This window comes from Crocodylus siamensis, chromosome 8 (genome assembly GCF_052110815.1).
Source record: "Crocodylus siamensis isolate JL-2025a chromosome 8, ASM5211081v1, whole genome shotgun sequence".
NCBI lineage: Eukaryota > Metazoa > Chordata > Crocodylia > Crocodylidae > Crocodylus > Crocodylus siamensis.
The window spans coordinates 71,702,338-71,774,426 of NC_143402.1; the positions used below are offsets into that span (position 1 = coordinate 71,702,338).

The 72,089-nt window shown below is 45.9% G+C and overlaps 1 protein-coding gene across 1 annotated transcript; it reads right to left on the reverse strand.

The window, feature by feature from the left end:
* Window positions 1-807: 807 nt before the first annotated feature.
* SMIM36 (small integral membrane protein 36) lies at window positions 808-37,188 on the reverse strand. The gene is made up of 2 exons (XM_090060030.1): window positions 37,072-37,188; window positions 808-6,597 (listed from the first exon to the last, which is right to left on the reverse strand). The coding sequence occupies exon 2, from the start codon at window positions 2,616-2,618 to the stop codon at window positions 2,289-2,291; it is 330 nt and encodes a 109-aa protein (XP_089916156.1). The 5' UTR covers window positions 2,619-6,597; window positions 37,072-37,188; the 3' UTR covers window positions 808-2,288.
* Window positions 37,189-72,089: the final 34,901 nt, after the last annotated feature.

The window sequence follows — 72,089 nt, forward strand, 5'->3', positions numbered from 1 at the left end:
ACATCTGGGGAGGTTGGAGGGGGCACAGGCAATGTGAGGGGGCATGTGCCCCCCAGATTTCTATTCCCATTGCAGGGCATGGGGCTGCAGCCGGGCCAGACTGGGCCAGGAGCTGTCTCTGTAGCCCAGCAGATGGGACCCAGTGTGGGAGGGAGCACCACACCACCCTTGTCACTAAGGTGAGCAACCCCCTGCCTGCCCGGAAGGAGCTGGGGGCACAAGTCCACGCCACTACTGCTATGCTGCACCTTGGTGGCCATGGCAGCTCAGTGCTCCCTCCCTCAGTGCTGGGTGCTGCCTGCTGGACTGCAGAGGTGGCTCCTGCCAGGCTGCAGCCCTGTTCTTTGCTGTGGGCACAGATATCTGGGGGGGGGAGGCATGTTCCTTCACCCCAATGTATCACCTATGCCCCTGTTTCCCTCCCAACATGTTGCCTGTGTCCCCCTGCCCCCATTCCCTACATGCCCACCCCCTTCCTCACCCACTGGAGTGCTGGGGGTAGAGGGCAGCAGATCAAGGGTGAGGGACACCAGCAAGGCTGTGGAGCTGGGTCAGGAGTAGGGGGCACTGGGTGGTGGGGAATTGTGGTTCGGGAGTCAAGGGCAGGGGCAGGGCACTGGCATATTAGGGCTGCTTAGTGCTACAAAGCAGTGAGGGGGACAACCACAGCTGGACCCACATCTTGGTGAGTGAGTGAAAGGGGCAGGGTATGATAAACCAAAATCAAACACCAAAACATACAGGTACTTAGACTTTATTTTATAACAATGATTGAGGCACTGCTAGACTTCCAAATTGCTTTAAAATTGCAAATATATCAATAAAACATTGTGTTCAACTGCTTCCTACATATATAACGGTGTTTCACTTCATTGGAAAAATGTGGATTTGGGGTTTTTTAATCAGCAAATTTTGGATTTTTATCCGAATTTTGGATTTTTAAACAGAGAAAACCAGGATCCCTGCTCACAAGTCTAGCCTCAGCAGCCCAAAGCTCAGTGAGAACGAACCAGTCAAGTTATTTTATCCAGGTATTCAGGTGAGTTTTAGGGCGTATGGTGAGTTCTGTTCTCCTGTGGCTCAACAGCCATATATACCCAAGCTGACTAAGCTAGGGTTATATGTCCACTATTTGTACCTCAGTAAAAGTTGAAGTGGGGAACAATTAAAGATTTAAGAGTGTAAAGCGCTGAAATATTATCTCAATGGAAGCCATGATGTAAGTACCACAGATAAAGATATAGAATACTTTTAATTGATAAAGGAAGCTTTTAACTTGTAGTTTGGTGGAAACTATGTGCTATTACCTTTGATACAAGAACACTTATCACCCGGCAAATGCCTGAAGTACAGTTGTCTCTCTCAAGCATGGCATAGCAAATGCAAAACTATGCAAGGCTAGGCAAGCTCGCATATAAATGCATGCATAAAAATAGAACTTACTTGATCGTCTTTGCTTCAGAGCTTCATACAATTCATGTTTCAGTAGCGAGGATGTTTATTATGACTCATTCTTGCTAAATTAAAGATAGATATCCCTTGGTTCAAATTTTCACAAGGGAAGATGGTGTCACCCTCTGCTTTTCCATGAATTGCGTTGTATCTCCTTGTATCATTTGTCAGAAGACTACAGCATGGGGTCTTTTGACTCATAGAGCAGCATTCACAGTCAGTTTAAAGCAGCAGTTAAACATATTGCATCTCCTACAAGGCAGGCTTGCCAACCTTGAGAAGCCAACAAATAACATTATAAATATTAAATTCTTATGGAAGCAGCAGCAGGCTTACATCAGAGAGATCTCTATCCTTGGAAAGTCCTTACACGTTTCTTTTCTCACCACAGAGATAAATGGCTCCTGTGGTCTCCTGCAGTCCTTCTGATGGAAGCAAGGGGCAGGCCTCCCATTTAATACAGTGCAGTCCTGCCAAGGTGGAGATCCTCTTTGAACAACGACATGGCTCTGTAAAACTAATGACACCTAATACGGGTTTGCAATACCTCAAAGTCCCTTTTCAGAGCCAGCGTGGGGTAGGGCATTGCTTCTACCGTCTAACAGAGTAATGTAAGGAAGCATTAGTGCAAATGCTCTAGTTGCACGACCATATGGATCTAGAAACAGCTGAATACAAACCAGCTCACTTGGCACCCCCACCCCCTCCCAACCACCACGTCCAGCATGTCAGCACTTGGACTTACCTTGCTGTCTTACCCTTTTGCAAAGTGAATGCAAAGGTAGCAGATGAGGCAAGCTTATCCACAGAAACTCAGAAGCAAGTGGCGGTCCCCTTTAAACCACAGTAGTCCTTTTTCCTACCAGATCAGATGAGTTTTCATAGGCTGAGACTAGACCCTTTCCCCAGTGAGGGCCAGAGGAGTTCTGCTGCATCACCACTAACCGAATTGGAGGCTGGGGCTCTGTCGGCGTCTCGGGAGCATATTCCTTATTGGGATCTATTCCCCTACAGTCGTACAGCACACAAGAAATCAAGAAGACCAAAAGCAGGATAACATAACTAGCTACAAGGATGATCAAGTTCAAGGTAACAGGGTCAATTTCCAGGTAAAACTCCATTTGATCCCATAGTATTGAGCAGGAACCCAGAGAATGAAGTTTCATGTGCGGTGGTGAGCAATGGCTAACTGATCAGAATAGATGTATTGGCTTTGTGGTAAAAATACATTAATCCTTAGGACTCTGGTAGCAAAGGATTTCCCTGAACTGGCTGATCAAAGCTGCTCAGTTTAATAACTTAAGCTCCTTCTTTTAATGCCAGGTTGCCTTCAGTGGCAGCTAAATTTGAATCTTTTCCTGACGGCAAAATATCCAACTTGTTAAAAGAGTGCCACTTTTTTTTTTCTTCTCGGCAAACCTGGACCAAACGAGGAGTTTCAAGGAATTTTTCACAGCTCTTGCTCTACGCGTGGTTTTGTGTGCAAAGGCAAGTTGTTATGACTCTTGGAAAGCCTTGCCAAAGGCCAGAGAAAACAACGTATTGCCGGCACTGAGCCATAAATAAGAGAGAAGATAAACTAGGGAAAAGGGACATGTTATTGAGATCTAATGAGGCTGACTTCGATCCATACTGAAGGCCCTTTATACTGCCCTGATGCTGAAGTGGGTGAAAACTATTTTTATTTGTATTATGGTAGCACCTAAGAGTCCCAGACACTGAATGGGGCCTAGTGTGTGCAACGCAGAAGACTTTCCGCCCCAAATTAGTGTCATCCTTTGATACGACGTAGGCTTAACTGGTATGGCCTGATGACACATTTCCCTTTTTACAGCTTAAATTCACCAAATCTGATTATCACATACATAAAAAACATGGTCCACAGCTTTGGATCTGCCAAGAGCCACAGCATCCTTCTAAAACTCTCCTGACCAAAAAATTGACTACGGTTTGGCAGCTGACATACTGATACCAGCTCATCATAGGGATCGATATTGTACCTTTGCTCTTCCCTGTCTGTCTTTATTCACCTGTCAAGTTAAAGCTGGATTATTCACTTTAGGACAGAAACCAGCTTTCTTTATATCCATCTTATTCTATGAAGGTGCATCTCTGCCTTGCCTTCTGACTTCAGACTGACACAGCTAACTACCTCTCCGTGTTCCTAGAGCGGCCACTGTAATTTGCTCATCAGCAAGAAATTCTTCATTTCCATTGAGCCGGTGAAGTCTGCAAGGGCTTTAAAATATACAAACACAAATAAGCCCTGCCATATTTCCTCAGGTGTCACTTCAGAGCCACCACGTGCTGCCCTGCTGAAATGCAGCTTAGCTAGTCCATCTAGTGGCAAGACGTGAGATTAAATGGTGCACGGGGAATTTTCCCTGTGCACAAGTGTGTGACGCACTTCCATTTGGACTGTCAAATGCTGCCCGTGAAAGGTGTCCTGTTCCTTGACGCCTGCATGCAAGCATCTGTTTGCATACCCAAATTACATGCAGATGCATTTTCATGAAAGGGCTCCAAGGCTGTACATGGAAGTCATGCAAAACTCTAGAACTCTTGGTTCAGAGATGATCCCTTTAATTAGACCAACTAAGAAATTGCAAAAAAACCCAATTTTTCCCATTCTGCAAATTGTTCCTTATTGAAATATCCAGTGGAATATAACATTAGTAAACTTAGTGGGCTTCTCTTGATACTTGAAGTTCAACAAAAACTCACTTTAGAGGCAGGACAGCCCAGTGAACAGGACACTTGATTGGCAAGCTGGAGACCTGGACTCTATTCTTGATTCTGCCATCAACCTGCTCTCTTACCCTTTTGTTTCTCAGTTTCCTTTCACCTGCTCTACTGTTCACCTCTTCATGGCAGGGACTATCTCCTACTTCGTGGCCACGCTATAGTAAGCACAATAGGATCCTAATTAGAGAGGAGACTCCTGGGAAGCTATGGGATAAGAGAAATGGTATGCTAGGAACTGAGAGGTAGTTCTTCATCAAATCATTATAGCAGATTCCAGGAGAGAGATCTAATTCCTTAGGCTGGTTTTAAAAAAAAACCCCTGGGAACAGATGATACTTTCTGTTATATTCCTCAACAATTTGCTATAAAGGATGACTTTATACCGATGGCCTTTTATACAGATCAGTAATTCACACATCAGCTTTATTATCAGTGATCTAAGTCTAGCAGGCAAAAGCTTTAGAGAAGGGATGTAGTAGCATAGGGGTGGGCAAAATGCAGCCCGCAGGCCAGCCCATTCTATCCGGCCCTTGGGCCTCCTAAAAAATTTAGAAAATTAATATTTATCTGTCATGGGCTGCCTGTCATGCGGTCCTCCACCTGAAATAATTGCCCGCCCCTGTAGTAGCATCTGAGCTGGAATAGCAGCCGTGCCTGGATTCTCAAGCTGGCTCCTCTAAAGGAACCGGTTGTGTGTGTGTGAACTTGGGGATCCTTGTGGAAATAGCGTCCAGAGAAAATAGGGAAGATAACCGCAATGACTTTTATCTACCTTCAGCACAACTCGCATAACAGGAATTACTGGGCAAAAATGATAAACAAGCAGAAAAGAAAGCTGTACTGTAGTTAACCACAGGACTTTCCCAATTTGCCACTTCAAACCCTTGCCCACAACTGAAACCAGAAAGAGCAGAGGCTTAATGATGGAGCCTGGAGTTGTAGGTCGGAGTCGGTGGGGCCGGAGGCGGCCAGCAGAATAAAACTGAGTTTAAAGTGAAAGTAATGGGGAGAGGTTGTAGAGGAAGATGAGTGAGCTGTGAAGTATTCATTTCTTGGGACAGTAGCTGCTTTCCAGACTGCTGGTGGGCGCTACAAGTTGCTGGAGGAAAATCAATATTTAGGACGAAACTGTGCTGACAAGGAAGAAGAGTAAGAAAGTTGGATCCGGGTCAGTGCTGGTGACCTGTTTTGGCCTGAGCACCTTCTCAGGGCTCCTAATGCAGCCACTCTTCTTTCCCCGAGGCACGGGATGCTCTCCTCTAGCGTCCTCGCTGCCTCTAGCTTGCTTGGAAGAAGAGTGGTGGCCAGTCCCCAGGCCTCCTTGCACGTAAGGGAGGTGAAGGCAGGAGCTGTGTTCCCCAGGGGTTCAGATGTCACTGCTTTTCAGACTGTGGTAGCACCCAGGGACCCTAGCCGTGGACCAGGGCTTTTTTGTGGTAGGCACTCTGCAATCATGGAACAAAAAGACAGACCCGGCAGTCAAAGGCTCGTCGTTGCTGCTCGTGCAGGCACAGCCAAGCGGGCTTCAGAGTAGCTTGCATACATACTGTTAGCAATGTAACTTCAGCAGCACAGAACTGAGCGGAGGTGGCTACGCTGCCAGGAGTAATTATACTAGCAGGCCCCTCGTGTGACTGAAGTCTAGACATACCCGAAGTCTGAGACCACAGACAGATGGGTGGACTGACTGATGGGGATGCACAAATAGCACCAATACAGTTCAAGTATACAGCGTTCAAGAAGCCCTGTCTCTCCCTGGCCAGGTACTGCCGTCCCCCAGTGATGCAGTCTAGTATTAGACTATCCTCCAAGCATATCACGTGCTTCAGAGAAATTCCCCATGCAGATCCGCTCCTGGTTAAATTTAGCAGGGTGCAATAAAGGAGGAAGAACTTTCCACCCCTGTCTCACCAAAATTGAATACTGATCACTAGAGGTACAAATAGATGCTCTGCCACAACTGAAAATAGCCTTTCATGAGCCCAGCCAACTATATTGACATCAGCTGGTTGCCACATCAAAGCTACCTGACCTGATGAGTTGGTCATTGTTATTAACAGGAGAGGTCAACTGGTTTCAATGCCTTGTTCTGCCATCCAGCAATGTCACTGCTAAGAATAGCCATGGGACAAATAAATCCCCTTAATCTTAGTCTGAAGTGGAAGAGAATGGCAATGAAGATGCTAGCAAGCCCGCTGTATTTCATGCCGAATGGTCAGTGGAATGAGAGCCGGTCTACAAAGGTTGGGAGCGGTCAGCAGATAGAGGAGCTGGTTATGTATTGTTACCTTGGTGTTTTGCAAGGCTTGTTCTTCTCAGTGAAGGACTGCTGAAGTCAGTGAAGGATGGGTTTAAGGCCAGCAGTCTCCTCACAACAAGAGCTCACATCCCAGGCACAAGCTGCAAAGAAGAATACACAATCAGGATAAGTGTGTTGTAATTATAAATCAAACTGTAGTTAGTGCACAGACTACAGAACATGCTTTATGGAAGCAAGATTTATTATTTGCATAACATATGGTTGGTGGTGGCTGACGATAAAAATCCATAGTCCACAGAAACATTTCCTTGTAGTATTGCAAGCGTCTAGTTTACTCAATTTTGCCACTTGCAGGCATTGAGTATGGGAAAAGTGTAAGCAAGGATTTACAAAGATCAAACAGGCATAACATATATTGTATATCTATTTCAGTTTAGAAAGGATGAAAAGCAAAGTCTTTGGTTAAGGGTGCTGGCCAGGTACCAGAAGATCATGTATGAGTATGAGCCAGCAGTGCGATGCTGTAGCCAGCAGGGCAAATAATGCCCTGGCGTGCATCAATCGATGCATCTCCAGCAACACCAAGGAGGTGATTCTTCCATTGTACTCAGCACTGGTGAGACCGCAGCTGGAGGACTGCGTCCAGTTCTGGGCACCGCACTTTAACAAGGACATGGACAAGCTTGAAGAGCCACCCGTATGGTCAGAGTCTCACACGGCAAGCTATCCGAGGAAAGGCTGAGGGAGCCGGGACTCTGCAGCCTGAAGAAAAGAAGGCAGACGGGGGGACCTGGTAGCAGCTCACCGGTACGCTAGGGGAGGACATCAAGGGCTCGGTGAGCAACAGTTCACCAGGGCACCCGAGGGGAAAGCCAGGAGTAATGACCACAAACTCCTGGAAGATCGATTCAGGCTCAACATTAGGAAAAACTTACTCCACAGTCCAGACACCCTGACTGTGAAGAAGCTCCCTCCCTGCAATCGCCTACCCTGGAGATCTTCAAGAGGAGATGGGATGGTCACCTCCCTGGGGTCCCCTGACCCCCAGTTGTCTTCCTGCTGGTGCAGGGGGCTGGGCCCAATGATCTTCCCAGGTCCCTTCCAGCCTTACGGTCTATGAATCTACGTTCAACTTCTGACTTGGCTAAGGATTTCCTCTATGATCTCGGGCAAGTTGCTTAGGGTTTTTTAGATATTTAGGTGCCTAGTCATCACCAGGGCCTCAGTGAATATCAAACACGTCTAAGCTCCTAACCTTCTTTGACATAAAGGGAAAAAAATCATGAGCATTAGGCACCAAAGTGCTTTAGAAAATATTATCAAGCTCCTGGCTGTATCTCCAACTGTCCAAGAGACTGAACCGTCTGTGCCTCCTCTGTAAAATCAGTTTTTCTCTCTTCCATGTCTTTGTGTTTCTTACCTATAGATTATCTGTAGTGTGTAGAGATATGCACGCTAGCTTTCAAGAAATACAGTTTTTGGCTGTAATACATCTCCATGTCCCATAGATGGCATTAAAAGAACATGTGCATTTGGAAATCCCACATAACAGCTTACAAACCATCTCACGCCTAAGTGTGAGAAACGCGCACATTCTTGATTAGGAACGAGACCTCTATTATTTCAACTCTTCGGTCAATACTGTCATTCCTTTGTGAACATTTGAAGAGAGAAACAATTTTCCTCTCTTATTGTTCATAGTTTATGCTATGCTCTCTCCTCTCAGGAAATGTTTAAGTGCAGTGGTTAAACCATTTCCTGCTTTTTTTATGCATTTGCTCTGAAGAACATAAGCAAGCAGCTATTAAAACGATCATTTCAATACAGGGATATTGGCTTAGAAGGAAACATGATAACTTAGGAAAGCAAATAACTTAGACACGTGGCTGGATGCACCTACCCCAGAACTGGGGTGCCGGCGTTTTTTTGAGAACCTGGGTTCAGCAAAGTACTTCAGACTTAGCCTAACTTTAAACCTGTGAGTAGTCCCGCTGAGATTAATAAGACAGCTCATGCGCTCAGAGTTAAATACCTTACTTCATAAGGGCTAGCGAGCCAGTCAAGGATCTGTACCAGGTGCATGATGCTCAGGCAAGGAAAAGCTGGAGCTTCCAATGCTAGGCCCAGAGCTTGTCTTTCCCCATCTGTAATCCCAGGCAGAGCTCCAGCAACCAGGGCACAGTGCTTCTTTATAAAGAAGTGAATAAAGTCAAAGGGAATTTTTAGATGAAGACAATGAGATGCAAGTCAGTCTCTATGGAAACCAAGCGAGTTGCCATGAGGTGGCACATGACGATCAACTATTTTTCTCTTTGCCTCTGACTTGGAGCTTCAGCTCAAATGATTCAAATGACTAAGCTTGGCACTAGAAACCTGTACAGAATATGGACGATCCCTATTCATCCACTTCAGTGATGCTGCTCCAAGAAGCCACTACCAGGGCCAAGTCTGAGCGCATTAGATTAGAGATGATACAAGCACAGGTTCAGAGGACTGGCCCAGACCAAGCAAGCTGGATCAGCGGTTAATGCATTGACTGCGGCTCAGGAAGTCTTGGTTGTACTCTGGCCTTTGTCGACCTGTAGTATGACCAGAGCAGGGCACTTAGGCCCCTGTTACCCTTCCTGCCCCTGCTTGTCTTGTCTGTTCAGCTCGCCATCTCGTGCATGCGGGAAGGGTCTCTCCAGTCAAGTGCCAGGCACAACGTGGCCCTTGTGACCTGGGAAAGGATTCCCCAACATCCCTATTTATTCCACGGTTTGGTATCAGGTTTGTCAACTGAGCAATTTTTCTGTATGTGTATGTATATACATTTATACACACACACAAATATGTATCTTATGGAAAAGCTTAAATCAGGTAGGCAAAATGCAGCCCGCGGGCCGAATGTGGCCTGCCAGGCCATTCTATCCAGCCTGTGGGGCCCCTAAAAAGTTTAGGAAATGAATATTTATCTGCTCCTGGCTACCTGTCACGCAGCCCTCGATGGCTTGCCAAAACTCAGGAAGCAGCTCTCTGCCCGGAATAATTGCACGTCCCTGGCTTAAATGCTTTGCAGCATCAGGGCCTTGCTATGATACTGCACTGCAAAAGAACACCTGTGAGCATACACACACACATTAAATCTGGTTCAGTGCATACCCCTACCTGATACTGAGCAGAGGAGTCATCAAAAAGCAATGTAGCCAGTTAATTAGTGTAGTATTATTAACCAATATTGGTTGTAAAGCAGATTGGTGTGCAGTTTTAATGCACAGGTATCTGTGTAACTGGGAAACTATGGCGGGGTTATCCTTGGTATCCACATAGGAGGTAACGCTCACAACTCCTTTCAGCCTATGTACACAATGGGTCGGATCTTCCACTGGGGGAAATTTTTGTAACTCTGTTGACTACACTAAATGGTGGCTGGCACCTTTTCACCGAGTGCTACTTCAGAATCTGTCCTCTGGCAGATTCGTATGCAGAGGAAAAGTGCTATCTCCGTTGCTGCTCTCGGCGAGGATGGTGACAATGTCCTAATGAGTGTGGAGAAGGACTGACTTGTGGCAGAGATGCTGCTAAGGTTTCTGTCATCTGTGCCGCTAAAAGGAATGTTATCTATTATGCTGCACATAATGGCAAAAAAGGAGAGGGTTATTAAGTCTAATCGTGACAAATCTTGCTCCATAGAAGACAGGAAATCCAGGTGTTATGGGCATTTCAGGGAGCGTGTGCAAATGCAACTACTTTATCACATTTCATTTTAAAATGACATAAAAAGGTGGGGGGAAAAGTGAAAAAAACTGCTCAGTATTAAAGAAGTTTCCCTGGGAATCTGCCATGCATGCATACCTAGAAAAAAAACAGCTTGAAAGTAGATTTTGATGCTGCTGGAGTTTGGATGTGCATTTCTCATGCTATCTCTGCCCTTATATTGTATACGAGTCAGCAGACATAAGGCAGAGGGAAATTCACACAAATTCATTTAATATCAAGATGCTGCCCCTGCTTGTTCTAGATCGTGAGGCCCTAGTGGTATAGCTGATTCTCTGGGAGGTTTTATAAGTAGACTGGTGGGCTACATCTTTAAGCACCAGGTTGGTGAAGTCCTTCAGCATATGCTTGGCTTGACTGTAGTGGAAACAAAGCATTTGCTTACATGTGCTGATGGACAGGGATGGCAACAGGCTTCAAGTTAAGCATGACCTTAAGGGCTTTGATAAACCCAGGCCTCAAAATACCGCATGGTCATGAAAAAACACGGTCCATATTAACTGAAGCACCAAATATGGGAGCTACTGTCCCTTATTTCTATTACAAAGATTCAGGGGTATCTTCTGCCTGATTCACTTACAGCATAAATGAGAGAATCGTTCATGGAATTTAAAAAGGTCAGGGTGAAACTCGGCTAGTGAATATGGGACCCAATGTTTCAGGGTAGTATTCAAGTAGGAGTTGGGAGAGCACAGCCCCTCACAAGATCAAGTCAGTATGTCCAGCACAATAGAGGAAAAAACAGCTTGAGTTGCACCGTGCGGGAGTTATGCGCAGGGCCTGGTTACACCTTACACCGGGCTGCACCAGTGTTAGTGCTAACTTGGAGTTTGAAGCAGTCACATCCATCATCTGGAAACCTTCCCTGACTGGTCCCCATCTGCACAGCTGTGATTTGCCACTAGGGGCCTGGTGAGCCAGGACAGGCTTCTATCCCTGCTCTGTGAGCGAGAGATCCTGGGATCCTGGAGGACTTCAACTTGGGTGCCAAATCTGTGGGGAGTGGCCGCACCGTAATGGAAGAGGAGCTGGGTCCTGCGGATCAGAGATGATCCTGACCTGGAGCGGCGTAATGTTGAGCCACATCGCAAGTCCTTAAAACCACTTTCAGACGTTAATGTAGAGACAACCTAGGGGTTACCGCGTAACAAAGCTCGTCGATGATTTCCTGGAAGGGGCGGGGGTAAAAACAAGGTCAGCTCCCCTATCTGAGCTGGTGGGTGCATGCCAGTCTTTGCTGGAGGAGGAGAAGGTGTTGACATTTTCCTAATCTCCTTGGCACACACGGGGCACATCCTTCTTTGCCAGCGGACATGTTTGCCTCTCTTTTTGTTTTCCTGGAACAAATCGACTTGCTGTGGAAAACGTAAGGAACACACAGCTTCTGCTACGTGTTTGCATTCCCCCCAGGCTTATATTACAGTAACTGTGGGCAGTCTTGCTTATAACCTCAGGGCTATTTGCTTTGGATTTGACTTCAAAACTCTAGTCCCTTGGGGCTACTAGCAGTGTTTGGTTATTTTCCAAGACATCAGAACATTTTTCATGCGCATACATTCATGTGCTACAATCTCAGCAGATGGTAGACTGCCCAGGGGCTTCTGCCCCGAGAGCGTACAGGCCCATGCACACGGGGAAGTGGAAAGCAGGAGCTCCTAGGGATCTCCTTCATGCCAGGCAGTGCTGAGGCAGAGCCACCATGCGGTGGTGGGACACAGACAGACCTCTAAGGGCACTTGTACATGTGACGGGGGTTTAGTCCTCAGGGTTTTATTCTATGCCCCCTAAATTGAAACTATGCATTTTTAATTGAAACCCACCGTTTCAATTTTTCTGTCATGTTGTGGCAAGGGACCCGATTCTTCTTTTTTTTTTTTTTGTGGTCAGAGCTGGAGCAGCTTAGTGCCCACCCCGCTTTGGCCGGGGGTGGGGGCAGCTGACAGCTGCATCCTTGCAATTTGCAACATTGATGCAAACTCATCTAACCCCCCCCCCAAACTGGTGCATATGTAATGTGTGATGCCATTAAGCCACACAAATGACATTTTTGTGACCTGGACATCATGACAACTGTCACATGCACAAACGCCCTCAGGTCCAGCCAAGCGTGCTCCACTTCCAGCTGCCTGAAGCGTGAAGATGCTGCAGACCAGGGGAGGCCAACCTGAGGCACGTGTGCCATAAGTGGCATGGGCAGCCTCTGTTGGCCTGTGGCAGACCAGGGAGGGGGCAGACAACAGAGCAGCAGACCAGATAGGGGAAGGGGATCTGAGTCCCACTCCAGGAGGGTTCAGGGCTTAATTTGTGCCTGCCAAACTAAACTGTGGGAGTGCTCCTTGCTGCAGACAGACTAGATGATGATTCAGGATGGAACAGCTCTAAACAAAAAATGTCCTGAGCAATTCAATAACTTGAAAGATGTTGAAGAGCTTTCTGCTGATATGTCTTACCTGTTGAATTTGCCATACATGCACCGGCCAAAATACTAAGAATCGTTAATTAACATTAAATACTTTGCTAACTTGTATCTTACAACTATATACCTACACGTGTGGCCAGCCTTGCCAGCATGGCTCACGTGTCTTTACTCGACTTTTGCTGCCTTCCCTTGTGCTTCACATAACACAGTTTGGTTTCCTCTCAAGCAAGACTTTTACCACCATGACATTACCCAATAGGTAGGATAGGAATGGGAAGAAAGGGTAGGAAAAAGCATAGAGGTCCTGGAATGCTTTTTAAAATGTATTTTTATTTTTTGCAGGCTCGTTGATAGGAACCCCACCAGGTCCTGGCTCTCTTTCCTTCTCTGTTCAGCAGGCAAGATAAGCTTTAAAATAGCAAGCAATTTTCCCAGTGGTGAACGTTCAAAAGATTGCATTGCCTTTAATGGTGCTAAAGTGCAGACAATTTGGTCCAACCTACCAAGAAGCAACTATGAAGGGTCCTAGCAATCTCTTACTGGATCAGAAAAAAAATGTTTCAAGAACTGAGTGAAGTCGTGTGCTTGAAAGCTCCAAGGAATTAGAAGTTTTTCAGGATTCAGCCCGGTTTAGCTTTTTAAGGACTACATCCCACCCAAAGAAAGGGGATGAAACAAATCAAGCACCTGGTAGACAAACCCGGCTGTTCACAGCTGTTCTTTCCATCTCTCTCATTTCATTGTTTTCTGGAAACAATGAAGTGAAGTGATTGAGGGCTGAAAAGGATTGAACAAAAAAAAAAAGACCTAAAGTGCAAGCTCTTCAGTGCTCTTTGTAAAACCCATATAAATGGAAAAATAAATCAAGCCTGGACATTAACAGGAAATTGAAAAATTACATGAATGGAAGAGCAGAAATATATACGTCAATCATTTGGCCAGAGGCGTCGTGGAAATCCAGATTTTTATCACATGCAGGTTTCTATTCACATCATTATGCCCTGGTTCTAGTTTTGAAAAATGCACACATGCAGAGTTAGGTTTTGCCAAATGCTCTGCAGGGTCACACTGAATGAAGCACAGAGTAACATCAGCCCTGCCACCCCTGTTTTCAGTTTGGCAAAGCTTTTAAGCATAGACATAACTCTCTGTTCAGCAAAATCTGTGTGTGGCATATATAAGCCCCTCTGAAACGCACAAAACCTGTCGGATTCTTAAAGTTAAGCCTATATTTCAGTGCTTTTTTGGATAGGGGTGGGCTGCTGGAGCCGAGGCCCTCAGACATGTCCCGTATTGTTCTTCTCCTCTGTTTGTTCTATGCCACCATCTCCCTTTCTCCTCCCTCTTGGCAGTCCCTCTTGGCAACATTTATTATATCCATTTATTTACTTAGATTTTCCCAATAGAAAAAAAGGGTGAATTTAGCCAAGCGCTTCTGCCATGAGACCAGACATTAAATTAAATAATACTTTGCCAATGGTGCAGCCAGCACAACTCTGCAGCAGCCTGCACCCATCAGTGATTCTCGATGGGCAGAGCAGGGGAGCCAAAGGGGAGCCTGGCACCTCATCATAGAAACCATTTTGCTGCCAGCCCCTCTACACATGGAATATAAGCTCTTCAGGGCCAGGAGTTTGTCTCCTCATGTGACTTCAGGGCTGCCAAAGTACAGATAATGTCTAATTCATAAACACTTGTGGCTTTGTTTCCTTCTTGCCAATCCACATTGATTCCTCTTAAGGAAAGTTTAGCTGAACTCAAGTCAAATGTAGCTTTCAACTAGCATCTGAGAGAAAAATGGGAAATCAAGAGTGGGTAAAGGGGCCCATGCCCAACATGCACAACAAAAAATGAAACAATTTCCCTGGCCTGGGCTTGCGTTACGTCCGTGTTCACCAAGACCCTTGCTGTGCTTCTCAGACCTTGTGAATTGTGCCAAACAAGGGCTCAGTCCTCAAAGCCTTCATCACTCATTGTTTTTGCATTTCGCTGAAACGAGAAACTTGCTGAAGACAACACAGCCCTGGTGTTGTAGTCTCCCGGGGGAAGGAGTGAAAAACACCGTTACTTGGGACACTTAAAACCAAAGTAGTAAAGGGCTGGATTATGGTAGTTCAACAAATTGTCTTTCTCATCCTATCCTTCTGAAACCCCTGGTTTTCCCTGTGTGCTGTGGCCTGAAGTTTTCTAAAACATCAGACCAACGGCACCAAGAAGTTGGTCGGGGCCTGCCTTTCGAAAACCCAACGCTCAGGCTTTCTACGGAGGTTGGAGCCCAGCGTTCACAATCCTTCCAGCACGCGAGGCCTTTTGGACAAGGGAAGAAACTCAGACAAAAAGTTCCTTGGGCTGACTGCTCGTCCCTGGTTTAGATTTCTCCTTTGGGTGGAGCTCCAAAATGACACTAGGAGAATATTGCCTCATCCATCATTTATCTGACCCAAGAGGAGGCTCATTTTGCAGGGATATGGCCCTACCCCTGGAACTATTTCTTAGGTCATTAGATCTCGAAGCCCTGCAGTCCTGCCTTTAACTTAGTGAGGGGTTCACACCTCACCTTCAGAGCGGGATGGACGATGCAATGATTTAGTTGGAGCAGGCATAAAAGTAGACAAATCGATCCCAGCTTTATGGGGGGCAGAGGTTGCCGAGATCCTTTTCCCCCAAGTTGGCTTTTCCTGCAAGTGGAGAGGCTTCATTCAAGTTCTTAAGTGAAGGCCACTATCATCCAACCCCCTACCTACTACCTGCATTTTAGTCATTGTGCTGCTTTCAACCGCTGGCACCCGGTTTGTGAAAGTCAGCGGCATCCTCAGGCAGAGAGACAGCAAATCAAGATCCTGTGAACGCTGGTCAACACTAAGCCCAAGGTTAGTCCCTTGTGTCATGCAAGTGATTGCACTTCAGTTAAACTTATTTTGAATTTGGTTCGGCATGTGCAAACACACTGCAAGGCAAAGGACTCCCCCCACCACCAGCCCGAGACTGTAGTTGTCCCCGCTGGACCTGAATCCTAGCAAATGAAGTGCAGGCTGGTGTTGTTTTCATTCTTACTCCGACAGATCATCTCGTTAAGGAGCAAAATAACATTCTCATGCTTGGCAAATCCTCTAGACTTTGAAAAAAATTGGCCTCTCTCCTTTCTTTTTTCCCATAGACAAAATGAAGACCTAGTGCTAAAAGACACAAAATAAATTCAATATCCTATTTCAAACAGCTGGCTTTTGATCTGGAAGTACTTCAGTTGATTGCCTTGCTTCAAAGAAAGAAAAGCGATTTCACTTTGAATACAGCAATGTTTTTCAAACTGCACATTGGCTGACCCATCCTGGAGCACGACCTTTGGAGCTTGCAGATGCATGTTTGAAAATAAGGTTGATTTCTTGCTTCATCAGATAGATGCTCAGGTTTCTAAACAAAGGCAGGGAGAGAACGGGGCTCTTTTCCCTTCAAAACTAAAGGAGTCAGGGTAAAGGTGGAGAAGAAATTCTGCCCCGTCTCCAAATAGGTTGCACCATGCACTGTCCCCCAGGGGTAAGTTTTGATCTTCAAGCATCTATTGATGCACCTCAAATTTTGTACAACTGACTTCACTGTAGTAAATGAGACTTCTCACAGGTGTAAAGGGAAGCATGAGAGTAAATGTATGTATTCGCAGAAATGATGGGTCCAAACTTCTGTCATTGAAACAAGAGGCCTGGCTGTTCCTAATGTCCCCCCCCAGAACTCCCTCTGCTGTCGCATCCCTGCCCGAGGAGATGGTTCCCTTGAACTCCTCTTCGTTCTTTTTCCGGATCATGACTCAGCTGCATACTTATAGTTTCATAGTTTGTAGGGTCGGAAGGGACCTGAGCAGATCATCAAGTCCGACCCTGTGCCACGGCAGGAAAGAGTACTGGGGTCAAACGACCCCAGCAAGGTGATTGTCTAGCCTTGTCTACTTCTGGCCATGTGGTTTTGCATCCAAACCTTGGTTGACTCAACTCTGATGCACACAATATGCTAATACAATATTGGTTTTCTGCTCCATTACACTGATGCATTCATTAAGGAGGCGACAGATGTGGGGCAACTTGATTTCTCCTGCTTCCCCCAATGCTGCCTGGGCATAAGCACAAAGAAATGAAAGGTGAAGTTTCACAAGAATTAAAAAAAAACCCAAAACCAGATGAGAAATGAATGCGTTTCAAGTTGCTGGTTAGGTTCAGATCATGACTGCGTGATCCTTTGGGTTTGATTCATTTAGAAGCCAGGGTGGAGGAAGCCCTTCCCAACCCAGTTTAAAACCTCTGAGGAGTCTGTCTCCGTCGACCTGCAGCACACGATGTGGTGGGAACCCCCACTCCCATGAGAACCAACTTAGAAAAACAAGTGAGAAGTCCACAGAGTCGGCAGTGCTGCGATAACAGAAGATAAGCGAGATGCCTGAGTCAACGGAGGAGACGTTTCAGAGGTATGTTGAGTTTTACCAGCTCCGCTGGATGACACCCAAATTCTACGGAAACCAGCCAATTGCATGACAAGAAGCCCATTTTCGTGGGGGCCCCCGCTCAGGAAGAGGGCTGTCACCTGAAACGTGTAAAACTTTCCACATGCCCAATCCATCACCTGAGCCCCCCCCCCAGCAAAAATACTTATGGCGAAAGCTGATTTCTTGTCTGGTTTTTAGTGGGCTGAAACTTTTACAGCTCTCCTGATTTCCCAGCTGTTTTGTATGCCTGGGAAGTCACTAGCAGTAGCTGAAAAGTAAAATAAAAACTCTTTCAAGGGAAGGCATACCTGTTGGGAGCCCCTTCCCAGGGAAGGAAGGAGTCACCTTGGGGGCCTCTGTACAATAAATGGATTATTGGACTGGCCTGGGTGTGGTATTGCAAACTGCATGGGCACGGGCACAGGCACGAGCGCTTAGCTGTCCATCTGAAGACAGAATTGCAGAGAAAGAGCAAGGGACCTGAGGCAACGCAGAAGACTGGAATGGGAACATTGATCTGCCCTAAGAAGTGGGAACCAAACCCCTTCCCACTGACGGACATAAGGAAAAATGAAGAGGATGCTACAAAAAGGATTGCCAGGTTAATGGGTAGGGATCCAGAAGCCAAGGGTTCATCTCAGCCACAGCTTTGCTAAACGGCAACGTGGTGTTGTGAGGATAAAATCCAGTGACTTCTGTGAGGCAACACTCATAAAGCGACCTAAGAAGGAATAGAGGGAAAGAGCCTACTTGCTCACGGCCCCAACTCAAGTGGTTCAATGAAGGATGAGGGGTGACCCCTTCTCAAAAACCCTAACTCCTTGGAAAGAGTAGGCTCAGGTTTGGGGGTCTGCGTGCTAACAATAAGGAGGAGGGAAAGCTCTGTCCTGCCTTGTGTAGGAGTCACACCTAGGGGAATCCCGGGTGAGTCAGACAGTGAAGTTGCAGAAATCGTCCGAGGGAAACTTAAAATCGTGAGTCAGAAGTGTCATGAGTTAGAAGAGAGAAAACTAGCGCTGAACGTGAGAAGGATTCTCATCTTCTCTGCACAAAATGATCTGTGCTGGTTGGTAGCTCTGGACTGGTTGATGGTTTTATGAACTAGCCAGCGCAGGTACGTCTGTGCACTGCCGCGCTCTACGAGCTACCTGCAGAGCCACTCAGCGGTGGTCACGCAACCCCAAAGTCTCATTTGGCCACATGTGCACAATGACAGCACAAGCGTGAAGTCTCGGGTGGGTACGGGCTTGTGAAAATGTGAAATTTTATCGGGGGGAGAGGATATTAAATGAGTATGTAGAGATAGAGTGAGGAGCTTTTCGTCGCATGCATCTACCAGCACTTCTTCTGATCTCTCCATCCCAAAGTCATGGGTCTCAGTCTTGTAATGACGCCCTCTAGTCTCTTCTATGCGATCCTTCTTCTTATGCGCAGAGGGCAGAAGACAACTTCACCACTGATGGTGAGCTATATGACACGTCAAATCTCCTTTAGGAGCTGAAGGGGTCACTCACCCATTACTTAGGGCCTTCTGACATGGTCATTTTGGATAGCTCCTGGAGCTCTTAACCTCCGGATTGTCTGTATGTTAACACCTTAAAGCAGTTTGAAGCACTCGATACGCGGCTCCACGTTACACCACTCCAGGGCAGGAGCATCTTTCATCCGCAGGACCCAGCTCCCCTTGCATTAAGGTGCAGCCACTCCCCGCCGATGTGCCGCCCAAGCTGAAGTCCTTCGATATCCCAGGAGCTCTCTCACCCCCGCCTGCAGAGCAGGGATAAAAGCCTGTCCTGGCTCACTAGGCCCCTGGTGCCAACTCACGGCTCCAGCTCCTAGTGCTGCCCCTGCCCGCCAGGCTGCGAGCGGCATGCCACAGCTGTGCAGATGGAGGGTAAGCAGAGAAAGTTTCTAGATGAAGGGTGTGACTGCTCCAAACTCCAAGCTAGCGCTAACACCGATCAACACTGGTGAGGCTCACTGCATACGGTGTTACCAAGCCCTTAGCTCACTTGCCTGGCTGGCCAAAGATTTGGACCGAAACAGCATTTCCTGCAGAGCCAACGGCTCAGCACTTAGGATCCAGAGCACTGTGAAGTCTCTGATTTAGCTGCACCCCTCATTTTGTTACCCACAGAAATAGTTTGCTGTGCTGCAAGTGCCATGTGTTCCTGGGGTAAAAGCAAGAACCCACTGCACGACCAGCTAATAAAGCAAATCCAGCTGATAAAAAATCCACGTTTTAACACCAACGATTTTAAGTTCAATAACCATGAAATGGGGAGGGATGGGTTATTGATAGGTCAAACAGATGCTTCGAGTATTACCAAAGGACTGTGTCTATCTAGATGCTATGCTCAAGTCCAAAAGTTGCCTTATTTCTTGGAGTCCTGCAAATAAGCTGCTTTCCCAGGAGAAGCAGGCTAACTAGGCTTAGTAATTTCAGTCCCTGGAAGGGCCAGAATTACCGGAGAAAATATCAAGCCTTGACAAGTTTACCAGAAAAGCCACAAAAATCCCTGTGAGTTATAAGAAGACAGGTTCCCTTCTATTCCACATGCATTTGGGACAACCTGCCTATAGATTTAAATGCCTACAGGAGAAAGCATTTTGTTCTCATGGAAGCTATTTTGTTTCAATTATGCTCCTAAACTCAACCTTGCTTCTTCCAAGTGTATTTTGGACCATGGCCATTTGGTATCTGTGCTGCAGGAAGCTGTATACAGCAGCTCCCTGCAAAATGTGAGAGCTGGGTCAGACCCCATGGGCTCCTGCACCACTCAGCAAAGCACACAAGAGAAAGAGGCATCTTCCCCCCGTTAGAAGCAAGTGTCCCTAAGAAAGGGCAAGCAGAAGTGCCTCCGGTTGCAGAGAAGCAGCAAGTGTTACCAGGGAAGAGAGAGCGCAGGGAAGCAACACATGCAGAAAGGAACACAGAAGAGCCAACAACTTTGATAGGCTTCATATCCCAATCAGGAGAAACTTCCTGGCTTCATATTTTCCATATAAACACGCTTCACTGGATAAAGTTAATGGTTCCCTGCCTGCAACGCAGAAGGGCTTGATCAGTTCGATTGACGTCACAGCTTGAGTGTTTTAATGAAATGTGCTGAGCTTCCCCCGTTTATATGTTTGACCCTAACCTTTACCAGATGTTCAGCTCACACTCGCACATGCACAGAAAGCGAAGGGCTGTGTTTGTGGAGGCTCAGGCATCGGTGCCCAAGGAAACCCCTGACATTAACTGTGTTGTTTCAGTTGCTCCCCCACACTCGTACAAGTGATGCACGGCAGGCTTTGCCATCAGCCTATGCCGACGAGCACCCATGGCAGAGAGGCCAGATCTGGTTTCTGTATGCTAGAGGTGTCCTGGTCTGTCTCAGCTAAAGCATTCCCCTTCCACTGAGCAGAAGTAAGACCTTCTCTCTCCTGTTCTCCCACCTTCACCGTGAAACAAAGTCTATGAGGAAGCATTATCCCAGAGCAGGACTGGGGTTTAGGAGTCCTGCTCTGTCACAGACTAACTCTGTGACCTTGGGCAAGTCACTTAGGCCTAGAGTCACAAAGATATTTAGGCGTGTGTCTCCTGTCAGAATCAATATGTGGGCTTTATTCGGGGCCTCAGTTTGCAGTCTGCAAAATGGGGACAATATTGTCTATTTAAATTAGATGCTCTTTGGGGCTGGGACTAAATCTTATTACATCTTATCATTGTTCAGGGCTGATCTCAACGGAGCTCTGATCTTGGTGGGCACTTGCAAGTATTACTGAGATACAACATACACTATTATCTATAAACATATCCATATTATGGACCTTATTCTGATCACAGCTGCACAGGTACATATCCAAATCAAATTAACTGAATTCTGAGGCCATTCCTAGTATTTACACAGTCTAAAGCACGTTAGAGTTGGTTCCTACACGAGACGAAACCACTCCGAAATATTTTGTGCACAGGAAAATAACCAACATCCTAGCCTCTGCCAGCAAGCTTTAACAGCAAGAGGAAATTTGATTGTAAAAGTCCTCCTCCACTTTTGACTCTCTCAAAGTTAGGGGAGATCTGCCTTGAGCCCCTTTTTGATCCAGAATCATTGGTGTTAAGGACAAGCCTACGGACCGAGCCCACTTAGTCTGTAGCAAACATTCAGTCATCTGCATGTGCGCATTTTTCTGCAAAGCAACAACTGTGTTGCCTCAGGTTGTGTTGAGCCAAAGGAGAATGTGAAAGTGTTTGGCAAGCCCTCAGCGCTCACATAGCTCAGATAGTTGGGCCTCCTGTGGTTTCACGCCTATTCAGAAATTCAGGTTCCACAAACCACCTAAACCCGACTGCCACGTTATCGTCCAACAGCAAAAACACAGCCCTTTTTGTCCAAACACCTTGCATTTTCCTGACCGCTGGAAACCCAGACAGCGCGGTCCCTTTTTGAATTGTTAATGTCTGGAGGATCTGCTATATGAAGTCGGGTGTGCTCCAAAGCAGTTCTGTATTACCTAGGCCTTGGTATGGCTGGATGTTTTAATGTACCCGTATTTCTCACATACAGCACACCACATTGTAAGACAAACACCCTGTTTAGGAAAGGCAGAATGAAGAAAAAAGAGTTTTCCTTGTAGTAACTGAGCAGCAGCAGCTAAGGGGCCAAGCTGAATTATTGTTCTGCTCCATATGGATTGCGTACAGAATAATTTTGCTTTTGCCCAGCAGAAGCTAAAGCAGCAGAAACTGTTGTGTGCTATAAATGAGGAAATATGGTAACATCTGAATTTCTAGCAGCTGGGGGATATTTTGGGGGTTTTTTTTGTTAAAGGTATGTGTTATATGTGAGAAAATAGGGTAAAATGGCGGCATGTAATACACGGTAGATTGTAGTAAATTTGGGATAATTGCTGATGTGAGTAGATTTATTTAGGGTTAACATAAGTATAACTGACATAAGTATAACGGATAATCAGGCTGGGGTACAGTAGATGAAGTTCTTATGTGTCTGATTAGCTACCTTGGCAGTGCTGTGATTTTCCACTGATATTATTTGCATTGCGATAGCACTTAGGAGTCTTAGTCATGGACCCTACTGGACCAGCACAGAGCAAAAAAGATGAGCCCTGTCCCAAAGCACTTGCCATTCAAACCCGAGATTCAATTTGATGCATCGCAGGTTACAACTCTTCTGAACCAGCCTTTGGTCAAACGTATCCCGCAAAAGCAGCAGGTCTTTATTTTAGGATCACCTTTAGAAAGGGATTTCATTTAATTTCTTTGCAACACTGTTGCGTGCAGAAAGCCCCATTGTCAACCATGCAACTCCAGAGCCACTACAGAGGAGGAGGAAGATGAGTGCTTCATAGCATGGTAGTGGACTGCTCTAGGGTCCTAGGTAGTGAACTTCGCATGCTCTTGAGCGGGCAGCTAGCACGACGCTGTCACACAACACAAAATGGGAAGTCAGTCACTCGAGGCCCAACCCTGCTCCCACTGTCTTCCATAGGAGCAGGAGCAGTCACCCCCGCCCAGCTCCTGAAGCACGATGAAGGATGGGCCAACAAGCAGCGGAGGCTCTCAGCTGCCCAGTCATGATGTCCGGTACGGTACAGTACGGCTCGAGGGGGAAGCGGTAACTTGTGCTGCTGGTGGAAGACCGGGTGTAACAGAGCTTGGCTCCTCCATATCCTCCCACGACCCATTTCCTACCTGCCCTGCCCATCCTTGACACTCCTCTGCTCCTTTCCCAGCACACCCCTTCCTCCCTTTATGCTGCCAGGCACGTTTCCTGTGCAAGGAACCGCGGAGTCAGGGAGCCGAGCAGGCACAGGAGACCCTTGCAAGGAGCAGGTGACTGTTGCGGCACAGATCTCTCCTCCCCGCTCCCCATTCACGCGTGCTGCATAAATGGGGCAAACTGGGGGCTCTGGCGCTGCATCTGGTGTTCCCTGGTTGGCTGATCAACCAGCTGTGACCAATGGCTTCCAGTAGCTAGCAGTGTTTACACAGGCAACTGGTGACTCCCGAGTCTGGGGGGGCACCAGATCACCGATGGAGGGCAGGCCCCCACCGAGCCAGCGGTGAAACCAGAAGTGCACTCCCAGTTTCACGGCTGGTGCTTCCAGGGGGTGCACGGCCAATCTCAGGGGGTGCATGTGCACCCGCGTGTGCCCCCTATGTGTCATCAGTGAGTGTTTAGACCCTGAGGGATAGTCCCCTCCCAATCAAAATCTTTCTAAAAGGAGAGGTAAAATCTGGTTGAGTGCTGGAGTCAATAAAACAAGAGGTAGGCTAAGCTAAAATCCCCAGGTCTAACTCAGGTACCTGGAAATGGCTCTGCTCTTAGTTGCTCTGGGTTTGCACTGACTAAAACCTTGCACCCACACACATTACCTGAGCGCGGCTTGGAGGGAAGGGGGGCTTTAACAGTCCTTTGCATCCGCTCAAGTTTGCATCCCTTATAGTCCTTTGCATCCACTCAAATGGATAGGACGGTAGAGCTTGGTAACATTTGAAGCCCGTCTCAAGAAAACACCTGCAAGCTCCTTCGTGCCAGGGAAGCTCTCGCTGGCTGAATCCAAGAGGTTTAAAACCTTCCCTCCAAACCCGCCGCTTTGGTTTTAGATCATTTGAGTTCAGATAAATTGGAACTGGATCCAAGCTACCCATAGTCTGGGGTTTGGATTTGCAAACGCAGAGCTCAGCTGACGAGGCTTTGCAAACCCCCAATTCATATCCTTCTTGGCCCGAGCAAAAGTGAGTCATTCCTTAACATGCAAGAAAACCACTGAACTAAACAACCACAAGTGCAGAGAGAGTTGTGTAAAACTTCGTAAAGGCTTCAACACACAAGGGTGGCCTTTTCCAGCAGAACAGACAGTAGCAATGGTTGGGAGGCAATTAACCATTGGGAAGTAAGGTTTCCCTTCCGTAATTCAACACCTATAAATTAAAATAGTTAAATGTAGGGCAACATAAGCTTAATGTGGGTGCTAGATAATGTGGGTAATTTCTCTTGGGTTTGGAAATGCTCCTTGACAGCTTTCATCTGGTGCTGCAATGCCGCAGACATGGTAAACTGTCACAGGGCTCAGCATGGGGCGCTCCTCAAACTGCAAGCCAGGAGGCTGGGTCAGGACACTGCTTCAGGAAGACTAATTAGCACCACTGAGTGACAATGCTCTACCTTGCCCTGCACTAATTAGCCCAAGCAAAGCACTGCACAGAGACAGCTGCAGTGCTCCGGTTTAATAGGCAGCCTGCACAGGGCAATCCAGTGTGCCTGAGGGTACCACAGCTTGGGATGGCTAATTTACCACCCAGACATGGCCTCAGATGCGCTCCCTTTCTGCTTTGAATTGGCTGGGGGAAAGCTGTTGAAGTGGATGAAGTGAAACAGAAACCCCCCCGCCCTTTTTTTTTCCTGAAACCAGTGTGCAGACGCACAACAGGGCTATTCTGCTTTAAATTCACACCCTATATAAATTCTGAGTAGCTCACATGTTTAGACAAGCCTTTGCCATCAATTATGCTCTCAGAACCACAGCTGTTTCTCGGCCCTTCAGAATTACAAAGGAAATTGCCCTCCAGCCGCATCTGAAAGTCAGAGCCCACTATCTCTTCCCGGTAAACACGCTGACATTTGTCATATGGAATAAATTAAGCAGAGTTTTGCAAGCCTACCTTCCACCCACATAGCACGAACTCTCTGGCTTGACCTTACAAAACACTGTACAGTGGGCAGGATGTTTTAGGAAGGATGATATACACCACAGGCTAGGGGAGGTCAGTATTTTATGCAGGTCAACGGTCATTTTGTTGTACAACGCGAGGCGTGCTCTCCAAGGAGTGGCTGCAGAACAAGCTAGAAATACAAGGACTTTCCTCCAAGGGGTGGTGGTGGGAAATGTCACCTTGATGACGTAAACTGAAGGTCAGGGTCATAGGGCCAGCTCCTTCAAGGGGGGTAACTTGTCATAACTTCTTGGCTCACAAACCACTGGATGTGGAGTTGTGCCATTAGCTCAGGTGGGTCACAGGATGCTCTCAAGACCCCCCCCACCATTGATCTCCAGCTCACCGATGCCGGGACCTTGCACCGCCGCTGTGAGGATGAGGCCGTTCATTCCAACCGGTTGAAAAGAGTTTGGGAGCAGGGGTAGGTTTTTTCTGCAGAACGCCATCTGCGCAGACAGCTTGCGATGAATGATACACACATTGTGCAGATCAAAACAGATCAGGAGAACTTCTGCATTACGCTTTGCAGGGCCAGCTGATGGATGAGGTGCAAGTGAGGGAGGCACGCTCGTTCAAAAAAGGAAGAAGGCTGCCCCGAGCGGGTCTAGAACTGTTCTTGCCTTGAAAGGCAGAATTGATCTGGAATTAAATTGGGGTAAGTGGGCACTTTTTTAAACCAAAGGGGAAAATATGCCACTGCCTGGCTTCTAAAGGAGGCTGATCTTCTCAAACAAATGGCATTAACTGAGTAGCCCTTTTTAGGAGCGAATATTAACCCTATTACTCTAGAAGCAGTTTTTTCCCACCTGTTGTGAGGGCAGTGCTTCAGGAAGGCTAATTAGCACCGCAGCGTGACACCCACAGCATGCAAATGAATGCAGAAAATGGGAGGGGGGAAAAAAGTCAAATACCCAGAGTCCTGTATGCGAAACACAGGTTGGACAAAAGGCTGTCACTTGGGTTTTTTTGCCTCAAGATTTCATCCAGCAACAAGGAAATGTGCAATTCAGAACAAGCTACCTAAACGGAGAGCATTAAGGCATTTGAACCAGCTCGCGAGTTGGACAGTGCCTGGCCTGTGGTTCAGCAAAGCATATAGGTGCCCTTTTAAATCCTATTGAGATAAAGCTAATGTGCAACTCAGGCTTTGCTGGACAGAGCCCTAAATGCCCAGGAAAGGTCAAACCGTACTTACACATGATTTTTAAACCTGAAAGCTTGCTCAGAATTTTTTCCCCGACTATTTAAGTTGGTCTAATAAAAGATATCAGATTTACCCAAAGAACCTTGTCTCCTTATACACATGGCATTTAAAATACATGCCTCCATTGTAACATTACCCCTTGTTGTTGCGAGCGGGCCCATTAACGCAAGTGGTTCTTATAGCAGGAAATCCTGCATCTGAACACCAAGATGTTAATATAATTACACCCAGAAAAAGAACCAGCAGGTTCTTTAAACTCCCTGCTGAAGATACGGATAGTACGACTCATAGGCCCCACTCATTACCTCACTCATTCTCAGGTTCCAGTAATAAATCTTTTTGCCCTGAGCCGGAGAGGCATTAAACACCTCCAATAATGACCGACTCCCCAAACCTGGACTTACGCTCAGGAAGATATGGCTAGCAAGTGTTATTTTCTGTTCCGAAACATGTCTTAAAATTAATTACAACTGTTGACATCACAGATAATATTCTCAGATACAAGATAGTGGCAAATATGGTGGGACTAGAGCAGACAAGAGGAAATAACACTAAGAGGAGGTAGATTTCATACAGCACTTTCAATCAGGAAATCGACCCAAAGGTGCTGGCCGTGCAAACCAGGGTATGTGCTCCATAATCCATGGGATGGTGACAAAGTCTTGTCTGGCAGTGGACAAGAGGCCCTTTCCAGCCCAATGATTGATCTCGAAGTGCTTTGTGTAGGAAACAAAATTATCCATTTTTCCTATTTTAGACATGGCCAAATTGAGACACAAAGATGTGAAAGCATGTGCCCGAGGGTTGAACTGGGAACAGATCTATTTTGAATCTACCCTTTGCTAGACCAGGCTGTCTGCCATAGCATCCAGACAGAAGTCACAGTGGAGGACTATACTGGAGCTGGTTTTCTTAAAAGCCAGTTAGGAGACTTAGCTGCACAACTCCTCCTGACATCATGTGGCCAAATTCCCTACTCAGCTGTAAGGACCTGTTTTGTTTTACTGATACTAGTTCATCCCATTTGGCCTAGCTTTGCTCTGCTTATTGGCAATAGTTTGCTCCATTTCTCTTATTCTCTTGGTCAACCACATTTCTTTATATGATGTTTGGTTTTGAAAGTAAAAGGGATGGGATCTGTGTAGGTCAGGCTTTCCCAAGGTGCTGAGTGTTGTTTGTAGAGTTAGCTATTAGAAGCAGAGCTGGAGACAGGATCTGCACATTTGAAAACCCAACTCTTGCCACTTATCACCTAAAAGCTGCTTGTTTTAACCTCCACTGACAACAGGAAAAGGTAGACGGACTGGGGGTGAAATCCTAGCCCTACTGAAATAACAGAATTGTTTCCATTGGCTTTCATGGCTCCTGGATTTCCCTCTTCCCTACTTGGCACTGGCAGGTCTACCCTAGAAAAGGTTTGCCGATCTAGCTACATCAGCAATCCCTACTAGCATAGACTGAGCTATCTCTATTTTAGGGGCATGTTATCTCCATAGAAAGACCTCAGTACTACGAGCAGGGCTTCGCTTTTAACCATCACGCTGCCTCCTATGAGCAAGAGAAGTGATAGCACTCGAAGCTCTTCTGCTACCCAACTACGTGGGCCATCCCCGATGGACAAGGCAACCCTGGCAGAAGTCTAGAGACTTTGAGCACAGTACAGCTCCTCCAAGTTCCCCAAGAAGAACAAGGTGCACTAACTACAAGACTCTTGTGCTAGTATAATTATGTCTACAGTTAGGCTTTAACATGTATAGTCAGGTCCCTAATGCGCACAGAAGTTCCCAGTGCAGTCCTTGCTTAAATAGTAAATCTGCTCCCAACCTGAGCAGCTTGGGTGGACACTTGAAAAACTCTCTGGCAATGAGACAAAGAAAGATTTCTCCTTCCTCTAGTCATGAACAAGAGCAGACATGCTCTGTGGCTGATTATGTCAGGGAGACAATGTCTTTGCACCACCCCCTTACTCCTGGGGGGGATAAAGCCTGGAGGTCCTACATCCCTTCCTAGCCTCTGAGGAGTGCTAGTACAGACAGTTCCCGTGAAGCAGAGGATCAGTGGTGCTCTGAGGCTTGTGACTGCCCTGAGAGAAAGGAAGTGCTGCAAGTTACAGATACTGAAGAGTTCGGGGTCCCAAAAGGAGACTAGAGCACATGGTAGCAGAGACTTAACACATTAAGGGGCTCCCAGCAAGAAAAGGATTCGCCGCATCTTTGTTAAAGCCCTTGAAATGTGCAGTTTCTCTGTTCACTTTAGTCTCCCAGCTCAATGACCAACGTTTTTAGTATATATTACACAAGGGACAGGTTTTCCAATGGAAATGATAAAAATCTTCCCTTTCTGTTAGAGAATGAAATGCTGTTAGCCTGAAAGGGGGCTCTTGACAACTTCAATCATGGCATAATCGAATGCAATCCAGCGTGCTGTCTCTTGTGGATTGGAAAAGATAGCTCAAGTGCGGCTTTTTATGAGACAGCCGGAGAGTGGCAGAAGTGCAATCAGCCAGAAGAGCCTCTGCTTCAAATGTCGCAATCAGCCACACTGCGCAGCTTCAGTAGTGGCTCATTTGGAGTCCCAATTGCTTAGCAGCATAGTTAGCATTTCCTGATTTATTTATTTCCCCCAGACCTAAAATACTTAAAGCTGTAATTTGGGGGGGGGGGGGACATTAAAAAAAAAAAAAGACAAAATCACAAATGAGATTGCTCTTTCAATTAAAAATCAGCTCTTTTTACAGCACAGTCTCCACATAGCGCTTGGATCTAATTGCAGCAAGGAACTGTCTCAAGTGAGGGAAAGTGGAGCCAGCTAACCAAGCAGCATAATAATCACTTTTTTTTTTTCTGTTTACACAACTGGGCATGGAAGACTGGCAAGTCTGATCTATAGCCTCAGCTTTTTTTTTTTAAGAGCCTGTGCTGTCTCTTAGCAGTTGTCAAAAACAATACAGCTAAGAACATTCACCGCGGGGGGAGAGGGGGGGAGTTTATTAGGAAAATTAATCAGAGTAAATAAAATCTCTTGCAAGAAAACACATTCATCATTTTGCTGTCCCCAATGAGAAATTAAAGTCCCTTTTCTTTCTTACAAGAGCCTTCTTAGTTACCATGTTTATTTTACTGACATCATGAAGCCAGGCACTCGGCAAGCCGATGACTTATTGTAAGGAAAGGGTCTTGCTAAAGATTTCGTTCAAGTCCATCCACCGTGGGTTGCAACTGAATGCCGAGGCCCTCAGCTTAACTTGTTGTATCACTTACAAATTCAAGTGCCTTCTTGCACGCTCAGAAGCGTGCAGACGAGTGCCTGATGGTATTACCCACCGAAAGCAAGTTAGGTGGACGCCTGGCTTTAGCTGTATTGCACCAGCCCAGAGAGCATTCCTTTTATCCCAGTACTTACTCCGGGTTGGTAGTACAATGTCTTACCAGCTGAAGTTATCTCAAGCATATCCTTTCCTAGGCCAGACCTCCTTGTCTAGTACAGGGGCAGACAAACATACTGGAGGATGGTTTAAAGCCGATCAGGAGATTGAGCCACGCAACTCGTCTTGACTTAAGGAGAATCTCCTGGTCAAATCCCTTAGTCAACTACCAGTATTTCTCTCGTAAAGGGAATTGCAAAGAATTGGTTTTCTTTTCCTTTTTTTGACAATTTGGCCTAGCCTGGCTTTGGAAGCAAGCTTCCCTACTTTGAACATACTGCCTTGACTCAAGGTCAAGCCTAGTGATCCAAAAGTGGCTGCCTCTGTTTTGCCAAAATCTGTGAGACTTTTACCGGAGGTTGCAGCCAGAGCGAGGCTGACCGAATGTCGTATAAGTAAGGTGTGTGTGTTTCAGTCCATCGTCGTCCTGGCTCTAAAATCATTTCTAAATGACTTCATGAACAACTTTAAGCATACTCCTAAGGCACGGTCTACTACTAAATTACTTTAGGTACGTTCTTAATTACTTTGCTAAACCAAACCTCTTATTTCCTAGCCTACAAATCTTCTGTAAAGTCTGTTGAGATCACTGGGCACTCAACCAGCAATCTGTATGGGTTTTTGGACCAGGCCACATATATCTCAGTTGTAATGCTATAGCCCTGCTGGAGTCTGGGGGGTTCCAGCAGTACAAGTGAAAGCAAAATTTGGCAAGACATGTCGATCCAGTTTTCTTGACTGTTTTCAGTTTTTCCTGGAAAACTAATGCAGCAGAGGCACTGGTGCTTCTGCTCTGCAATGTTTTGAAGCTCTTGGCTGCCTGAAGCACTTGGAGCTCAGTGTGTCCTGCCATCACGAGATTAAAGGCTCATCTTTCCGACTTAGCTTCTCCTGCTAATCAGGATAATAATGGTGTGCTAGCTTTTCATGTGATTTAGTCTGTAACGTGGTTTGCGGCGCCCCACATGTCGCCCAGTGCAAGCACTGTCTCATACAGTGATGATCTCTTGGATGTGGTTGGTGTGATTCATTGTGACTCTCGGGCTTTAATCACTCCAGCTCAGCCACCACTGACTAAGGGTCCTCTGCCGACTTCCATCATTTGGCATTTTTGACAATGAGCTCATCGTTATTCAGGAGAGCTCTGTGTTGCTGGGTCCATAAAGGAGAGGACTTTGACTTCCTTAGGGATTGCCCCTCAGACGGAGCATCTTCATGATCCTACATGGAGCACAACAAACTCTGACAGGGGTACGAGGCTTTACTATACATCTTGTTTAGTCAGGGAGAAAAATGTAGATCAATGGGGCCTTTAAACCCTCACTCCTATTTAATTATCCACCCTGCGTATATAAGGCCGAGCAGTGAAGCAGCCTGAATTTCCAGTATGTAGGTAAGAGGTCTGTAGAAGAAGCTTGCAGATCTTTCTTGGCAGACTCGGACCCAGCTTCCCCAGCCTGAGACCCCCGAAGTCACTTCCATTTGGGGTGCTGAAATTAATGGCTTCCTTAAACTTTCTTCAGAGGAACGAGTCCTGATCGAGGCCAGCACGGGAGAGATTACAGGCCCCTTCTCCTCTAACATTGGTCAAACAGCAAGCAAACATTTTTTTTCCGCAAAGCAGGCTGTTGGGAGCTGAAAAAAATACAACTTGCTTTACTGCGTTTTGGCAGATGCATTCTCTCTAGAGAGTTAGAGAAAAAGCAGGGCAGTCAAGGTTAGGGCCCTTGCCGCCGTATATCATGTGTGCACTTTCTCATCTGGTTATGTTACGACGCATCAGCCTCTGGTGTGCGACACGCCTCAGCCTTAATTCTTCCGACGCGGGCATTTTCCAGACTGTTGGCCAAGACAAGAGTTTAGAAGGGGGCACGCATGTAAAAAAAGAGCATTGCGTTGCATGTCTGGCTGTTGTTGAGTTCACATGGCCTGCTAAGCACCGATTTCAGCGTCAGTCTGCAGAACAGTAATAGACCCAGAAAGGAGATGAGTAGGGTAAAAAGCTAGAGAGCAGAGTGACCCAGATCTGAGGGTTTCTCTTGGACTTTGAGCGTGCTGGCTGTTTGGGGTTTCATGCATGTGGCGCGCACAAGCGCACACACCTACCCTGTAATTTGTAACCCATTCATACGCATGCGGTAGGAAGAGCAGGGCCACCTCTTTCCCTGCTTATTCAGAGGATAGAGGAGCTCCAAGGAAAGTTCTCGAAAAGTCAGTTCAGTTTAGTACCGGTGATTTATGGCTGTTAATGCAACAGATCCTGTCCAAACGCTCTGGCATTGCTCAGGAGCCAGCATCCAACTAGCAGAGCAGGCTGAGGTCAAGGGAGTTAAATGACAAGCCTACTTGACTGGAAAACCGAAGGAAAGGCCAGATGAATTGCAATCCTTAGGGCCAAGCTAAGTGGTTGCAGGCTGTGTCTTTTGCCCTTCCTGCCAGAATGAAGTCCTGCTTTTTGGAGGGGTTTCTCCCAACACACATACTCCTTGTCTTTACTCAGTCATGTGTGGCCATGCACACTATGTATCATACAGGAGGGGCAGGGGAAGTGGATGGATATCATTAGCCATGGGTATACACTGTAAAACCGGGGTCTGGTTTATATCCCTCTCACCACAGAAGTGACGCAATCCACAGAGCCTTATTTCAGCCTTTGAGACCAAGAAGATTCAGCTGTGCAAGTTGATGTCTGGACATCACTTTCCCAAAGGTTGGGGGGTTTCAGAGCTAAAAGGTGGATTCAAGCCCATTGCTGGTTGCTGTCCGGTCCCACCTCAGTCACCCTCTCATTCTCGCCTGATTTGTCTCTTAGCTGATTAACAGATCAGTAGTGCTAGAGAAGGTCGGAAGAACGTCAGCTGGAAATGTCCGTGTCCCACTGAGAGCTGGTGAAGCTGAGTGACATGCACATGTGTACAGCGCTCCCCTACCCGTCGTAGAGTCTTTGATGGGTCTTGAAATTCAAGGATCCCCCTGATGAGCAGGGGTTTGCCTTCAGAAAGTGCCAGGTTTCATAATGCAGCAGGCGTCCCGAATGACTTTCCATGGGCGAATTCAGCCCTGTGTCTCAGCAGGACGTAAGAGTACCAGCCCGATCACCGGCTGGTAGAAACCTCAGGGGTAGATGCTCTCCAACAACAATCTCAGTTATTGCCTCAGTGTCTGGCATGAAGTGTAGCATCCCACAGTGCATGACTGCACTAATAGGACATGCTCGTCATGGGAGTGCACAGCTCTGCGTCAGAAAGAAACATTGCCATGGGATATGACTCATTTGAATTAGCACCGTCAACTGGGAGACTCTGGCTTGAATAAACCTTTCTTCTGTAGCCCAAATAAAAATCATGATTTGAGACTGCTCAGTGTTAAATGGATCAGATGAGCTAATAATTTCTTTCTCAGTTTCAATTTATTTGAGTGCTAAATGGGTATTTTTCCATATGCTCCAGGAACCCTTGATGTGACTTAAGAATCTGAATACAGTCATTTGCGATAACACACTGTGAATCTCTTCCCCCCGAACCATCTTCTCTGGGTACCATCTCCCCATACCCAATGATAGCAATACTATTTTACTTTGTATTTTTTATGTCAGACTTCTTTATGTCATTACTGAATATGTATATAAAAGGCCAAAAAGTTAAGAAATAATACGGGTTGGAGAAAGATAATGAGCTGGTACAAGCCCAACAGGGAAAAGTCCTCGTTCTAGACTTCCCAGTGGGGAGCTGGAGAAAGCAGAAGTGCAGTGACTGGGATGAACCTAAGTGTCCCAGTGAGCACTGCTGGTTGTAAATCTAGTACTCGTGTAGCTGCCAACTTGCAAACCCCAGCTGTGGCTGCTGAATGCTAGAGTCATACCCCTAACATAGCTCTTTTGAAACAATGGGTCCCATGGCTTGGGTGCTAATCTCATCGATGCCAGTATAATGCAGGGATGAATCCACCTGGGAAATGATCTTACCCTCCTGTTAATCAGGTTCAAACTGTTTTGCCACCATCATCCAAGAAAACCTGCACCAAACTGGTGTGGGGAAAAGAGGAGTTGTGCGCTAGGAGACCGGGCCTTTTCTTGCCCCTGCTATTGGCATTGTGTGATCTTGGCGTCCTCATTCTCCTATGCCTCTGTTTCTCTCTGCAACCAAAACCGCACTATATTTACCTGCCACCTGGGATATTATGGAGCTAGAACCTGATTCAGCCACATCTGTCATGAGCACTTGCTCAGGTGAGTTGTCTGGTAAGTTGAGCACCATTGGCAGTGAATATGTTCACTAGGGCTGTGTGAAGCGTTGGGCGCTGATTCAATTTGGAGGAGATTCGGCCCGATTCAGTGGCCGAATCTCCAAATCTGAATGCAATCCGGGGACCAATAGAAAGGACTGAATCGATTCGAAGCTCTCCAAATCTTCAGAAGAGATTCGGAGAGCTTCGGTGATTCGGGCAGTCCCCGGTGGCTGCAGCAGGGAGCTGGAGTTGACTCCGAGCTGGTAAGCACTAGGGGTGGAGGATTGGGGGCTGGGGGAGGGGACCATGCGGGGACCTCTGCTAGCCCCCATCCACTGCCCACTCCCCCAGCCCCCCATGGCTGCCCTGCTCACCCCAGCTCCCGGTGCTTTAAAAAAATGTCCCCACTTACTGGCTGCTGCTGGGGGGGGTGACACCCGCTGCCCCCACTGCCCCATGCTGCATGAGGCACCTGACCCCCCTGCTCCCCCATTGCTGCCTCGCCCGCCCCAGGACTCTCCAGCTCTTGCAGCAGCCTTGGGGTTTCAGGGGGCTCATACAGAGCCCCCCACATGGCGCAGGGTAGCGAGGGACAGCGGGGATCGCCCCCCCTCCCCCCACTAGGCAGGAACTGGTGAGTTTGGGGGGTTTTTTGGGTTTTTTTTTTTCCTTAAAGGGCCAGGGCTCGGGGGTCAGGGGGCTCATGGCAGAGCCCCCCATGCAGCGTAGGGCAGTGGGGGGCAGCAGGGATTGCCCCCCCCCCACCCAGCAGCACCCGCTGAGCTGGGGCATTTTTTTCCCAGGTGCCGGGAGCCGGGGCGGGCAGGGCGGGCAGTGCCGGGCTGGCGGGATGGGCCTGGCTGATTCAGAGATTTGGCAGCAGCCAAATTGATTCAGGAGAATAATTCGAATCACCGGATCGAATCACTGTCCCCCGAATCGGCCGAGTCCGAATCCAAAGTGAATACCAGCCGCTTCGCACAGACCAGCAGCACAAGGTGCACTTCGTTCTGGAGTTGTAACAGGGAAACAGTCAATAAAACTCTGTGTTGCTCTCCATTACCTTAGCTTCCCTTTCTGTTTCTCCCATCGCCTCGTGAACCGTTTGGCAGCAGTTTGAAACTCTGGCAGACAGGAAACAAAAGCATCTAACAGGTGTCAGGCTTAGAAACCTCACTGAAGCCTCTCCAAGTAGCAATAGCTGGGTCGAAGCCACGGCTGGGAGAGCCAGTGACGGCAGAGAGCTAGCAGCAAGGCCACGCCTGATTTTTCCTAGCTGCAAACACAATAGAGGCTTTGTTGAATGTTTGCATTGAAACAGAGGCTAAAATGTATTTGCAAAGAAGACCGGTTCTCTCTCTATCAGCAGTATGGTCACGGCCCCTTTACCGCAGCATCTGAACAGCCCACAGGCTGCTCTCAGTTATGGAGATGAAAGACTTGCCCCTATCACCCAGGTCCTCCAAGGAGAGGCAGTGACTTGAATTCATTTTTGCCCCCCAAGTCCTAACAACTGGATTGTCCTTCCTGGTCTGATTCCAGGTATGTCTACATCCGCAGGCTACTTTACATGGCTGAGGTTAATTTACCCTGGCCTATGATGAGCTCTGCACTGCTATAGCTAAAAAGGCAACCAGTAAAGTTGTCTCGAGTATCTGTGCTTTCACTTCTCTGACTGTGAACATACTCTGGCTGTGTTGCATACATATAATGGAGGACAGAGTCTGGTCCTAACGTTACAGTGCCGAGAGCAATGCTGCTGAGTGTGTATTAGCCAAAAAAGAATCCATCTCCTTTTCCTAGAGTTATGGCCAATCTGCAAAACAAACAGGATGAAAATGCGCAGCACTAGCAGTTAGTTTTGATCCCGAAAGTAGAAAGATCATGTTCCCAGTTCCCTAACTGGGCAGGTCTGATGGGGAAGAAGGTGCCAATTTTATAGAGCCCCTTTTCATGGCAGAGCAGCTCTTTAAACATATGGCCTTTGCTGTTTTACTAGGAAGAGCTGTATAATTCCTACTCCGATTTGCTGTTATGGCAAGGTGGGGGATGCAATCTGCTTCGTTCTCAGCTTGGAACATACGCCTTGGGAGGGTTTAAGCTTTTAAGCTTAAAAATGAGTTCCTGCTGTTCTGTTTCCTTTCTTTGCAGCATGTGTTGCACAGCTGGGACAGAGGCTGGAGCGATTACAAAAGCTGGGGAGGAAATTAAGGGTACGGCGGCGCTGTCTGCATAACCTTCGCCTGTTTGCCTCGATGATTTTCTAGATCAGCGGTCTCCTTCTAAAACAAACTCTGCTTCTTTACTAACCCTTCCTCTCCCTCCAAGGAACTGCACTGGAAAGCCTTTCCTTTGGCTGAGTATTTATATTATGGTAGGACCCAAAGACCCCGGTTTGGCCAGGTTTCCATCACACAGACGGGGCAGAAAAATAATCTGCGCTCCGAAGGGTTTACAGTGTAAAGATCATAGGGGATGAGGATGCAGCATCCAGATGAGTGTGGTGAAGATTTGGCACAGCTTCCTCAGTTACATGCATTAGATCACACTCCCCACCCAATGCTGGGAACAAAACCCAAGCACTCTGCCTCCCAGCCCTTCCTTTGGTGCTTTCCCAGGCTCGCAGACCCCTCAGCATGAGGGGGGCAGCTCCTCCATCCTGCTGCTCCTAGTTGCCCTGCTCCCGGTTCTCACACGCATCGCCAAGGCTGAAGTCACCCACGATGCAAACACCAGCTGCTGCTCTGACGCTACCAACCTCGATTGCACTTGGCGCCGATTAATTCTGTTCGGAAGGCCTGGCGTTCAGCAATTGTCGCAATGTCACCTAAACTGGAGTAATTAAAAACCAGTGCCTGCCCATTCATACTAATGAACAACTTTCCTGCAAGACAGGCCAGTGCCAGAGACTCCATGAAGTTCACCTGGGGTTTCACTATTTGCATTGCTCTTTTTTACAGCCCATGGTGGGCTGTTGTGTGCAATCTTGCGGGAGACAAAAGCCCCAGCTAGCCACCTCATGACTCACCTTATAAAATGATCTCAGGATTGTCTCATTTCAATGCTTTCTATTGAGAAATAACCAGGCCCAATTTAGGCAGCCTCGTGGCTTTGTGTTTCACGTGTGCTGACAAGATGTTTTGAAGTCTTCGGCTGTGGGACATTTATGCACAAAATATTATCAGCATTAACAACATCACTATGCTGTGCCTGGTTCCTGCGATCAGAGACGTGATGAAGAATGTCTTGCATGCAAAAGTTTGTCTACTTTTATCCTAATTACAGAGTTGGGCCAGTAAAAGCTGTCCGCCTACGAAATCCTTGCCTCTCACACTATAAATAAGTCACTTTACACAAAGATCCAGAAATAGTAAAACGAACACATACCTGCCTCGTGGAATACCACCAGTACTTAGGATGACCAATCTCCTGCAAAACCTCTGAGAACAGTGGGAGTGTTTTTAAGCAAATGTTAGACCTACTCCATGCTGCAACGGATGCCAGTGCAACTCTGTTATGTATTCCTACAGTATTATTGGTGAAATGTACCCCACACACCAGCGGAAAGTCTGTACACTTTATCCTCCTTAAAACCTCAAAATTGGACTTGCCTGGCTCATAAATGAAGAATACAACTGTTGCTGATTTTCCCCTTCTGCTCTGGCTATTTCTTTTGCCACTTTTGTAGATTTTCATGACTCTACCCTTGCGCGTGAAGCTTTTGTGAGAATAAAGACTGAATAAAAAACCAAATGTACAGCTCCACTGGGCCTGACTTCACCAAATGTGAATTCAGCTTACCTTTAGGTTTAGACAGGATCCTACCTTTAGCAGCGTGTTAGACTAATGACCTCCTGAGGGCCCTCCTTTTCTATCTTTTATATTATTCCTGCACATGGATGTTTTTGCTTAATGAGATTACTACTCATGTCTGATACCCCGTATATATAAGAGTATGTCTATAGTGATGGAAATTAATTCACCTCTTTACTGAGTCTAACATTTTCTCTGCCCCAAAGAGCTGAGCTAGGTGCTAATGCATTTATTCATCTTGTGAAACAGGAGCCTTGTGAATAGCCTGTGTGTTGTCCTACTGGAATCAAAGAAAGTACTGCTGGAGTAGCATTATTCAGCATTAGTAAGGACGTCAGAGTCCAGAATTCAATAAGACAATATGCAGCAGGACATCTCAGATGGGGATTATTAATGATGAGAAGAACGTATTTAGAGGGACAAGGGACTTGGCAGAGAAAGGCAGGGAAACTGTTCCAGCCAAAGTGTGGGAAGACAAAGGAAAAAGGAGATGAATTAAGAGGATCAAAGGGGCCAAGAGAAGTCAAAGAGGACAAGGGAACAGAAATGCAGGTATGGGCAAATTTTATTGCACCTTAAAGGTGAGACCAACACACTTGAATAGGAAACAGGATTCCAGAGGATGGATTCAAAGAGAAGGCTAATGGGATCAGAGCCATGGGAGGAGAGGGTGATTTTAACAGTCTGGTTATGAGAAAGGAGGGAAGACTGGAGAGAGCTGCAGTAATCCAGAGTTAACTGCGTGGGCACATGACTTCTAGCATCAGCAGGGAGCAGGATCTGCTGGTGGCAGAAGTCATGAGAGATGTGATATGGGAAGAGAAGACAGTGGCCTAAAGCGGCTATGAGACAGGAAGAGTGGTGGGGTTCATGCTTTCAGACCACTCCAGTTTACAAAGCGGAAGGACTCTGGGCTTCAGCCAAAGCCATGTGAAAGCCTGAATGATGCTGATATTAGGGTCTCGGATGTCCATGCCAATAGAACAGCTGAGGGAACGTGGCTGGTTTGTATTTTCTAGTAATCGTCTTCACATTTTTTACTTCCATCCTCTGGAAATCTGGAGGACAGGCACCCAGTTCATAGAAATAATTATGCTTTGCATTTCTTTCCCTCTTTTGGGCTGGTTTGTTTGACTCACTGTTCCTGATATTGTGGGTCTCTAGCTATTCTTTCAATAAACCATATTTTTTCATGTATAACACATACCTTTGCCTCCAAATCAGCCCCCCAAAATTATTCTGCCCTACCCAGCTTTGATTCCTGCTCCACAGCCCACCGGCTCTTGTATAGTTATTCAGGCAGCTGAGGGAGCTAATTGATTTAATGGCTCATTGTTCTTCACTGCATAGGTGTTAAAGACCATCTCTCCTTTTTAAGGGTCCTGATGTTCCACTAAATCAAGCTAACCTTTCTTAGAGCAGCTCTGCTGGCTGCTCCTGGTCTCTCTCCTCCTATTTCACAGCCTAAGCAAGAATAGGAGGGTGAGTCAGCTGAAGATTAGGCTCTGTTCCTGCTCACAACTCTGGAAAAATCTTTTTTTCTTCATTTTGCCTTTCAAAAACAAGGCACATAGTATACTCCTATACACACAGGTTGTGTTATATATGAGAAAAAATGGTATGCAATAAGGTTTAAACAAGAGCCTAATGGCAGATGCTAGTGGGCTGTGGTACTGGCTCCCTTTCCTGCTAGATGGTTTCAAATTCTTACAGTCTTCAGGCTGGCGCAGATTCATTCAAGAATTGTAACAAAAGGTCTATCCTAAGACCTTTATAAGCACGTACAGTGCATTAACAAAGTCTCATATATGCCGCAGGCCAGAGCTGGGTGGCAAAATGAATGCTTTGAGTCATTCGCAAGCCTGAAGATTTGGCTCAAAACACGCAATATTTTTAAAAATTTTTGACAACTCATTTTTCAAAGAGAAATAGCCTTGGGTCAGTTGACACTCTCGGTTGCAGCAATATCCAAGCATTTTATTTCAGTGATATACTTCTAAACACTCCTGCAAACAAAACTGAAGGAAGTTGTTTCCAAAAAAAAAAGACTTTTTCTTTTTTTTCTTCTTTTTCTTTCCTTTTTTCTTTCTTTCTTTTTTTTCCTCTAGAACATTGCAGTTGGACAGCCTGATTTTTTTTAAATATTTTTTTCTGGATAAAATAGCTCAGCAAAATCCACACATGGTCATGAAATGAGTTGGGGGGTTTTTTGTCCCCTCCAAGAAGTTCCCTGTGAAATACTCATCCAATGCTAGTGCAAGTTCACAGGGTGGTGTGGGCCTAATCCACTGGTGCAAGCTCAGCTCTTTGGCCCCTGGTGCCCCTGCAGCCAGTGTAGTTGCCTCTCCAAAAGGGCAGTCAGAGGAGAGCTGGCAGGAGGCAGGCAGGGCAGGGCTACCTGTAAACCTTAGGTGTGCTCTACGTGGATGGAGAGGCCAGGTTCCCCGTGCTGCCTGTCCCCAGCCCATGGAGACTCCAGAGGAATAGCTAATTCACCACACTGCTGGTATGTCGAGCCAGGGATCCAATCACCGCACAGACATGAGTATGAACCCTGACAGCCTAGCTAATTACTGGGAGTATCTTGGGGTCTGATGATCCTTCCAGTGAACATAATGGGAGCATGGACACTGATTTAGAAGACAGCAGGCCCAGTTTCCCAGTTCGTGGCTCTCCGACAATGAGTGCTACTAAGGGATTTCTGCAGCGACGTGTTGGCACTGGAGGTGAGTGTTCTGGGGAAACAGTCCTCCTAAAGCTTCATCCACATAACTGGAACCGGGACTGATTTAGCAGAGCTGAAATTGGCCTAGCTGGGGTTAATTAGGTGCCGTTTCCTGGACGAGAACTGTCTCTGTTCCAGGGCTTCTGGGGGCAAAGAACTGAAACGTTTAATACTCCTGCAGCTCCTCTGCAGAGACAACGTCGCCCACCTGGTCCTGGAGGTCCCAGTGGGAAGTGGCTTCATGCTCTGTGTCTACTACTCTCTGCTCCTGCGTCTAATTTCTTGGTGGCGCCTCAGAAACAATCAGACCACTGGGAGCAATTATCTTGGCCCACTGGCCATTTCCAGAAGCAAGTCTTCCAGAGGCTGTCAAAAGCAGTTCGCGGTTCATTTCACAACCTTGTCACTTCCTTCTTTTCACTTGTAGTGTAACAACAGGCTTCCCCCAGAGGTGGTCCAGTCATCCACCCTGGAGACCTTCAAAAAACATCTTGACGCCCATCTTGCTGGGGTCATTTGCTCCCAGCAGTATCTCCTGCCCACGTGCAGGGGGGCTGGACCTGATGATCTGTAAGATCCCTTCCAGCCCCTGACAACTATGAAACTATGGAAGTCATGGATAAATAGCGTAGCATTTACCTGGGTTTTTGGTTGTAGCCATGTTGGTCTGAGGAAATAGGCAGCCAAGCTTCTTTGGGTAGATGTGATAGCTTTTATTAGACCAACTGAGAAGTTGGAAAAAAGTTCTTTGCAAGCTTTTGTTGGGCGCAATTGCCCTTCTTCAGGCATAGGAAGTCTCTGCTGGTCTGAGACTCCACTTTTAGCTTCTTTCATTCATTGGAGGCTCAGACCAGCAGAGACTCCCTATGCCTGAAGAAGGGCGATTGCACCCGAAAGCTTGCAAAGAACTTTTTTCCAACTACTCAGCTGGTCTAATAAAAGACATCCCATCTACCCAAAGAACCTTGCCTGCCTCCTATTTACCTGGGCAGACATCCAGTGACTCAATTGGTAGACACTGCCAGACGTCTGACCTAAGCATATCCAACACCAGGTTGCCCTGTGCCCCTTCCCTTATTGCTGAAATCAGCTAGCATGTCTTGCACAGAAGAACTATGTTAGTTATGGAGGAATCTTAAAGCTTGGTCAGACACCAGTTGGTTTATTCTGTCTTTGGCAAAGGCTGTAGGCAAAAACGATGCCTGTCTTTTACGATAGTTTATCTTCGGTGTGTGCGCATGAATGTGCAACAGGACAGGCCAAGTGAAATTATTCATAAAACCTGTAACAATACCCAGGGCACAGGTCTGGGCAGAGGAAGTAAAATGTTTATTGGAAGCTAATGCAAGCTCTGGAGAAAGGCCCTCCCTAGCCGTGGTGTTATCAACCTCAGAGATTTTGCAGTATGTGGAGACCTTTGGGGCACAAAAGAACTTGTGCACCTGTTTGCAGATTCAGTTCGGGACCTGTGTGCCTTTGCATGTGGGTGAACCACAAACAAGCACCGTCCCGCGCACTTATCCATGTGTAAGCTCCAGCGTGGTAACTACCTGTGCAACGTGTGTTAAGACAGACTTCAGTGTAGAAAGCTAGGAAGCCAGTTTGAAGAGGGAAGAAACCTTGGCTTCCCCATCCCCCTTCATGCCTGAGAGTAAATCACTGCTTTTTGTAAGGCAGTTTTTATGCTTTTCACTTCAACGACTCATTCCCTTAAGAACATAGAGAGCAAAGTGGCCCACGATAATCTCAGACAGGATATCCTCTAGGGAAAAAGACTCTACACTATATACAAACAATAGATTTCTTCCGTTCAAATCAGAAGCAGTTTCCAGAAGATATATAGTGCGTCCATCCTCTCTCCCCACCCGCCCCAAACTCTGTATATGTTTTTTTATCTGCATAACAGCCACTATCAGATCCAAGGCATAATTTGCTTCCTGCAGGATGTGAACAATTCCCGCCCGTATTAAAAGACGAGAATTGGATTCCAGGTTGGAATGCAAAACTGGCCATTTTTCTAAGTTGTTTGAGGTGACGTTCATTATGGGGCTGCGGGTGGCATGCAAGTCAAACCTGTAGCGGGGAGAATTTCACACCTGGCATGACATTTAAGAAATCAGCTTAAAGATCTATAAGCGGGACCATGCTTCAGTTCTCAGAAAGACGTTTTGCTAAAATATTAAAGGGTTCCTAGGAATTAATATGCTAGGTCCCAAATTCTGTCAGCAAATCTCAGATCTTAGCGTCTTCACTACTGGTCTGGTTTGTTTGGTTCCTCTCCTTACACCAGTGGATTTTTCTTCCGCCTGTGGGACACATCAAATTTGGGGATTAGCTTCCCCAACCCTAGTGGAGGCTGGCCAGAGGTGATGCTTACACTAAAGAAGGATTTAGAAGAAAAGCAGTGTGATGTACAACCCACTACTACAATTGAAAGGGCTGTAAAATCTGGTTCACTTGAAACCTGTTTACTTTTTGGCCTTTCAGCCAGAACACTGATCTCTGACTGGACGCATTTATTGCCTGCTTGGTTTCTTCCTATTCCCCTTGAACTTAGTAGCGACACTCCCCTTGTGTTCAATGGCAGCAATATTGGGTCCTTCAAGCAAAGCCTCCCTCCATTTGTATGCTGAGTTTTGTGCTTCTTCTGACACTTTCCCAGCCAGATGAAAAAACTGGGGAACCAATATGACATCTCCAAGCTCGCCCAGATTTCACACCATCGGTCCTATGCCAGATCACCTTCTTTGGTGTCAAGATGCTTGCAGATGTGCAGTGATATCACACAGAAACCTCTTCCAAGGGTTTTAGTGAGGCCTCTTGATTGAAGCCTTTTTGGAACATCATAGGCACCAGGTGTAGTAGCTTGTTCAAGTCTGTTGCCGTAAACTCCAGCCACCCAAGCAGCATATAGTGGGTGTAAAACAATGACTGGTAAAGATTCTTGCACACGTTTTTGGTGTCAGTGTGGAGTAACTCCAGTGACCTTGTTAGAGCTGCTAAGTAAATCTGGGATAACGGATTTTGAGAATTCGAAAATCCATTGATTACAAGGGAGTAACTAGTTTATGTAGAAGTAATCCAGTGTAGTGGAGGGCAGAATTTGGTTTGGGTTTTGTATTCGGACGGCTCTACCGGACAGCGGTTGGACCCTTTGACTCCTTAGCATTCTTCATCTAGGTGAAGACAAAGGAATTGCAAATTCATTTCTAAGCTGGTAAACGTTTCCCAAACCTGCTTTTAACAATGGCTATGGAAATGGTTTGACCTTGTCTACGCTTGCAGATAAACTGTGGTCAGACATCTGTTCTCAGCCAGGGCTAGTGCGTGTAGCTTAGAAAGGAATTACACTTGGTAGAGCAAAGTTATGCATTGCTTTGCAATGTTAAAGCAAAGCATCAGACCAGCGTACATCCTGGGGCCCCTAGAAATGGATGGGAGTTTTGGTCTTTGACTTCCATTGACACAGAAACTGGCCTGGAGTTTACAGACAAGTCAAACAGCAGTATTTCATTTAGCCATCCAGGGTGATGACGTTGAAGAATTATAATGATATTTTTGGCAATATGTTACTTCAAGTTTATCTTTATGGCCAGTTCATTTAAATCAGAATTGATTTACTGATTTCCTTGTATAATCATAGAGGTTTTAGGAAAATTGCCAAGAGAAAATGGTGCTACCATATGTTGTTCCCATCCAAACCTAGAGGCCTTTCCCCTGGTGTAGTGGGTTGTCCTTTCTTTAGCCCAAGGGCGGGCAATTATTTTGGGCAGAGGGCCGCTTTTATTGAGTTTTGGCAAGCCGTCAAGGGCCTCATGACAGGCAGCCAGGGGCAGATAAATATTAGCTCTCTACATTTTTTAGGGGCCCCGTGGGCTGGATAGACTAGCCTGGTGGGCCTCATCTGGCCTGCGGGCCGCATTTTGCCCACCCCTGCTTTAGCCCAACCCAGAGGCCACCTTCCTCATAAAGACCAGTCAGCTCATAATTCTAGTTTCCAGTCCATTTATTTTACACATGGAAAGCTTGTCCCCACAGTAAAGAGAGCATGAACGACGCGTGCCCCTGAAGCCTGGAGGGCATAGTGACCGTCTGCAGGCAGTGGCAGCAGGAGCACGGCAGCAGTGAGCAGGGAGCTCCTCAAGCGGCCACGACAGTATCAGTGGCAAGCGGGGTGGAGGTGGCAAGGGAGGAGGCTGCAGGCACTGCCGGCAGCGATTGCAGGAGTACTGCCAAACTCAGGGGGTTGTGACCCTGGCTTTTCCTTAAAGGCAGAGGAGAGATGACAGTTTCCAATAACCGTGGATGTTCCATGATGGACCTCAGCTTGACTATCTCTGCAGCGGGGACAACAGCCTCTTCAAGGCACGCTGCTAAACTGTAACCAAACCTGCGATCCTCAGGTGAATCAAACTATAGAAGAGGAAAGTACTGCTGTCCAGGCTAAGTACAGGGAATTAAAAAGCCCAAGGCTAAATCGATTCCTTCTTCTCAGGTTAGTCTAAGCTACATAGATTGAACCAATAAGCAAGTGAATACACATGCACTTTTGATTCAGGAAATGCAGCTACATGCCTGCAGTGGTGTAGGCCATAAGCCCGGTGCTTGGGAGGGTGCCCGAGCACACTTCCCTGCTCAGCTGGAGCAGAGAGCTGGGGCCAAGGCTGGTCCACCCACACTGTGAGGTGAGGTTTGCAAGGGAGGTGCAAAGCATCTTGGGATGCCGGGGAACTGTGAGTTAACTTGAATCTGGAGGGGATCTGGGGCAGAACTGCAATAAACCAATTTAACCTAAATCAGTTAAGTCTGATACTACATCCATCCAGGTTTATTTGAAATTGGTTTCAGCCATTTTGAAAGTGGTTTATGTGCATTGAACTTCTGTTGTGTCGCAGATTTGAACCAGTTTCTGATCACTTATGCTAGTACACGTGCAACTCCTGTCCCTAGCGTTAGATTTCCTGAACCTCTTTTTCACTTTTCCCTCAGAACTGGCACCTTGACTTTTTTTAGTACTTCTTCTACCTCTTGTTCTCTGCATATTAGATACCACTTTGTCAAATGTCCTCTTCGTTTCATTTATGGCTTCCAATCCACAAGTGAGTATTTGACACTGTAGATGCATATCGACACCTTCTTCGTGGCAACTCTTGGCATCTAAAGCAGCATTTTTGTGTCTCTTCGCCCACGGCTCTTATTCCCAATCACAGCAGAAAACAGCTCTTTTCTGCTCGTCTGCTATTCTTACAATCAGTCTGTCTCTGTGTTTTAGCTAAAGGCTTTCTCTTGTTGCGAGTCCATGATACCACACTGAGCACAGGGTGATTTACAAGCAACAAAAACAGAGGCACACTCAAAGTCTAGTTCAGTCTCTGGGAAAGGTTTTGCCTAAAAACGATAGGGGGGAAAATCCCCAAGTTGAGTCACAGCACACTGACTCCGGCGGCCTTTTGAGAGGACTGCTTTGCCTGCTGTCCCATTCCAATGTGCGCTTACTCTGCTGGGTACATTTATGCCATTTTTCATCAGGCAGCCACCGCAGGAGTCCCTGCAGCACTTGCAAGTCCTTCATAACTCTAAGAAAAAGAGCATTAGAATCACAGAGCAAGGGGGAAACCCTTTTCCTGCCAATGAGGCATTTCACTGTCAGTCTCCCATTGTTGTACTCACATTCACCACCCTTCTGAGCGATTAATGGATACATCAGACTTTTTTTTTTTCCTGTGGCATGTCTGTAGGTGGAGTTGATTCCCAGTCTTATCTAAGCAGCTGATCTTTCCCACCAAGAACCTGGTGCCAGGGTGTCCCATAACTTACTAACTGCTGGAAGCGTACTTCAGCACAAACAACTTGAATTACCAGGAGGATATTTACAGTTGCAGACCAAACTCCCAATTTCCTTGGTATGCCCTTCAGGACAATGCCCCTTCAAGCCCTGGCCTCCAATTGTACTGTCAGAAATTGATCTAGGCCCAAGAATGGGAAAATATTGTGTTTAGATTTGCGATAGGCAGGCAGAACAAGAGAGCCGCATTTCTTGCGGGTGTTTTTTCGCTGCGTGTTTGTTTGTTTTTACAATGATATCATTGGTCGGGGAGTGCTTGGAGCCTCTCCTCCTTAAACATCCTGTCCCATTTGGCAGCAACAAGTTGTGTAGTGCACACTATAGAGCGGGCACCAGACCGATTTCCCAGTGAGCTGGAGAACAGAGCCGAAACCTGCCTATGAGGATTTCAGATGTCACCATCACTGGTTCGTACGGAGGGGACTTACCGCCGGGGCCCCCACCCACACTCCAATCTCAGACCCTGCTCATTACTAGGGAACTCAGCTAATAGCGGCCATGATCGCAACCGACAAGCGCGACTCGATTTCCTGGCTACGAGTCATTCACCTGATGCCACCCCTGCCCGATCTGAGCCTGTGAACATGAAACGAGCCCCTCGCAAACTCCACTGCTGCAAAGGAGGCCGAGGTCCCGCTGTGCGAGTGCTGTGATCTGGGCACGAAAGCAACTCTTCATCTTTTCTCGAGACGCGTAACCTTTGTGCCACTAACGAGATGGGATCTGACGCTGTGAAATGCTGAGCAATGCCAACTCGCTGTGCAAGCTGCAGGCTCTCAGTGCCTTTTGGGATGTATTCAGTTCTTACGGGATCAGGCACAATGTGAGCAAACCTTGTGTTTTGGGGCTCAAATTCCACCGTATCTGACCAGTCAGGCTTACGAGAAATAAGGATCAAATTCTCTGCTTGGAAAGGCAAGGCAAACTGTACTAAATACCCCAGCTGACTTCCTGCCCCTGGGGCAGGGGGCTGGACTCAGTGATCTTCCCAGGTCCCTTCCAGCCGTAGTGTCATGAAATAGGGGAATGAGGCTTTGCTCAATACAGCTACTGATTTGGACACATTATTCATGTAGGCTGCTCTGAAAAATCCCAGGTTTATGAAATGAAGAGGAAGTTACATTTAACTTACTTCATGCAACTGAAGCAGAGCACGAGTGATGTCACCACTGTGACCCCCGAACTGTTTGGATTCAATTGGCCTTTTTGCAACTATTGCTCCAGCAAAAAAACAGACACAAAACATCCCTCAGCGGTGTTAAACAAGAGACTGCAAGGCACAGATAAAACGTGTCCCATTTACAGAGAGCCACTGCCATTTCCTTCGGTCATGGAGACTTCAGCTCTCACCTCACAATTATATATATTGGAGTTGGCTCATTTATTAAAGTGACTAGAATGGGGAGCGTTTAAAGGTATTGGAGCCAGGGCCTCATTTGCTTTTATACCCATGATCCGATCAAGCCACATTATGCTGTCATGTCAGGGTAACATGGGGATAAGTTATAGCTCCACCCGCTCAGAGGCACTTTTATGACACTTGAGTGGTGTCACGTGAGCTCAGCATCAGTGCGAGTCTGGCCTTGCATCTCACTCTCAGCGTGGTCAGAGCCTCTTGTTCTCTTCAGCCCATTCAAAGACTACGAGCTCTTTCACATCACGGGCATGACATCCATCGGTGCTGACACATGGGGCCCAGGTTGTGTCATCAGCTCTGCTGATATAACGCCGGGGTAACTCCAGTAACATTGAAGCCATACCAGCAGAAGTCTGGATTAAAAGTAAAATCTCTCTTTTTCATCTCAGAACCAAATTCCAGTGCTTATATCACACCACCGTAAATCTGGGCTGACAACACGGAAAACAGCCAGATTCCAGATTTCCACCGGTGCAATACAGAGCAGAATCTGGCTCTGCACCCGAAGCGATGCCTCCCTCTGTCACTGCCAATGGAAGAATGACTTCCAGCCTGGCAAGTCTCCTTTCAAACCCTTTGTAACTGGTGAGAGAGGGGTGGTTTATCCAGGGATCAAGGTCTTAATGTGGACAAATCTGTAAACTAGACAAGCTGTGCAAGATCTGAGTTTGGTGTAGCACAGACTTTCTTATCTAAGTGCTCAGCTGGCTGAGTGAAAGCCTCCAGTCACTGAAGCATCCTTTAACAGAACAAGGACATTCAACCAAAAGAAACCCGAAATCAGTAACGCCCTTAAGGAAAGCAGTGACTCTGGATTTCTAGAAGGATGATATCAAATTCTGGCTGAGAGAGAAAGCATGCGAGAGAGAGAAAGAATAAATTAGCTAGTTAATGAGATCAGAATTCAACCGGCTGAATTGTGATTCTGTGCTAATCATGTAGTCTACTTCCCTTGCACTGTTAATTAGGAACAGGCCACCCAGAGTAATAACAAAGATGTATGACAGACATCTTGTGTGTATTTATCTTGGCTCATCTTGTTGTAATCTCACTCAGGGTACGACCCAGCTTTCCTAACTCAGACTCACCCTATCACGTTCTGGCTCAGCTCCTCGCAGATTTATAACATACACAGTGCTCTTTAGCTGCCTGCCACAGCACTTGAAAAATCAGAAGACAGAAACGGGCCACAAACAAGATATTCATTAGAATCAGTCTCATAGGCTCTGTTTGGTTGCTGAGGGGCTTCTGCAAACATTTATTGCCATGGATCGGTCTGACAATAGCTCCTTATTGCCAATAACTGCATCTTCAGTGCACAACTGGATGCTGGGAGCCCCGGCGTCTGCTTCACCACCATGCATAATGACTTACAAACATCTCAAGGCCCGGGTAATTCATCATTTTGACCATTGCAGCCGATCATGCAAAGAGAGAGGAGTTAAAGTAAAATCAGGTTATGGAGGAAGAGGAAGTCTGATGGTAAACAAATAATAAAACATCCTCTACCATCACTTCAGCTTTCCTAGTGCCTTGCAACAGCTTGCACCGCAGAGACAAAGGCTATTAAAGTCAAATGAAGTCGACGTACTTAAAATGATGGTGTTTCAAAAGCACAAGAAAAGCTCTAATCTTATTTCTGAGATCCTCACTGGTAGCTGCACTGGGAGGTTAAAATCCAGAGTAACTCCCCAGTTTCCTTCTGATTTATACACAGGAGGTGTAAAATTGAGAATCAGAATAAGGTCGCAGATAGGTCATTGGCTGGAAATCAGGAGATCTTGATTTTCTCCCTAGATCAGGCACTTGCCAGCTTTTGATAGGGGGAGTGCGGAGAGGGAGAGAGTTTAAGGCCCCTCAAAAGCCAAAACAAGGCTCCTTCTGCCTCTTTCTGTAACAGGACCGGCCCTGGCTAAGTATACCGTGCAGCAGAAATTATAGAAGGGTTGGTCTGTGGACTGTAATGCACAATTTTTTAATTCTCAGGTTTGTTACCACCCTTTTTTTTTGGATTTCCTGCTAAGCTGGTTTCTAGGCTTCTCCTACAAAACACAGCTGTTAGGCTCTCTGCCATGCTTTCTGGCTTGGACCCGGACGATATATCTCGAGGGGTGAGAAGGTAGGTCAGCCTGTCCGAGAAGGTGCTGTTAGGTCTTTTAATGCCCCTAAAAAAAGCCCCCGAAGCTCTCCAGCATCATCCTAAAAAAGAGGCTTGGACCCAACATCAACTTGAAGTCATGGCAGTAATGCTCGGTAAGGATTTAGCATGGGGCTGTATACCCATCCAAGAGCTAGAGAGATGCAGCTGGGCTTCCTCCGGCTCTGTCTCTTAGGACAGAGCAATGTGGCGCCCTTTACAGACTCTTGTCTGCATGTTTCATGTGGCTATGGACAGAGGGCAGCTGATGCCAACCATGTGTTATTTGCTTAAACCAAAGCTCCCGAAACAAGCCCTGCTGATGGTTGTCTTCAACCCACGTCTCTTTTTAGTACTCCCACCCCTCATTTGGCATTTCTGTCACAAAGGTGTTTGCTGTTGCTGCTTTTTTGCTGTTTTTTTTTCCCTAGCATGGATGTCTGTGCCAAGGGACGTGGACAGAGGGCACCGTCCAGTTCAGCTGCCGACCCACATCCTCTCCCACCCAGTCCCTGGAAGCCTGGATCTGAAGTTGGCAACACTCACGGCAAGGATGATTTACAGGCTAACTGGAGGGTGAGGAGGAAATGGTAGCAGTCAGGGTGTGATGTGACTGGTGGCCAAGTAATTAAGCCATTGGGATGGAAACAAAGGGCTGAACTATGGAAATGCGGGTGGAAGAGATGACAGGATGTACTCTCACCAGTGTCTTTAGTCTAGTACTTCCCCTGCGGCTATTCCTTCTGCCGAGTTCCCCCTCTCCAGATCACTGGGCGTCCAGAGTCGTAGGAGTAGGAGCTTTTGTATCTGACTGTATGGCCTTGCCGACTAACCACTGCTGCCTCCGTCTTCCCCGACGTTTGTCAGCATAAAGCCTACCATAGGTAACTTGTTGCGTAAGGTCCGCGAGTTGTTCTGTTCCTCTGGCTCTTCTCTCCAGGCACCACGACTGCTAGCAGTTGCTGTCATGGTGTGAAGGGAGAAAAAATTTGAAAAGACACAAAAAAACCCCTTTGAGCTAGAAACTGATCTTTCTGGCTGGCCTATTAAAAGGTCTAGGGCCCCTGATGGTTTGCCAAGTTGACATTTCTAGGCCGGATTAATTAGGAAAGTGCTTCTCTCTCATCTTCCAAAGTTTTACTTTCATTCCTAACACTTTTGGCATTGACTCCTTTGTTTTCCGGCGGCTCTTCTTTCACCGCTTGTAAAGGGCTCTGAAGGGCTTGGGGCTCTGTGTCTTCCAGTGTCTAAGCTTGTTGCCATGAAATAACCTGGCCCTTTAAAAGAGGTTCAAGGTTCGAGTAACGTGAGAAATAGTTACCCCCATGTGAAAGCCTTGGAGATTCGTGCTTCACATCAGGATGACAAAGAAACCATTTGCATTTTTCAAGAAAAATGTAAAGAGGGAGTGTGACCTCAGAATAACCCATAACCTGGTGGCGGGATCACTTACTGGAGAGGTGGTAGATCCAGGTTCAAATAGATCAGGAAGAAGGGCTGAGCCCTCTCAGGCTCAGCTCCCCTTGATCGCACAGTAATGAAGCCAAAAACAAGTCCCCCGGACCTTAATGAACCTGGAGGTCCACCTCCCAACGGCCTGTTCTAATAACCAAGTTATTTGCTATTCTGGAGCCGTCCGTCTCTGGAGAGTCCACCTCGGATGTGCGACACCTTTCTAATAACTCAAGTCAGTGCTGTCCTGCAAGGTTAGGTTTCAAGGAATCAGGGTAACTTTTTGTTCTAGACCTTGCTTTTAAAACCACTTTACAAATAAAATAAGTATGCTCCTCTTAGGGATTCAAGCCAGGGTATAAATAATACACTGAAGTCCCACTGAGAATAATTTCAAGAGCTTATTTAATGCCCGTTTCTTTCTATAAACCAAATGCTGCCTTGCTTTCTTTTTCTTTGCAAATTATTATTGCTTTGTTTTATTTTCTTTGAAAATGAAACCTTATGAAGCGTCTTTAAAGTAGAAATGTTGGAGATGGCATGGGGGGTGGGGGACACAGTATCCACGCAGTGTTGTTTTTAGGTCTTTAAAAATCTTTTTACTCTCAACATTGCTTTTCATCATGTCACTTAAAACTCAAGACATTCAATACCATATTTTCTTGCGTGCAGTATGCTCTGGAATATAATCCACACTTCCTTTTTAAAATGCAGAATGAAAAAAAAAAAGTTTTTTCAGCATTATGGCTGCATAGAGCAAGGACAGAGCCTAATCTTCAGCTGCCTCCCCCTTCCTTTCTTGTCTAACTGAAGCTGAAAAAGAAGGAAAGAGACCAGGAGAAGGTAGCAGACAGCAACACTGCCCCAAGACAGGTAAGCTTGATTAGTGGAACATCAAGACCATAAAAAAAGAAGACAATTGGTAACAACTTAGGAGCGAAGAGCAATGAGACATTAAGTCAACTAACCCCCTCAGTTGCCAACATAGCAAAGCAACAGCTGCTGCACTGTGGAGCAGGAATCACTTCTATCCCTGTCAGAAAATCAGCATTACCCTTTAATGCACGCACCCCAATTCCGTGGAGGCCGATTTTGTGGAGTGGGGGGAAAGATGCATGTTGTTTGAGAAAACATACAGCGGATGTCCCCTGAAATCACTTGTCTAGAGATGGGTTGGGAGTGCCACACCCTGTTCTTCAGAGGAATATTAATATGAATCTTGTGCGTCAGACTCCTCTGCATTTGAAGGAGTCTCCCTTAGGATCCCTCTAAAAATGACCGAACACTGGGTGAAGACTGGGAATACGGAAATCTCTCTGTGCCTCTTTGGAAACAGAAGAGGGTGCTGGAAGGACCTCCAAGGTCCATGAAACCAGTCCCAATACTTTTTCCACATACCCCAGCCTGTAACCTTTCACATGCTTATCCATCTCCATCTTCACAGTAACTGCGAGCGTGCTCCAGACCCTCATTGCTCTTGTGGTTAGGAACTTTATTCTGATTTCTAGCAGAAATTTATTCATGGTGTGTTTATATTTCTTGTGTCAACAGTGTCCTCTAGCCAAAATAACTTTTCTCCTTCCTTCCTATTTACCCCTACTGACATATTTCAATGACTGCGTATTGTTTTTAGATTCCCTTTTCCCCTTTAATTTGCCTCATCTAAAACTTCAGACATTTGCACCAAAATAAGATTCGATGCCTGATTCAATGTCTGATCAGCTCAGTCGGCCCCTCTTCAATGGCTTGGATTCCTGCTGGATCAAGCCCTGTCTAGCAAAGCAATTCACAGAACTCTCCCAAACACAGACTCAGGTTATTCGGTACAGAAACTCGACAGCTGGATAGACGGGGGACAAGATGCTGCTCCTGGAGAATGATTCTGCCCTTTGGTCAAAACCTTGCCCCTAATCACGGTGTATTTGCTCTGACAGAGAAAACTGTTCGCCTTTGGTAACTGCCATGATCATGATCCCACCCTTAATCTGAACAAGTAGGCATCCGCATGTCCTCTGTGCGCTTGCTGCCGAAAGGGATTGTTGCCACTCTGCAGACAATTATAATCCATCTGTGAATCTTTTAGTGACCTGGGAGAAGCTACTGTGGTAGCATTAAAAGCTAAACCCCTCATGCCGAGGCTATGTAACAAGTGCAACAATGGCGGTGTCCAAGCTGACCATGCACCAAGCAACCCAGTAGAAGGACGTTGAAGCCCTGCCGACGTCCACACCTGTATACTGCACAAAGGAAGACGGCTGCCTTTGTAAGGCCCATCTCAGCTCCTGTTGAGTTTACCAACTGTGCATGCATCTCATCTGTGAGGTCGTCTTAAAACCTAATGTTTTTGTAGAAACAGCTCTCCTTGGCCACAGAGGTGTAGGTTGTAGCCATGTTGGTCTCCTTGTCCACAGCATTCGTGGGCCATTTTCTCCTGCTGATTACATGCCAGATGTGGTTCTTTGATTGGGGAAATGTCACATTCAGTGCGAATGTAATAATAAAAATAATAACAACACTCATTGGTGGCATGTTTCTGCTGCAGGAGAAATATGCCATTGAATGTCCTGTACTACCAGATTTCAATACAGGCAGCCCTTGACTTACAATGTTTCAAGTTACAACGTTTTGCACTTACAACGTTTATAAATCGACACCCTGTTTCAACTTTCTGACGTCCATTTCGAGTTTACAACACTTGATCCGATGCAACGCCACACCAGTTAACAAGTTCGCTGCGCCGCCCGTCTCCCTGGAGAACGCCTGTCCAAACTTCCTTGGACACTTTCTTTAAGAAAGCAGACACGACTCCAGAAAAACCTGCAGCCAAGATGCCTGAGAGAACTCCAGCCAAGAACCCTTCAACAAGCCCAACCGAGAGCCCTTCAAAAAGTCCAGCAAAGTCACCTCAAAGAAGTCTTTCCAAATCAATATGATTGTTATTTTCAATATAATTACATGAATGTAGCTAAATTACTCATCTGTAATTGATCGAATACAACACTCTGGGGTATTTTTGGTAAAAATAGGGTATTGGGCCTTGGTTCAGGAACCAAACCCCTACTTATAACATTGTTTCTTATGAGAAAATCAGTTCCGAGTTACACCGTTTCGACTTAAGACGCGGTTTTCAGGAACCAATCGTGTCATAAGTCTGAGGACTGCCTGTATTTCTCTTAAAAAAAGAAATCAATTCCATACCAGCGGAGTGATCCATATGAAAGCACATTATAAAGTGCTCTCCAAGGATCAGATTCAAACTTCAGTGAAGTTTGAACTTCATCATCTTTCCATTGGCTCCCAAGTGCATCTGCTGCTAGCCGCTGTTGGAGACACGATGCTGGAGAAGATGACTACTGAACGGATCCAATATAGCAAGTCCTGCATTTGACTGATTTCAAGACAAGTTTGGCCCACAATACATCTGACGTTAGACTCAGGACTATGTAGTATCTTCTGATGGTGTTTTACAGGATCAGGGGAAAAAATGATGGGATGAGACAGTGCCAAGAAGCAGGATATAAAACCCCTGGAATGGCAGCAGGGCTAGAGACAGAGCCTGAACACCTCGACATTTAAGGGTGTTCAGAGCTCAGTGTTTTGGCTCAGGCCCATGTTTAAAAGGAATTAGCTCGGCATGTTTGCACTAGGTGTCATTCTTGTGCAGTGATACTATTGTTCTAAAACATAGTGGGTGAAATTTTGCTATTGTCCCAGTGGGGCTGTATCAGCATTTACATCAGTAATTAAAAGCGTGCTGTGTAACGTTGCTGATGGCTCTTAACAGCATGATTTCGGCCAAGAAACAGTAACTTATTCACATTTGCTTCCAGAGAACTAGAAGAGCTTTTATTCAAGCACCACATTAAATTCCAGCTGCTATAAATGGTCTCATTCTTATTCAGGTCAGCGCTCCCAACTTCTTGGGTTTGCATATTCCCAGGATGGCTTCAGCTTCTAGCAACTCCAAGGATTTCTGTTTTTCATAATGTTATTTGATAGGATGTTGATTTGAGGCAGTATTTTTCTTCCGTGTATATATCCAATAAGGGGGAATGGAAAAGAATCTAGTCCCAGCTGTGTATTTTCTCCATTTCAGACTACTTATTCAGATACTCTAACGTCTACTGCTGAAAAAAAGCTGCACAGAGCTAATTTTAAAAGGGTCCATTTCTGTAAACCTGAACCAAGTAATATTTATATGAAGTTCATGGGTTTATGCATGTGACTACACACTACTTGATGAAAGGACGGGGTGCAGGAGGTTCAAAACTGAATATATCCTGGCAGATGTACAGATTTCAGATACAGATTTATATGCCATTAAGTACAGTGAGTTTTCCTATGGCTTCTTGGAAAACTATGAGACATCACTTGTATGCTAAAGATATGCTACGATATCCCTCCTATTCTAGAGATGTGAATGCAATAGATGCACTTCATTTGAGAATGGCAGCAAATCCTGATTTTCAACCACCAGACTAGGAGTTAGTAACATCATCGTGGAAATAGCTGTTTTGCCAAGTTAGACTGCATGCCATGTTACAGCTTTAGAGGGCCACATCATATTTCAAAGGACTTGGAAGTGGCAGTGGCACCTGTGTATCAATTAACACGAGAAAAACAGCTCTCCATTACCTTGCTAGAAACACCAATACAGCTGTGCAAGAGCTTTGCAAATCATATTAAAAACTGAAATAGTTTGATTAAGAATGACATCTTTCCACAGAATCCCAGAATGCTATCCCATAGGTTCAACTCAAGACAATCTTCATTTTGTTGAATTTTGCCGATTTTTTCAAAGTCCGATGAACAGGCTACTGATATGAATTCGGTTCCAGGGGTCTCTCACTGGTTCACTAATAGACTGCTGTTGGCTGTTAGGGGTTGAATCCTCTGGCAGCTCCCCCCTTCCAGGTCACAACATGTAGTTCTTCAGATCCAGCAAAACATTCACCACCTAGATAGCTTTAAACAGGACTAGACCCAGTGAATAGTCTACTGTTAAAACTATAGCAGTCTTATGCTTAAGGGACTTTTCCCTCCTTAAATCATCTGCTTTTCTCACTCTTAATTCCTGTGTGCTACAAGCCAGGAGCACTTCTTTGCTGGTTAAGTAAAGAAGCCTTCATAAATGTAGAAACAGCTCTCCCAAGCAGTGCTACACGGGCCGAATCCCAGTTCTTCAACTTCACCAGTGCCTCTTTTCCTTGATACAGAGAATATTTAAATTGCACTTTTTTTTTAATTCCAGGACCAAGATTCCCACTCAAGAATCTGGATAAAGGGAAGGTTAAGGTTGCAGACATAAAGCAGCTGGTTTCACTACCTCTTATTTAAATAAACTGAGTAAAAACATTTCATCATTTCATAGCTGCAAGGGGCTGGAAGGGACCTTACAGAGGTCCAGCCCCCCTGCACTTGGGCAGGAAAGGTTGTGGGGATCCAGCCAAATGGGCGTCGAGATGCTTTTTGAAGCTCGCCAGGGTGGGGGACTGTATAGAGCTTGCAAGCAAGGTGAGCAAGCATGGCTAGTCAAAAAATGCAGTACACAGGATCGGTTTGCTCGGTGCTAAACGAACATTGCCCACGTCGTATATCTGTGAGCTCTGCAGAATGCAGGAAGCATCGGAGCACATCATCGTGGGCACTGCTGCAGGCTCCGTGTTTATTCTTCACTGTCCTTTTGTGCCAGTGCAGATCTGGGGGAACTGGATATTTTCTTTTCTTTGGAAAAGCCTCAGAGATAAAAAAACATCGTCTCGAGGCACAGTTGAACAAACACCATCTTACACGAGCGCCTCTGCAATATGCCACTCGGGACGGGCGTGTAAATCGTGCAAGATCTGGCAGCTGGCTCTGCCTCTTAGAAAGTGGCACTTGCCTCGAATCAGGAACCATTGCACTCCGAAAGATTTCACCATCCAACGTCAAAGTCCGCCGTTCCCATGCAGCGGAGAAACCACCCTCGGAGGAGCACACCAGTCCAAAACTCTCCTCCTCCTGCCGACGTGGTTTCTTGCCACATCAAGGTATAATGCCAGGTAGCACCGTACCTAGACTCCTGGTGGCCTCAGGCAAACTTTTAGCATTGCCCTCCCCTCCATAGATGCCAGGGCCAGAAAGGACCTCAACAGATCCTGGAGTCCAGCCCCCTGCTAGGCAGGAAAGAGTGCAGGGGTCAGATGACCCCAGCCAGATGCAGATCCAAACTTGATAGTAATAATAAAAATTACCATTTTGGGGGGTCCCTTTCTGTCACTCAATCACCCTGCTCTCTACTCCTTAGCTCCCCAAGCATGAAAGCACAGGTCCTACTTCCCTGCTTTATAATGGTGTTGAGGTTTAGTTCATTACTGGTTTATCAGCTGCTTGGCTCCGATTTCTGCGGGCAACAGCTCAGTATTTAAAGATCAAAGCATCTAACACATCTCAAAAGGGCAGAATGGGTAAAATGCTGTGAGTACCTGTGTTCAGTAACCGTGTTAAAATGATTTATCCTGTCTAGGTGCCTCTCAAAAAATTCCAAAAAATCTGATGGCCAGATCCCCAGGGGTGCTGCAGAGAGAAAAGCTCTGTGGACTGATTTTCCCTGGAATTTGGGGAGGTAACAACACCTGTTTATGAATACTGCACATCCGCGATTAGCAGGGGAAGCGGGAGAATCATTTATCGGTTTCGAGCCTCTTGAGCCATCTTTAAAAAAAAAAAAAAAAGTCAGAGACACATTGACGCATCTGCTGATGATTTAAATAGCAACCATCATCCAGCATCAACTGTTGTCCGAGCAGGCCAATATGTTGTTTCTATCTCGGACTTGTTCTGTATCAGATAACTCCTCGACATGCCTGAGAATCTCCCGTCGACTACAGACGCCAGTAGCAACCCCACAACAAACACTCATCCTGGCTTTTGATAGTAGCTGGGGTTTAGGAAATAATCCTATCGTTGCCCAGAGAATCCCAGCTAAAATTGGTGAGGTGATCACTCTTGTTGGCCATTTTTTTCGGGTGTCCTGTGACTAAAGCTATGGTATTGGGACTCGGAGCTAAAGTTAAATTTCCAACTTCACCGCAACTTCCTGTGTGACCTCAGGCAAGTCGCTCAGTCTCTTGGTCCAAATTTCCCCCATTAGTAAAATGGGCCTAGCTCATATTCCTTTGTCGGGCTTGACCAAAGCTCTTCTTTCTTACTACATGTGTACTTTGGTCTGGACATCCCCAACAGAGCAGGGAGTTGAATCCAGATCTCCTGGGTGCCCAGGCTGGTGCCCTAACTACTGGGTCATGTCCCTACACTATTACAACACTTAAAAGCTTGCTCAGTATCTAATAATGGCTTTGGGATCCTGCAGGATGCTGAAGTCATTTGGTGCTATTCTAATATGATTATTCTAATACGATATGCATAAGTCACGTCAAGAAGAGCAGGCTGCTGGAGACAGCCATAAAGAGCATGTCTTGTCAGAGCTCCCTTTGCTTTGTAACACAGATACAGAACATTTTATCGTGCCACAGTCAAAGAAAGGCAACTAGATACAAAAAGCTGCATTAAAAGACTTTTCGTGGATGAAAAGGAAAATGTTTTGGGGGCACTAAAATGCTCCTTTGTAAAAGGTAAAGGATTCGGTGCCCAATCCAGCAAACTGTTTATCAAGAGATGTTTGTGCTGTATGCATCTGTATAGCTGTGCTAATGCTGGCAAAATGACGTGTACTCTCGAGCGCAAAGGTAGGATTTGCAAGTTATGACTTTGACAGGGGGAGGAGGGAAATTCAGTATCCGCAGGTTGTCCCATGTGCATCTGAGCTCCCAGAAGAGATGTTCTGACCAAATCCCCTTGGAGCTGGGAGCTGCAAAAAGGGTCAGTTCGGAAGAGCGGCAGAACTGCTCTTGAAGGATGACACTGAGAAATAGCTGCTAGCAGGTAATAATGCTTTGTACTCTCCTTCTGCAGAAGCCAGATGGGGAATATGGCAGCAGTTCCTTTAAAAGCCAGGGAAACTGAAGCACAGAGATGGGTCACGTTGCAAACAAAAGAGCTGAGCCAGGAATGAGTCCAGATCTTCTGAGCACCGGTCCAGACCCCTTTTCTCCGGCCCTTATCCCACATAAAGGGTCTGCCAAACAGATACTGCCACAAGAACAGAGGTTCTGTGACGACGTTTCATTCTCAGTGATAAAGAGAGGCAGAGCGGTGCCCTCCGTGATGGATACGGGACGGCCGTTTGATAAGCCCTGGCCGTTCAAACAAAATGCGCTCCCGACAGCCGCAGAGGACCAAAGAACGGGGAAGGACATCCTGAGACTGTAGCAGAGAAATAACTGCACGTGAGCTCCCAGCAACACATGGTGGTTTTTTGGATGCATCAATAGGAGCAAGGAGGTTTCACCTGTGTCTACTGTGTCGGTGAGATTGCAACCGGACCGCTGCGTACGATTCTCATGACCCTGTATGAAAGAAGAGAGAGCGCAAACATGTTTGGCGCGCTAGAGGAGGTGGCTGAGCATTAGAGGCTCAAAAAGTTTGATCTGTTAAGTTTAAAGACAATGCCAGGCATTAGGGGGGCCTTTTTATCCAGCAGAGAACGGCACAACAAGAATCGGGGGCTGGAAAAAAAAAGAAGCGAGGTAAATTCAAATAAGAAAGAATGTGAACTGTATAATAAGGGTGATAAAACACTGGAATTGGCTACTGAGATGGTGCCTCCATCTTTTGATGCCTTCCAAGACAGATAAGATGCCTTTCTGGAGGGTATGTTGCACTCAAATATAAATCGTTTGGCTCAAAATGAGGAAATTGTGATGCATACTGGCTCAAGACATTGTAGAAGTCAGATTAGATGATCTGTTGGTCCCCTTTGGCCTTCAAATTTGTAAATTAATAGTGAAGGTGGAACTCAACATCATCAAAAACAAACTTCCCTTCAATAAACCATTCCAGGAAGTTCAACCCCGTCCTACTCAAGGCACAGCTCCCACTTGATGCCAGTTGGAGGTTTGCCTAAGGTATAACAACAGGTCGGTGCCCCCCTCCCAAAAAGGGCCCCGCATTGTTTACTTTCAAGACATTGAACTGGCGGTCAAGTGGCTACAGTTCCCAAAAAACACAGCGCCTCACCCCAGCCAACATTTCAGCTGACTAAGCTGATGATCCTGTGTTTTTCAGGCACAGGAATACAGAGTTCCTAACTGCATTTGGAAAGTTTCCCCGGCACCTCCCCAACACTTAAGTAGAAGCGCTTTGATTAGAAACCGCCCTCCAGAAGAGTGACAATTTTCCATGCTAAATGCTAATTGCATAATTGGCTCTGCCATTACCCAGCTCTGGGGAGGACCCTGCTAAACAAACACTTCTCTCATCTAGACCAAGAGAAACTCCAGCACTTCCCATGACATCATTGTTATCCACTCGGTGACCCTCTGCAGCTGCAGTAGACACACCATCGGGTTTCTCTACAAGCAATCCAACCTTTCCACCCAAGAGGAGTCTGCCCTCGCATTGTTTTCCCAGCATTCGCGCAGCTATACACGCTAGCATACAGCTCTTGATAACCATTTGCTGGATTGGGCCCCAAATTCTTTACATGTTCACAGGTTCATTTTAGTGCCCTCAAAATATTTTCCTTTTCATCCATCAAAAGTATTTGGTCAAAATCCAGGCATTTCTTAGCACTGCCAGAGTGGGAAAAGAGCTGTAAGCTGATGTATAATATTCAGCATGACAAAGAAACCTTGTTAGAGGAATAATTTCAGAGTCAAGGCAAATCCATATCCAAGCAGCTTCACGTAAACCCTTCAAAGGAGATTCCACTTCTGAACCCACCCATTAATTTTTTTTTTATACTGATAGATTATTTTCTGGGTACCTAGCACAATGAAAACATAGTGATCTTCTGGAACAGGTATTAAATTACTGGGGAAAAGACAATACTAAATATTTCATGGGAATTACCCAGAGCATAAACACTCGTATCAAATGCCAGGGTCCCCCCCGCCTTTGGTATTAGGAAAGCAGTTTGCTTTTCATGAAGGCTGCTGATTTCAGATCTTCCTTAAACACATTTTTTGTTGAACTCAAATTTGATCTGACCTTCCCCAGAAGCCTTTTGGATTTGTTTTCTTAACCCTTTTTGTTTCTTGACACATGGTAAAGTTGGCAAAAATATTTTTGTGAACAATAAAACAGGGGGGGAGATAAAAACTTTTCCTGAAGTTTTAGAAGTATTTTCTTTTTACTTGTTTTGCAATTTATTTTAATACACGCTGTACAAAATCTGGAGCCAAATCCTTTAAGCATTTCATTTCATCACTAGTCTGTGTCAAAATCCTAGCTAGATCAGAAGTTTTAAGTGCGATGTATATACCCCAGGCTAGACGTTGCCATTAGTCTTTGAGACTTTTCAAAGAGCCAAGCAATTGTTTCATTCTTACAGCCTTTTATTAGAAGCATACCTGAAAAAAGGTATATAAAATATGCGGTCCCATCCTGCCACAGTCCTGCAATTATTGCTCACAGGAGTAATTCTTATCCTTTGACCGTGCCTCTTGCATGGTTAGCCTGGGTATACTTTTGAGTGATTTCTTAAGTCAAGAGATTGCCTAATAGGATGAACTTTCATATAAGCTTCTCTGTACGTATAATCAACCACTGCTTTTGAAGCCCAAGATGCCAACTGCTATTAAGAAGGGTGCCTTTATTGCTGGGGATCAGGTTACAGGTATTATTAACTAAAAATGTAAGCACGTTATGACCAGGAGCGAATGTTCCTTATTATCCACGGTATTAGAACTGGTATTATAGTACGTGATGTATAATTCATTGTTCAAAGGAGACCTCTGTCTGTATATACAGTCAGATAGATTAGCAGCTCTTTCCTAGTGCTATCTACCACACAATGTTTATCAGGACTTACAGCCCACTTCCTTTTTTAAAACCTTTATTGAAATTTGCACAATAAACAATTTGTCCAGTAAACACCACCGCATTCACTTTTGTTTTAGGAATCCCTTGGCTATTCTTCTTTTCAAGGCAGACAAAACATAATCTCCTTATTAAATAGAAGTGGGCTGGGCTCTTTTGGTGGGGTCTACTCCAAGAGTCATGACTGGCATCTTAGAAGGTCATTCACCCTGGCATCTTACAAGATGTCAGGATTTGACTACATGTTGCGTGGGCACGTATGGATATTTTGTGAGGCACTTCATTGCTTGTCATTCCTTATCCCCTATATCTAGGGGTTGGTTGCCTTTACCAGACCTCAAGAAGCATAAAGCTGGCAAACACAAGATTGTCCTAAGGTTTTTGCTGTGAAGTGTGACTGATTCAATATTAGCTACCTGCTGTAATGAGTAGTTTCTACTCTCAGAAACGGTCCTTATAGTCTAGTGTTTGATTTCCACCCATCTCCAGATGTGATAGGTTTGCGAGAGTGAGTCACACACTGTGCCACAAGTTCTCAGTCACGGCATGTGATGAGGCCAAAGGTCCACTGAAGTGAACGGGAGTCTGCATGGGTCAGGAATGATGGGCGTCACATCAGGACACCACTTCTTCTCTAAAATACCATGCTATAGATCCTACACTTTGCAACTGCAACTATTGCTGAAGTGGTTACTTTTAATCTCAGTGTCATGTAAGCTACCTTCATTGTGATTACTGTGACTGTTTCTTGACCGGTCCTTAAAAATAATCAATTTACTTTTGAAAACGCCTACCTACATTTTAGGAATTTTCTCATGTAAACCCTATTGCTCTTCCCATAGAAACTTAGGACAGTACCATCAGTGAAAGTAAAGTAGTAAATTTGGGTGATGAATTGCCATAGCAAGCAACATGTAACCATCTATTATTCACTGGTGGGATCCGTATGAGACAAGTAGACCATGTAGTGCATCGCCTTGTGCTGACTTTCTACGCAAGGCTCAAACCATTAGGAAAGCTTTGGCTGGTGATTCAATTCAGAGGAGATTTGGCCCAATTCAGAGGCTGAATCTCCAAATCTGAACTGAATCAGGGGACCAATAAAAAGGTCTGAATCTCCATGAGCCCCCTGACCCTCGCCCACTTCCCCAGCTCCCCCATGACTGCCCCACCCAACGCAGCTCTGGCCCTTTAAGAAAAAAAAAAAAGAAAAACCCTGGGACTCACCAGCTCCTGCAGCAGCCTCAGGGCTTCAGGGAGCTTGTGGAAGAGCCCCCATGTGGCACGGGGCAGGAACGGGTGAGTTCGGGGGTTTTTTTTCATTAAAGGTCCAGACCTGGGCTGGGCGGGGCGAGGCAGCCATGGCGGGGTGGGGAAGCAGGCAGAGCCCCCCATGCAGCATGGGGCAGTGGGGATCGCCCCCACCTGGCAGCACCCAGTGAGTTGGGGCTTTTTTTTTTTTTAAAGTGCCGGGAGCTGGGGCGGGCTGGGCAGCCATTGCTGTGCTGGTGGGGAATGGGCTTGGATGATTCGGGGATTTGGCAGATTTGGCCGAATCAATTCGGGACAACAATTCAAATCACTGTCCCCTGAACTGGCCAAATCCAAATCCGAAGCAAATACTAGCCGCTTTGCACAGGCCTACAATGCATCCCATGTGATGGAGTCAAAACTGCCCTCTAGACTTCCATAACATGGTGGGTCGCTGCTATGCCAACTATGAGCCAGATTTTCCTAGTGCCTAGTAGGAAATTTGCTTGCACAATGTAAGAAATAGGCCTACATAATCCTTCTCCTTTAATGCACAACTTAAGCCTCCGCAGTGTGGAAATAAAGAACTGGCTGCATGTCTCATCCTAGCAAGCCAAAATATTTTGCTGGTTTTGGCAAGAACTGAAAAAGAAATCTAATTACTGCATAATTCTCAGTCTCCAAAGCTTTAAGGGTCTTGGAGCCTTGTGCATATGACCAACAGATCCAAGTTAATGGAAATCAGTGGAAAGCGAATTAGACCCCTTTTTAACAGCCAAGATCTGTCCTTCAGTTTCTGTCCAGCCAAATCACAATGAATTTGGCATGTGGGTCAGCTCAGGTGGTTTTCATAGCCATGGAACATAGTTGCATAGGACTTTGGATGAAAGACAACTTCTGCAGTATCTTCTTTCTACTGCATGTATTCTTGGCACCTGGAAGTAAAAATTATTTGCTTAATTATGGGGATGCTTCTCAGCTGTGGATTTTTAGTAGGCCAGCAAAATAAAAATCATCCTCTGACATTTGCAGATGCAAACAACTGCATGCAGTGTTTATAACCTCTGGATGTTCAATTCCTTGATTTGTGGCAACATTTGGAGGGTTAGATGTCATGATGCTATAAAGAAAATGCTCCGTTTTTTCCACCTTTCAAGGCACAGAATGGGGAATCTGCGGGGCAACCTTGGAAGCAGCATTTTTTCTTATACTACCTATATGAAAAACAGAAAGGCCACACTGCAATGAGCAAAAAACCCCACTCCAATCATTGATGTGTTTGGTCCTCTACAAGCGAAGTTGTTGAAAGTTGGTCTTTCAGAAACAGCCAGGTCACCCTGAGGCTGAGGGAAGGAAATGAGCTTTTTTGAGCTAGTCTTGAAAGCTGTTGAGCTAATCATTTCTCTCGTACATAAGCTAAGCAATAGTTAGGGATGGGATGTATCCTGGCCACGGGCAAAGTTCTTAGGTAATGTGCAACAAGACTCAGCTTACGGATAACTTGACCACCAGGTCTTCTTTTGAAGACTGAGTTCTTCATCAAGTTTTTCTTTGTTTGTGAGCTAAGGTAATTGCAGAGGGTAGGTTGCTTGAGTATACACAAGACAACAAAGTACAGCAAGTTCAAAAGGGGTGCCACTCGCCACCTCAATTCCAGGGAGGTTTTTAGTTGCCCAAAAGCCTGGACCTTTCTGCTTCAGGGCACTTAAATGATACCATTCTGGCACTTGAGCTCTTCTACTCCGGACCACAGCACTCCTCTAATGACTATCTTCATCTAGAGGGTTTAGTAACCTCATCACTGAGAGAGCAAGGAAACACCATGAGACTCCATTAACCCACCCAGCTGCTAACTATACACCTGAAAGGTTGTCTCCAGGGCAAACTGCAGAAGAATAGGAGTGGGTACAAAAATGTTGGTGAAAGACACTGGAGCAAACTTACTGCTTTTCATAGAAATGAAGGGATAGAGCTTGGACTTCGGGGGAAATGTTTGGGGGATGAAGTGTTACGGGTAGATTTGAGTTAGTTCAGCCTTCGAAAAAAATCTATTTGCATTCTCACGAAGCAATGGATATCTGTTTGGCATGCAAGGTATTATTAATCCAGGGTCAAAATGCACAATACTTCTATCTATAGACTTCTAACCTTTTTCTCTATCCTGGCGCACACAATCCCCAAAGAAAAAGAACTGCTGGTTGGAAAACCACCTGGAAGATCAGCATCCTGGATTCATGTCCTCTCTCTGCCATTGACTTGCCATGGACTCTCATTTGAAGGACTAATTCACTCTGCCTTGGTTTCCGCCTCTGAACTGTGGGATGGAGATAAGGATACTTTCCTCATGGGGGCCATTGCATGGAGTAATTTATGAACATTTGCAAAAGAGCTTCTAAATATTTTAGACCAAAGATGTTATAGATGTGGAAGTGTTAAAAGCAAGCAATAAAATGTTTATGATTAAGCACCTGGAGGTCATTACTGTAATCGCCATAAAAGAGAGAGAATTTCCTTTCTTCCCCTCCTTTCTTGATAGCACAAATTAAAAACAAAGCCAGCTGTTTGGTCTAGAGAAACTTTAGCTCCAGTCTCAGTGGTTCTTGCTCAAAAACCCTTTCATTATGTGCTTCCTGCTGGGAAAAATTTGGAGCCAATGCATGCTACTGATACTGCAGTCCATGGTTGGCAGTGATTTTTGCCCAGCTCGTCCAGAGTCCACATGTTTTGGAGAGTCGTTGCCGTCTCTTTGCATAACAGACTGAGCATTTCAAGGAAGAAACAAGCTGTTCTCCTCAAGTGAGTAATCATGTGCCAGACACTTCCTCAATGATTCGAAGGGGAGTCAAGAGTTGGATCTGAAATGTAGTCTAGCCCACACAGATCATTGTAGGAACTGGTGCAACTGGCTCTGCCATTATTCTGCACTGGGATTACATTTAAAGCTTCAGCTTTCAAAATGCAACAAGTTTCAAGCTCGCCCCAAATCCACAGAAATTCGGTTACTTAAATGGCTCTGGGCTGATTTCTGTTCCATTTGTGGGTGGGGCAAGGATGACTGGAAACCCACAGCCTAGAAACCCAAGCAGCAAATTCTGGATACGAGTGAACACCAAATTTCCCCAAGGTTGGGGAGGGAAGTAAGGTAGTCGTAGGCTGATGATCTGATACGGACTTCCCACATTTGGTGCAGCAAAGACAATGACAAATGACAAAGCTGAGAGACTCGGCTGTTTGAGTTCCTTGGCGCCATGGATCCATGGTTTAGCAAAAAGCAGAAGAGGAGAGAATCACTTTAGCTCTAGCCGTTTACTTTTCTTTGGCATTTTAACAGAGCTAAAATTCGCTCCCTTACAGCGGGATGATAGATAATCAAACAACAGCTGAAAAAACTACCCCATTTTCCTCCACTATGATTGCTTCATCTTCTCCATTCACCGTGCAGAAGGTTCACTTGCACGAGGTGGTGGGTATCACCCTGACTACTTCCTTCACAACATCTCAGAGGCCTGGACTACAGCTATCTTTGTACATTGATGTATATCACAGACCCACCAGTGGGCTCCTGATTCTGGACCCCCCAGACCACTATGATGACACATCGGGTTTTACACATTTCCCATTGGATTCTCTGCAGATGACCTAGAGCCGAATGGGGAAAAAAAATCATGCAATATATTCCATTCATACAGATTCAGATTTGAAATGCGCTTGACTACCTTTTTCTGGCCATTCTGTATTTTGCTTCTCACAGACAATCTAGTGAAGTGCTTGGCTGCTATGATTGGGAGAGAAACCAAAAGATGTTAAACAGCTATTTAAATATGGAGCTCAGGGCTGCGCGTATTCAAGAGAGAGAGACCAGATTTTGTTGCCTTGTACCTCTCTGCAAAGTCAGTGCAAAATGCTAACAGAACAGAATGGGACCACTTCGGGGTCACTATCGTTGCTCGCTCCGGTACAAATGAAACTTTGGGTTTGCCCATACTGGTTATTTTTAAGCAGCCAGGAAAAGGAATAGCGCCTGTCATCTAAATGAATTACAGCCATCAGATGACTTGGTAAATTTAAGATATATCTAGATATACACAGGAACACAAAAATAAATTGCAATCTGTTCAGACAAAACATGCAAACTGTGGAATTATTTTTTTCCCAATCGGCAGTACATAAGGTTATATGGTACATGCGTATAACAGTAAAGTGATCCAAATGATGACAGTGTAATTCCAGAGCAACTTGCTAATGTGGATAAGCAAGGACATTTTATTACAAGCCCAGTGTGGGGCAGCACTCTCTTGAAAAACTCTATCCACCTATATTCCTAGAGGGTTTTGTCTATCCTAGCAGGAACTATGGCAGTCTGAAGACCACGAATGCATTGCATATAAAGAATCCATCACCCACATCTTCAAACAAATTATTTTTGCTGTAGTTTCTCTTTCACGGTGTGTTACATTAAGCAAACTTCAAAAGATATTGAAGCAAGCAAATGAACTCTGGTAATTTTTTGGCCTTTCTTCTTTATAACTCTACTCAAAAAGTTTCAGATGCGATTGCTGGTATAGGTTCTTGGTTTCAAAAGTTAGAGGAAGTGTTTCATAGCAAATGGACACTAACATAGTGGCTTATATGAATTCGGTCATTTCAGATGCGTGTTTTCTTGCTTATAGTCTCTACAACACGGGGCATTGTGTGAGGTGCTCTCCTTGTCCCTGCTAAGATCACTTCAGAAACAAATACTGAATCCTTTAAACAGCTTGATTTGTTGTGCAGTAAAATACATGCATGAATTCACCATCTAATGTGTTCATTCTAGTTTTGAAAAGGCCCGTGCAATGGGAAGGGTAGAGGAGACCAACAGCGTGACAAAAACCTTGGAACATAATTAAAAGTTACACTTCCCCGAAATCCCCAATGAAAAATACAGTTCAGACTTTCAAGAAGGCCTTCGGTAAGGATTTTGTTTCCTTCTTTCCAGGGAGAGGAAATGTCACATTTAGTTGCAGTTGCAGAAAATGTGTCATAAGAGAAAGTCTTTGAAGCTGATGCACCTCACAGTCTGCCTGATCCTATCAGGAATCTGGGAACAGCCAAGACCATAAAATGTATCCGTGTCGTGCTCCAAAAGGGACCAAGATGGCAAAAGAATGTGCTGATAAACCAATTCACTTCAAGTGACCTGCAAATCATGCTGAGGGTAAAATTTACACTTGAAAAAACTCGCTTTAGCAATAGCATGCACCTTGTATGTCAAAGCAGCTGTCTGTAGGGAATCTCAGGCCTTTTTCCTTCCAAAAAGTTCTAAACATTTCTTTTTACTCCAGCTGAGCTATCATTAAGCTTCAGGCAACAGTTGGTTGAAAATGGCTGTATCCACTCTAAGCAAGCCTGGGGCCAGGTACAGACATCACGCTTTTACTAGCATAAATGATCAGAAATTGGTCTATACCCATAACAGAACATAAGTTTGGCACGCACAGGGCATGTCTACATGTGCGCCCGACCGCGCCGTTGTTACCACACAGTCATTTAGTACCTTAGCAAGTACCAAGTGACTGCGCAGTAACCGTCGCTGGGACTGCACAGTCCCAGCACCACACAGGTCATTTCCAACCCTACTGTGCAATAGCACATTGCTACTGTGCAGTAGCGGCGGCATCATGGTTCATGCCCATTGCTGCAGCATCTCATGTAGACGCACCCAGACTGGTTTAAAACCAGTGAAACCTGGTCTGAGATTTACCCCTCCCCACCACCACAGGGCAAATGTTGGCACATCTACACATCGCCATGCGGCAACGATGCCGTGGCCCCATGCTGTAGTGTATGCAAGTACTAAAGCACGGCGCAGTATGGGTGATTACTGCACCATGTGGGCCACGCACGCTTCAATTTCCTGGCTACATGGCTGTAGCGGCTCACTATAACCGGGGAGCACACCGCTACAGTGACAGCTGGCAATCGCATGCAGACCCACATGATCACTACGGCACTGCAGCATGCTGTCTGGTGGCACAGCATGCCGCTACGTTGCCATGGGGTGACGTGTCGGCACGCCCCGTGTGTTTAGCTTGCTACCCATCTAAACTACGCCACTTACAGAAAACCACGTAACTTAGACCGATTCTTCCTTGGGCCTTTTGAACCTACCATTTTAACAAGGGCCAGATCTACTCCTTTATACCCACGTAACCTGAACGGCCGCAGGGAATCCGTCCCAAGTCTAACGGAGAGCATAACAGGCTTGTGAATAGTCACACCTCTACCAATACAAATACATGAGCGTAACTTACTTTCAAGAAGGTCCGTTACCTTTCCATTTCCGACAGGCACTTCCTTCTGCCCCGTTGTATATTCTGGTATGTGTGCTGTAGTGCTGACATAACTGATTATACCACAGATGACTTCTCCCACACACAGAGCACGACAGGCAGCGCATGTTTAGACTCCTGAGGTTTACATGCAGACCTCACAGCGAGCTGAATGTGGCTCTGCTTTCCACAGATCACTCTTTGCCGGCAGTGGCTGACAAACACATTTTAGCACAAGTGTCTTGCTAAAAGCCTACTGTTCATTTGCTTGCTGCAGTGATGAAAATCCCCTCCTTACAAGGGATCTGAATGCATAGCCTGGTTTTTAAGTGAATGGGAAAGTGTGTGCTGCCGAACGCGATAAAGCTTGCAAAGAACAACAGCTCCAGCTTGGAGCGGGGCACTCGGTTCAGTTATATCTCAGTGATTAATAGCAGTAGGAGTCCACTGCATCACTGTAGGCACTTCTGAAAACATGAGCCCAATTAATTATCACATCCCAGTACCTTTCAGTGAGACTTGGGCTTGATCTTGGCACATTTTCATGTAAGAGAAAGATGGGAACAATTACGACCATCTTGTTAACACTAGCCATAGGATTTCATCAGCCTTTTCAACATCATGCCAGTAACCTTCTAGCTGAGTTAGAGCATATCTTTTAAAAACACATCAAATATTGCTTTATAAGACTACAAACAACGGGTAGCCCATCAAAATTCATATCTTGAAGGTAAAGCCAAGGTAAGCTTGAGATGGTTTTATGTTTCTAGGTGAGCTGATTGAAAAATAAATCCCTTAGGTTTAAAAGTGTCTTTTTTCTTTTTTCTTTTTTTTTTTACCAGCTCTTATTTTTAGGTATTTCTTAAAGTAAAGATACATAGAGACAAAATAAATATTATGCCTAGAAAAGAAAACACATCTAGTCACCTCCAATATACAATAAGTCTGCACAATATTATTACTACTGTCCTGTCTGAACCAGTCACCCTAAATCTACCAAAGAGATGTTCTCATATAACTTAGTCATACAGAAAACATGGTTATTACAGCACAGCTGTGTTTTTTGGAAGTGACTTCATAGTTTTGGATGTTGTCTACTGTGCTGAAGCTAACATCTTCAATGGCAAATAAAGCTCTTCCTTTCACCCCATGTCACATTTCCTCAACGTAATAAAGGTGGTAGATGATTGTTAACTGCACAGGGAATTAGTTCTGCTGCCTCTCCCTAAAACATAGCTCAAAATGTGGCCACAACTGTCCTTGCAAGCCTGCGAGGCTCAAATCAAGCTGGAAAGGGAGGTTATATACGTTGAGACCAACTCTCCTCCTACTTGCACAGTGACCTGAATTTAGGGTCGCTCTTTATTCCTGCTGTCTGTCCTGTTTGTTTGCCTGGTTTTTTCTTAGATGATCTCCTGCTGCACAGTACACGGAACAAAAAAACACCCCCGTCAGCTCATGTACACAGCTTCATTCTCAAAATGTTTCGCAGTCAAAATGCCCTTGCACATATAGGTCTTGAACTGAAAGGAGCACTGAGGTGCAATCGTAGGTATGTGTTGGACACCTGCAGGAAAGTTAGCCACGTAATTCTGGCAGTACGCTTCAGCCATGCGGCACAGCTGTGGGAACCTAAGGACTCGAGCCAGCTAGCAGCTCCCCTTTTCTTCTGTTCACTAATGTTTACAAACTCTTGAGTGGATTAAAGCTACTGATAGTGGAAGAGAGAGCAGACTTTAGGCAGCAGTAACCAGACAAGCAGTAAAGATTGGGGCCAATACCTTTGATTTTTTGGAGGGGAAGGTGTAGCAACAGATAGCATTAGGCGAAGAATGGCTTCTTGATGACTGCTCAACCGCTTACGTACAACTCATTTGGTTTGTGCCACCGTGATGGTCACTTTGCACAGCCTGAGAACATGTGACTGGATGTACTGTGCACAGCCTGGTATTTCACCAATTTCAAAGCAGCCCTCTGAGAGAGAAGAACAAATCCCATCTTGGAAGCAGTCATTATCCTATGGAAAGTCTTGATGACGGATAGGAGGCTGGTCAAAGGGAGAATACAGACACCCCGGCACGGTCCGTATGCCATCCTTAGTAAAGACTGGTGGCTTGTTCTCCAGAGGGGCCAGTAAGAGATACAGAACAACAGTTCAAATCCTTGCATTTGGCCAAACTGCTTTTGGGCATTGGGCCTCAAAGGGAAGAAAGTAGCTTCAAGCATCTCTGCATTCTTGTCTTGTTGCACCAAGGGCTAAACTGGCCCCTTTCTGCCCTCAACTGGAACAGCTCCCTTTGGACCACTGCAGGTCCAGGACTGATGGACCTTGGCACATGTCCCAACACCCCCCAGAATAGCCCCAGCTCAAGAATATGGCCTGCTTAGGACACTTCTTCTGCACTGAAACAATTAACTCAGTCTCCAAACCTCACTGATAATTAGTGACCACTCTGAAAAATGTCTACTCCTCTTTCCCTCATCCCCCCATCACACATGGCCATAAGCACATGCTCCCACCTACACCCCTACCT

Coding starts and splice junctions, on each gene's coding strand:
- SMIM36 (XM_090060030.1), bottom strand. CDS start 2,618: ATGAAACTTCATTCTCTGGGTTCCTGCTCAATACTATGGGATCAAATG.